This window comes from Sciurus vulgaris (genome assembly GCF_902686455.1).
Source record: "Sciurus vulgaris genome assembly, chromosome: 9".
NCBI classification, from domain to species: Eukaryota; Metazoa; Chordata; class Mammalia; order Rodentia; family Sciuridae; genus Sciurus; species Sciurus vulgaris.
In genome coordinates this window covers 60,721,129-60,793,217 of record NC_136469.1, presented here as the reverse complement: position 1 = coordinate 60,793,217, position 72,089 = coordinate 60,721,129, and the positions used below count along the sequence as shown (strand labels likewise).

Genomic DNA, 72,089 nt, shown 5'->3' with positions numbered 1-72,089 from the left:
TGAAAATGCCTAACATACAAAATAAAAATAGAATTTTAAAGGCTGTGAGAGAAAAGCATCAGATTATATATAGGGGGATACCAATTTGGATATCAGCAGATTTCTCAGCTCAGACCTTAAAAGCTAGAAGGGCCTGGAACAATATATTACAAGCTATGAAAGAACATGATTGCCAACTAAGAATCCTATACCCAGCGAAACTAATCTTCATACTTGATGATGAAATAAAATCCTTCCATGATAAACAAAATTTAAAAGAATTTACAAATAGAAAATCCACACTACAGAACATTTTCAGCAAAATATTCCATGAGAAAGAAATGAAAAAACAATGTAAGTCAGTAAAGGGAGGAACTACCAATCAAAGGAAAAGCCAATCAAAGGAGAAACCAAGCCAAGTTAAAAACCAAAAATAAGCCAAAATTACCAGAACTACAAATCATATCTCAATAATAACCCTGAACGTTAATGGCCTAAACTCATTAATCAAAAGACACAGACTGGTGGATTGGATTAAGAAGTAAGACCCAACAACATGCTGCCTTCAAGAGACTCATCTCATAGAAAAAGATACCCACAGACTAAAGGTGAAAGAATGGAAAAAAAAAAATATGATGCACATGGACTCAGTAAAAAAGCGGGGGTTTCCATCCTCATATCAGGTAAAGTGGACTTTAAGTCAAAGTTAGAAGAGATAAAGAAAGATATTTCAAACTACTTAAGGGAACCATAAACCAGCAAGACATAAAGATCATAAATATTATGTGCAAACAATGGAGTATCTATGTACATCAAACAAACCCTTCTCAATTTCAAGAGTCAAATAGACCGCAACACAATATTACTGGGTGACTTTAACACACCACTCTCACCACTGGATAGATACTCCAAACCAAAAATAAAGAAACTATAGAATAAATAATACAATCAATGATATAGACTTAATGGACATATATAGAGTACTTCATCCATCATCAAACAGATACACTTTCTTCTCAGCAGCTCATGGATCCTTCTCCAAAATAGACCACATGTTATGCCACAAAGCAGCCTTTAGTAAATACAAAAAAATGAAAATACTACCTTGTATTCTATCAGATCATAACAGAAGGAAATTAGAAATCAATGATAAAATAAAAAACAGAAATTACTCCAACATCTGGAGACTAAATAATATGCTATTGAATGATGCAATGATAACAGAAGACATCAGGGAGGAGATAAAAAAAATTCTTAGAGGTAAACAAAAACAACAGTACAACATAGCAAAATCTCTGGGACGCTATGAAGGCAGTACTAAGAGGAAAGTTTATTGCAATGAGTTCATTGAAGAAAATAATTAAAAGTCAACAATTAAATGACCTAACATTACATCTCAAAGTCTTAGAAAAAGAACAGAACAACACCAAAAGTAATAGAAGACAGGAAAGAATTAAAATCAGAGCTGAAATCAATGAAATTGAAACAAGAGAAACAATTCAAAAAATTGACAAAACTAAAAGTTTGTTCTTTGAATAAGTAAACAAAATAGAAAAACCCTTAGCAGCATTAACGAAGACAGGAGAGAGAAAACTCAAATTACTAAAATTCATGATGAAAAAGGAAATATCATGACAGATACCACTGAAATATATAACATAATTAGAAGCTACTTTGAAAATCTATACTCCAACAAAATAGAAAATCTTGAAGACATCAGCAAGTTTTAGAGACATATGATCCTCCCAAACGGAAGCAGGAAGACATGCACAATTTAAACACATCAATTTCAAGTAATGAAATAAAAGACATCATCAAAACCTACCAACCAAGAAAAGCCCAGGAACAGATGGATTCTCAGCCAAGTTCTACAAGACCTTCAAAGAAGAATTAACACCAATACTCCTCAAAGTATTCCATGAAATAGAAAGGGAGGGAATCCTTCCAAACTCATTCTATGAAGCTAATATCACCCTCAAGCCAAAACCAAAGACACATCAAGGAAAGAAAACTTCAGACCAATGTCCCTGATGAACATAGATGCAAAACTTCTCAATAAAATTCTGGCAAATTGCATACAAAAACATATTAAAAAATATAGTGCACCACGATCAAGTGGGGCTCATCCCAGCCATGCAATGGTTATTTTACATACAGAAATCAATAAATGTAATTCATCACATCAATAGACTTAAAGATAAGAATCATATGATCACTCTTAACAATTTACATGTCTTTCCAGTTGATGCTAACACAACCTTTTTAAAAACTTGAAGGTGGCCAGGTGTGGTGCTCCACTGTAATCCCAGTGACGCCAGAGGCTGAAGAAAGGGGAATAGCAAGTTCAAGGGCAGCCTCAGCAAGTTAGTAAGACCCTATCTCAAAATATAAAATTAAAAAGAACAGGGTTGTAGCGCAGTGATAAAGCTCCTCTTGGTTAATCCCCTGTTTAAAAAAAAAAAAAAAACTTGAAGGCAAGTGTGTGCATATGTAAGAAGAGGTTTGTGATCAGTGGATGGTGTGGGGACAGTGCTTTCTGAACGGGCGCCTGTCATTAGAATTATATGTTTGTATGAATGAACAGTTGAAACAAAGATATTAACCTAAATATATTGAAGTCCTGTCTGAGGCTCAAATTGTAATGAGTGAACTTGGATACCCTGGGCTCATTTCTAAGAAGTGATCCTCAGAAAGCAAAATAACACTCTATATAATGTAAATTCTCTACAAAATCTGCTAATGCATATTTAGTAATCCCTTATATCTTAAAGTGGATTGTTTTTCATTTAGAAGGTGCTTAAAGGTAATTCAACACATGCTAAATTTAAATAAAATAACATTTAAAATGTTTTAAAATAATTTTCATGTAGCACTAATGCCTCATGGAACAGAATTAGTCACACACTTCCAGTTAGCTATTTTTTTGGTGTGTGAGTAGTGCTGGGGATCAAACCCAGGACCTCATGCATGCTAGTTAAGCACTATACAACTGAGCTACAACCCCAGCCCACAATAGTTTGAAATATTATGGGATGACTAGTTATAGTGCATCTGAATGATTTCCACCAGTCCCTCAAAAAAATACCTCAGTGATCCATTTTGTACCAATAGGTTAAAAAAGAAAAAAAATGCAATTTGTTGAAAAGTTGCAATTCAATATTTGTACCTTTTTGTGTCTCTTAACATTTTTTCATGAGAATAATTTTTTCAACTTTAGATTGTTTTTAAATTACAGCAGCAAAATCACAAGTTGTTAAAATCACTTTATACCTTATGGTACCTCTGTGTTCCTTCTTTTCATCCCTATCACCTTCATTATCTTGTACTTGTTTCTCTAAACTTCTGTTGTAGTCACAGTTCTAAGATGGTCTCTGTGTTCTCTGTGTTCTGGGTGTTTCTACCCTGATTATATTAATTACATGGCAAAAGAAATTTTGCAGATGTATACAATTAAGGTTACTAATCCATTGACCTTAAAACAGACAATGTGGGTTGACCTAATCTAATCACATGAGCCATGTAATAATGAAGTTTTCACCAGCTGGTGAAGTCAGAGAGATTTCAAGTGTGAGAAGAATTTGTCATGTCAGTACTGGCTTTGAAAATGGTAGGGGTCACATGGTGAAGAATATTAACAGCTCCCAAGAACTGAGAGCAGTCTCCGGTTGGCAACCAGCAAAGAAATGGGAACTACAGTCCTACTACCAACGAAGAGCTAAACACTGTAAACAACCTGAAGGTACCTGGGAGAGAATTCTTTCCCAGAACCTTTAGATAAGAGAATAGTCCGGTCTATACACAAGTTCTTTATAAATGTACATGTTAAGAGAATTTCTAATTTTTTCTATTTTTTAAAATTAACAAAAGATGAATTTTAAAATGCCTGTATGCATCGATAGATATAATTCTCTCATGTTCCTCTTTTTAATCTATTAATCTGATTGGTTATTGTAGTTTTATTAGTGACTTGACCTTGTAATCCTGATATGAATTCAACTAGGGCATAGAGTATCACTGTTTTAATGTACTACTAGATTCTGTTAATATTTTATTTAAGGTTTGTGCACTACATGAGAGATTATGCTGTAATCTTCTTTTGTGCTGCTAGTTTTTCTTTCCATTTGTTTCTAATCCATCCATTTTATATTTATGAACTTTATATTTAAAGGTAGTATACATTTGCGACAGCCTTGCTTTTTTAACACATTCTGATGATCTCTGCCTTTTAATTGGGGTGTTCAGTCCATTAATATTTAATGAAACTATTAATATGATAAGATTTAAGTCTATCAATATGTTTTTTAATGTCTGATCCTTCCATTTTTTTGTTGAACTTTTTTACGGGACTGCATATGTCTCTCTGGTAAGTGTGGGGTGCTATCTCATTGTCATTTTAACTTGCCTTTTTTAAGTACCAGTGAGATTTGGCATTTTTCATAGTTTTGTGAACTTTGTGAATATTCTCTTTGAAAAGTTTATCAGGTCTTTCTCCTATTTTTCTATAAAATTGTTTGTATTTTTCCTTATTGGTTTTGAAGTTCTTTACATGTTATGGTTATATGTACTTAATTGGGTCTGTGTTGCAGTTTTCTTCTCTCCATTGCTTTCTTTTTCTTGATAGTCTTTTTTATAAACATATACTTTTAATTTTAATGTACCCAAATTAATTCACTTCTGAACATCAATTTTTGTTTGAATTTTTGTTGTTATTTTGTTTGTTTTGGTCTCCTTTAGGAAATCTCATGAAGATACTATCTTCTAAAAGTTTCATTGTTTGGCCTTTCGTTTGGATCTTTATCCCATCTAGGGTTACTTTTCATTTATGAATAATATGAATTTGGGCTCAAAGTTCTTATTTACCATTCAATATCTAATTTTGCCTGCACCACATTTCAAAAAAGCTATCTTTCCCCCAACTGATTGACAACATCGTTTTTTGTCATGTATCAGTGTTAATACAGGAATGAGTCTATTTCTGAGTTTTGTTTTGTTTTTTTTTGGGGGGGGGTGCTGGGGATTGAACCCAGGGCCTTGTGCTTATAAGGCAAGCACTCCACCAACTGAGCTATCTCCCCAGTCGCTATTTCTGAGTTTTTGAACTCTATTCTGTTGATGTACTTTCTGGATTTTTGTATCAAAAGATGATATTTTTAAAATTCCTAATATGTAAAAAGTAAGTCTTGAAGCTTGGTAGAACAAACTTTCTTGATAAGTTCTTCTTTATGAATAACTTATGTAGTCTTAACCTTTTATTTCCACATAAATTTAATCCTTCAATTTACACACACAATTTTAATCATCCTTTTGATTTATATTAAATCTATAGATATCTGGACCAATTGGGGTGAATTAATGGTTTTAAAGTATTGGACATTCCACCCCATTAATATGGTTTTATTTTCCACTTATTTAGGTTTGAAAAATTTCTCACAGTAATGTTTTTAGATTTCTGCATGAAAGTCTTTCATATATTTTCATTAGTTCTGTCTCATATGTTTTTATGCTAATACTAATATTTCTTGTTTTAAATGTCATTTTCTGTTTGTTAATGGCATATAAAACATGATTTACTGCTCATAAATTCAGGAACCCTGATAAATTCTAAGTTCACAATCCTATTAACTGCAAATAATGACAATTTCATTTTCTTATGTCCTACTTCTATGCATTGACATTTCCAGATTCAGTGCCCTCTCTAGGACCTCCACTAAAATGTTGAATAGAAATGGGCAAATTTTCTTTCTCCTTTTCTCAAAGGAAAATCTTGTTATTTTTCCTGGTTAAATATAATATTAGTTGCAAATTTTGATAGATGCTCTCTGATTAAGGAAATTCTCTGCTATTCATATTTTACTAAAAGTATTTTAAAATAAAGCACATTGAATTTGTGACCTTTTCTATATTTATCAAAATAATCTTATGATTTTTCTCCTTTTATCTACTAATTGATGAGTTATATTGCTACATTTTCTCATGTGAAACCAACTTTGAAGTTCTCAAATTCAGTGTGGTCATCATGATTTGTTTATATAATGTTGAATTTATTTTGAAATTTAAAAAAAAACTTGTAGTTGCAGATGAACAGAATGTCTTTGTTTATTTTTATGTGGTGCTCATGATCAAACCCAGTGCCTCACACATGCTAAGCAAGTGCTCTGTCACTGAGTTACAGCTCCAGTCCTGTTTTGAAATATTTTTATTTAGGATATTTACATCCATGTTCATAAATGAAGTTGACTTTTTTCTTTTCTCATTTTTGATCTTGTTGCAATTTTCTATCAAGATTTGCAAGACTTATAGAATTAGTTGGGAAATTTTCCTTATTTTCTCTTCTCTGGAAGAGTTTAGAAGACTAGAATTATTTCTAATTAAATGTTTGGCAAACTCATATTTGATACAATCTGGGCTTGGATACCTTTGCACATGTGTGATAGGTTTTATAATAATAGATTCAGTTACTTTAATAATTGACTTTTTCTTCTGTAGGTTTAGTAAGTTGCATTTTGTCAGAATTTGTCCATTTAAATCACACTTTCAATTTCAGTTGCATAAATTTGTCAAAAATATCTTTTTCAGTGTATATAGGATCTATATGAGCCTCCAAAATTCCTGATCTTAGTTATTTGTGCTTTCTTTCCTGCCCAGATTAAACAGTTTTATTAATCTTTATAAAGAACTAACATTTAGCTTTGTTGGTCCTCTTTTGTGTATTTGTTTCATTATTCTCTTTCCTTTTTCTTTTTAAATTTTTTTATGATGAATGCTTTATTCATTTATAGCCTTTTTTCTTTTCTAATATAAAAGTCCCTCTGAGATGTGTTTTAACGACATCTCACAGTTAATTTGAGCCACTCTAAAGTTGTTTTGCTACTAAAAGTATATAATTTCCTTATGTTTGTCTTCTCCACCTGGAATATAAGCCCCAGGAAAACAGAGAGTTTTGTCCATTTTGTTTACTCATATATCCCTAACAGCTAGTACTGTACCTGGCACACAGTATGTAATCAAAATATCTTGAATGAATGGACAATTGTAGCAGTTGACATTGCTATGAAAAACAGAGCTGCGTGAGAAAGATCACTGAGACAACATCGGGATTTACAAATAAAAGGATTGTTTTGTGCAATGACTTGAGAAGGTAAAAAAATGTGCCAAATAGATGTCTGGGGGAAGAAGCAGTGGAAAGGCCTTGATACTGAAATATTCCAGAAACATCAAGGAGAGGAGAGTGGCAGAAATGGGCAAGGAAGAGATTACTTACTAAGAGATACGAAATTAGAGAGGAAAACAGTCAGAACATGTAAGGTCTTGTAAATATGAAAGAACTTTTTCTCTTTTAAGAAATATTGGAGTATTTTGAGCAAAGGTATTGCATTTTTACAGGATGATTTTAAAGAACTGTCCTACCTGTGCTGAGACTATAGAGAAGCAATGATGGAAGTAGGAAAACAGGTAGAAAGTAGGCTCAGCCTTATTGAAGTAACCTCAAGCAAAAATTGGAAGAAACTGAACATGATGTGTAAACACCTTTTTGAGGTTTGTAGAAAATGGGAACAGAGAAATGGTTTTTAAAAAGGTTTGATTTTTAAAGGTGATAAACACATATGTGTATACTAACAAAAATAACCCAACACAGAGAAAAGCATGAATGGTCTCCAAACCTGGAATTCTATGTGTAGGAAAGAAAAAGAAGCAGCAAAAGAAGGAAAGGGAGAAAGAGCAAGAAAGGTAAAAGGCATTAATGGAGGGCAAGGTCATGGAGAAGACTTCTATGTGAACACTAGTTGTAAATTGTAGTTACCAAAAATTCATTCCTTCTGGAAAGTTTGAGAGTAGGGTGGTTTATTTCTATTCCCTTCCGTATAACAATTATCTATCGAGAGACAGTGGTTTTCTACAGAAGTAAAAAACCTTTCTCTAAGCCCCTTCGGAGCCGCCGTTGACCACCCAGGTCACATTACCACCTTTTCCTCCTTCCTTCTTTATTTCATTCTCTCACAAACTGGATATGGTTTATCTTTACGCTTAGATTCTACTTCAGCACCCCTTCCACCATACTTCCTCTTCATGACAACTTCTTTCTTTTCTGTTCCTTTTTTTTCACAAATAACATAGAATTACATGGGTTTGCTATTTTTCCAGAAGGCCACTTTGTTAGGGAAGGACATGATGGTCTAGGTCAGGGGTGCTTAGACTGAACTGTACAACATTTCGGGCTGCATAATTCCTTGTTGTGAAGGGTGCTGTCCGGTGCATTGTGGGATGTTCAGCCACATTCTTGGTCTCTCCCCACTAGATGTCAGTAGCTGCTTTTCCCCCTTTTGCCCCCCTGTGACCCAAAAATGTCTCCAGACATTATTGCCAAATGTCTGGTAGGCATCAAAAATTGCCCTCAGATAAGAACTACTGATCTATCTATAAAATTTTTCAGTACATTAGAATCTGGTAGTGTCTATGATAATACACAGGATAAAAGAGATTAGCTTTGTTCTGTGTCTTATTTCTATGTCACAGATATTGTTAACCCTCCACTTTTTCACTACGCTCAAAATGAACAATATGGATCTAGCATAAGGCAATAACTTCACCTCCATTTTAACACAATTGGCCTGGGGAGAGTGAAGGAATAACAATACGTGGACTATGGAAAATTAAATACTATTGGTGACTTTTTGTTTTGTTTTTTCTGTCCTCAGGGAAATATTTGCCTTAAGCATCATGGAAGAAATTTTTTTCTATCAACTGATTGCTGATAACATAAGATTGATCTTATCTGTTTCCATAAATATGTATTAACTTGCAAGCTTAAATAATGGTGGGGGTTGTGAGATAGGACAAGAAGAGGTCAATCACACTTGAGAAAGAACAAATTTGAAGGATTTACACTGCCAGAATTCAAGATTTAGTACAGACTTACAGTTAGTTAAGACAGTGTCGGACTGGCATAAAAACACAGAAACAGGCCAATGGAAGAGAACAGTCAGAAAAAGACATGTCAAATATCAATGCAAATCTATAAGGGAATGAATGATTTTTCAATAACTGGTGTTGGAATTAGTGGACATTTTATGGAACAGAATGAAACTTGACCCCTACAAAACAATGATAGACAATGATAGAGATGTATCACAAAATGTGTAAAACAGTAAAGCTTTTAGAATATAACAGAAGACTTTCTCCAAGACAGACCATCTTAAATAGAACACTAACCATAAAATACTACTTCATTAAGAACTAAATGCATCAAAAACACAAATCAAGAAAAAGCGCAAACCACAGATCAAGAGATTTACACTGTATACATCCAACAAAGGACTCATATCTAAATCAGTAGGAAAATGACAAGTAGTCAATTTTTTTTTTTTAATGGGCAAAAGACTTGAACAGTACTATCACAAAAGAGGCTATTCAAATGGCCAACAAGAATATGAAAATGAGCTTGATAAAATTATTTGTATCAGAAATAATAAAACTACCATGAGATAGCACACCTACCAGAATAGCTAAAATTAAAACGATTGCCAGTATCAATATTTATGAAGGTATGGAACAACAATTGGAACTTTGACACATTGCTGATGAGAAAGTAAACTGGCTCAACCACTTTGAAAAATTGGCCTGCAGTAGGAAAATTCATGTTGCCAAACACTTAAAGCATCGACCTACCCTACGGCTCAGTTCTTCTACTCTTACTTGTATACCTGAAAGGAAGAATGCACATGTCTATCAAAATAAATATTTAAGAATGCTTACATCACAGTTACTCATAAACAGTCAAAAATTAGAAGACATTCAAGTGTCCATCAATAAAGAAATGAACTGTTGGACACAGTGGCACCAGCCTTAAATCCTGCCACTCAGGAGGCTGAGACAGGGAGGATCTCAAGTTCAAGACCAACCTCAGCAACTTAATGAGGCCCTAAGCAACTTAGCGAGAACCTGTCTCTAAATAAAATACAAAAAAAAAAAAAAAAAGGGTTGGGGGTTGGGGATGTGGCTTAGGGGTTGAGTGCCCCTGGGTTCAATCCCCAGTATAAAAAATAAAATAAAAATAAGGAATGAATCAACTATGGTACAGTCTTACAATGCAATACTACATGGTGTAGTTGACCCTTGGTATCTGCTGGTTCTCCATTCCCAGGTGCAACCAACCTTAGATCAAAAACATTTAAGAGAAAGATGGTGTGTGTACTGAATATGTATGGACTTCTTCTGCTTGTCATTAATGCCTAAACAATACAGTATATCAACTATGTATATGGCATTTACATTGTATCAAGTATTAGAAGTAATCCAGAGATGACTTGAACTATAGGAGATGTTTGTAGGGTATATGAAAATGCAAATATTATGTCATTTTATGTAAGGAACTTGACTATCCAAGGATTTGGTATCTGTATTACTGAGACCAAAATATTCAATATTTTGGATATTCAAGTTCCTCACATAGATGCCATGGTATTTGCATATAACATATACACATCCTCCCATACCTACCACATGGGTACCAAGGGAGAAGTATATTTTTAAAAAAACAAAAACCTATTAATACTTGGAGCAAAATAGATTAGGATTATAGATGCTGTACTAAGTGACAGAAGTGACAAAGTATGTACTATATGATGTGTATAAATGCAGTTAATATCAGGCAAAATTAATAAATAATGATAGAAGTCAGAATATTAATTACCTTTTGAGGGTGATATTGACTAGGAAGGTACGTGAGGAAACCTCCTGGAGAGATAGAAATGTTCTATAGATTCATTTATTATCATTTATTTATTTTGGTACTGGACATTGAACCCAGGGGCATTTTACCACTGAGCTACATTCCCAGTCCTTTTTGAGACAGGTTCTTGCTAAATTACTAAGGTTCTTGTTAAGTTTCTGAGGCTGACCTTGAACTTGCAATCCTCCTGCCTTAGCCTCCACAGTGGTTGGGATTACAGTTATGTGCCACTGTGCCCAGGCTTGTTCTATAGATTTATATGGATGATAGTTTCATGGATTCTATAGAAAGTACGGATCATTCTTTTGAGGAGTTTTACTGCAAAGAAGAGAAAATGAAGATGGCTGACAGAGGAAGAGGGGTTAGAAATTTTCCTAGAGGTAGAGAAATAAAATATCTATATGCTGAAAAGAATAGTGAAAATGAGGGATGAATAATGATGGAAAGAGAAAATGATCAATTAATGCCTTTGAGTAGGATAGGAGGGAGTGGGGTCTTCTGCCTCCCTGGAGGATAGGGAAGTTCTGCAGGAGTAGATAGGAAGCAGTATACGTGTCACTGTATTAGTGGGTAGATGCAGTGATAGAAATTCTCCTCTGATAGCTTCTATTTTCTGAGTATTAGGAAGCAACACCATCAGAGTGAGGGTAAAGTAAGTGACTTGAAAATGTGAGAAAAGAGAAGTGTGGAATAGTTAGGAGAAGAATACAGAGAGTAGGCCAGGGATGTGTACTACCACTTAGTGCTGAGGTCCACTTAAGGCTCTGGGTGATAAACAGTGTGGATAGGTTTCTCTTCAGTTGTTCAGCTGCATGGATGCAGGTACCTCTCTGAGAGGAGACTGAGTTTAGCCAATTTTGCAATTTTACTATAGGTAAATATAAAGTTTGTGTGCAAGATCATATGTGCATGGAAATCTTACTTTTGCCATTGGTGCATCCTTAGATCCAGATTCTTTCAATAGGCGAAACTAGGAAATACACTTAAATATTTTTAAATGAGTTCATATTCACATTATAGTTCACACTGTTGTAGGAATCTTTCTGAGCGTTTATTGTTATATATATATATTTTTTTTTTCGTTTGCTTTCTGTGGTGCTGGAAATTGAACTCAGGGCCTCTTGCATGCTACCACTGAGCTATATATCCCCAACCCCTTAATGTTGTAAGTCTACCTCTTTTCTCTGGTAGTGAAAATCTTGGTTGATAATTCCAGTACCAATTTTACTATCAGCAAAGAAACTACCTACTGAAGTATTAAGAGTTCTTTGTAGCTCTTTTTGTTCTTAGAATATATTCTATTAAGTAGGTACAGGTAGAGTGTTACACTCAACAGTCACTTGGGATAATCATTTTCTCCCAAGAAATATGAAATAAAAACAGGGTCTCCATTGCTTGAGTTAAATTTCAATGTGTGCTTTATATACTCCTCTTAATTTTTAAAATATATAGAACACATTGATAAAAGAATATCAAAACTATATGAAAGGTTATACTCAGAAATCTTAATCTAAACTTTTATCCTTGTTCTTGCTTTTATCCTTGTTCCCTCCTCCTGCCCTCCATATTCCTTATAGGTAACCAGTTCTTTACTCTAAAAATTGATAGTTTAAAGGAAAGAAGAAACCACTTATCCTGCTTTTGGGGAGGAACTATAATTTAACTGCAGGTATTGAGGGAGAAATTCTTCTTTGTAGAAAAATTCCAGTTAATAAAAGTGGAAGGATTTAATTGGAAATCCTTTCTACAGAAATAACTCAGATGGGGATGCTACAACCATTATGTAAAATGTTGTTAGAGAAGAGGACGCTGGCACAGAACCACAGTATTATCCTACAGATTACTTGTTTGTTGCTTGTTGTACATTGTTACAGTAGAGAGATCTGACATTATCATCTCAGCCAGGTGATAAAGCTTGCCATTAAGTATGTGCTTATTAATGATATGCAATAGGACATACACAGCACCAACCATGAAGCACTCTGACCAAAAAGCTTAACAAGATTCTAGCCAAGCCTTTAAGGTTTCCAGTTTATGAAAATAAACTGGTAAGGGATAAAGGAACAAGTTAAACCATCAGACAAATCCAGGCTGCAGATCATCCTTCAAACAACTGATCTGTTTACTTCAAATAGGCAACGTCAAGGAGGAAAAGTAGCAGAGCTGTTCTGGGTTAAAAGACACCAAAAGAAGAGCTGGGGGTGCAGCCTGGTGGGAGAAGTCCTGCCTAGCACGCATGAACCCTGTGTTCAGCCCCTGTAATTGCAAAAAAAAAAAAAAAAAAAAAAAAAAAAAAAGAATCACAAACAATAAATCATTTGCACCCAGATACACAAAGTTAACATTGCAATATTAACTAACACATTATTACTCTGAAATTTGTGTCTAAATAGCCAAAGAAGTAATGTGTGAAGTATGTTGCAGAACCTTTACACTGGCAACAAGATAAACATTGAACACTAGAACTGCATAGTTTTATTTATACAAACCATTTAAAAATACTTCATTAAAGTTTCAAAAAAATTAAATTTTTTATTTAAAATTGAGACATTAATTATATTCATATTTGTCTTTTCATTTTAACAAATAACTTTGAATATTTTAAAAGAACTTTCTGAAAACATGAAAATAATTTTAATACTTAATTTTCATTCTTGATTAAATATATTTAAGTATACACATTTTTATTTAATACTACTAGCAACAGAACACAAATTATAAGAAAATCCTTGTAAGAATTAATTTTTTAGAATGAAGGTAAGACAACTTGAGAAAATTTCTTCAAAATAAAGATTTGAAAAGATAAGAAGAGATACAAATAGGATAGCTAAATATATAAGTGATAGAATAAAAATAAACAGAGTTCCTGAAGGAGACTTAAACAAAAGAAACAGAAATAATCAAAGATACATGTCTTTATAACTCACCCCCAAAATGGCTGTTGGACACCCACATATGTGCAATAAATTTGGTCATCTGATATTTTACACTTTGTTGTATAATAATCGTGTTACATATCTTTTTTAATACTGTAATAAAATTAATTTGCCAAAGTAGGAAAATGGAATGTATCTGTTAGTCTAAGACATTTTAAATAGCCAAATATATTGTATGTGGATCTTCCTTTGAACTCATCTTGGGTCCTGTAAACCTTAAAGGTGGTCTGTGACTTGCAACTTTAAAGATCAGAAATAATTAAGCAATATCTATAAAGTTTTCAAAGGAAAACACTACAATCCAAGAATTTTATACCATTTATAACTATTTAAAATTTCTTTGGACATGTAAGATAAAAAAAAGAATAATTTGAGATAGCCAAAAGAGTGATAAAATGTATCATATAGGAGTCCTCTTTTAAAAAGTCAAAGATTTCTACCAAGAATCCAAAATGAAGAGCTCAAGGTGAGATTTCTGAGAAAATGGCAGTAGGCTGGGCAGGGTGGCTTGTACCTGTAATCCCAGTGACTAGGGAGACTGAGGCAGGAGGATCTCAATTTTGAGACCAGTCTCAGAAATTTAGCAAGGCCCTAAGCAACTTGTGAGATCATCTCAAAAATAAAAATAAATTTAAAAAAATTATTAATTAATTAATAAAGTAAAATAAAATAAAGTAGGCTGGGGCTATAGCTCAGGGATTTGTAAAGCCCTCCTGGGTTCAATCCTCTATACCAAAAGGAAAGAAAAGAAAATAGCAGTAGAAATGTGTTCTTGCTGCTCAACTGTCTCAATTTCAGGCCAAACACCAACTACTTCCCCCAGATTAGCAGAAGGCAGGTATGGAGTTTGGGAGCTACACCTCAGATGAGCTTCCACCTCTGAATAGAGAACTCTGGACTCTCCCCCCAGGTGACAAGAAAGCTGGGGACCATAAAGGGAGTAAAGTCTTGGGATGAGGACCAGAGTCAGTGATGTGAGTTCATACAGGATCTCAAGAACTTTCCTTTTTGTATCTCTGGCCCTTGGGGATCAGTAGAGAATTGAAAGACTGAATCCCGCCCATCTTCCCCCAGGCCCGAGGAGTCCAGGGAGCTGAGTGTTTTCAGTAGTGGATAGACTGCTTTCTGGCTCGGGTAACAGTGAGCCCCCAGAAAACAAAGTGCCTCTCAGAACTAGCAGAGAGGCTCTAGAGGTACACCAGCAGAAGGACGTCAGCCCTGAGCAAATGAAAACAAGATGCTAGCACCCAGAACTACAATCTCCTCTTGAAACAGAACCACTGGAGGACAAAGAAGCCAATTTAAACAAACCAAAAAAAATGCCCAAGGAAACTGGAAAAACAAATTGCAAACTTTGTCATGTGTTTTGTTTTGTTTCATTTGGTTTCTTGCAGTACAGGGAATTGAACCCAGGGGCACTCTACCAGGAGCTACATTTCCAGCCCCTTTAATTTTTTTACTTTGAGACAGGCTCACTAAGTTGCCCAGGCTGGCCTTGAACTTGTGATCCTACTGCCTTAGCCTCCTGAGTAGCTGGGATTATAGGTGTGCACCACTGTACTGGAGTAAATCATCAGTTTTGAACTTAAAAAGTAAATAGATAGGTTGAGGCAAAGAAAGGTCACAATTTAGATTTCAATTCGATTTTAAAAGACAAGTCAATCTTAAAACACTCAGCCAACATGTAAAAGAATGGATCTCATGAGAGGAAAGATGGAAACTGCTCAGGGTAGGTCTTCAAGGACATTTCTCATTTTTAAAAAGTCTCAAGAGTGCCAGGAGAACTTAAGGAACTGTAGATAAAGGAATAATAATAAGTAAAGAAAGAAAATTTAAGTTTCCAGATTGAAGGGTCCATTGAGTCCAGTTAGGATTGTTAGAGAAAATATGCACACCTAGACATAGCTTCATAAAACTATATATTCCAAGGATAAAAATCACACATTTTGAGACTGAGAAAAAAGAAAAGTGTAAGAGGGAAAAGAGAAAGGAAAAGAAACTCCTACCCCTCCAGGGGGGGCGGGGGGGGGGGAAACTCTAACTCTACAAGGTAAAATTAATTAGTTTGGTTTCTTTCTTAGTCCTGTTTGAGTCCTTTTTGGGTAATGTATTTTGCTAAGATGATGTGGGTGACTGATATAGACTCTGACTATTTTCATATCTGGAATTATTTTTTCCCTCAGCAAGCAAAGGGTATATTGGTTGGGTAAGAGACACTTGTATAATACAATGTGCCAGGCACTGTTTTATGCATTTTAGATATATTAACTCACTTCATCCTCATGACAATCCTATGAGGTAGGTACTGTTATCACCCACATTGTACAGTTGAGGAATGGCTGGACAGAGGTTAAGAAATTTGCAACAAATCACAAACTGGTACAAACCTTTTCTCTTTGCTACTCTCAATGTGCATGTAATACTAAAAAGTCATAAGCAGAATGAAAGCAGACATCATATAAAGAAAAACTAGCAATTCGTGTAGATGCAATAATCATAAATCTGTATGCACTAAAAACATACACAAATAACTTTGACTTCATAAAGATTCACAACTTGTGGGAGCAAAAATAACAAAACTAATGTCAACAAATGATATGTCTGTAAAAGTATTATAATGCAAAATAAATAAATAGTTCTTAGAGAACAACAGTAAAAAAGCAACCTAACAGGAGACTGGACTAGGGATATAAACATTCCAAAGAATAAATATTAGTAGGCAGAAGAATAAATCCAAATACATATATATGAAAAGAAGTTCAAAACACTACAGAGAAACATATTTATAAAATATAGACTAGATATCAAAGCATATCACTTTGCATTCATCAGATCACCAAGAACTAAAAGCACTAGTGAACTCCTCGCCAAAGTTCTTAATGGCTAAGACCTAATGTAACCTCACCTCAGACCACTGATTCTGACTCATTTCATTCCATCTTCCTGATGGCTGCACCCTAGCCACACTGTTCAGTTAGTGATCTTCACACAAAGCACCATTCCCTCTGCCTGAAACACTCTTTCCTTATGGATTACTCTGATATGCTTAATTCAGATCTTTGCCCAGAAGTCAACTCTTTAGAAATTTATCCAGATCGCACAAGAAAATATAGAACTACCCTTCCACTGTGCTCCTTCTGCTTCACCTACTTTATTTGCTTTCACAACACTTATTAGTTACTTTTATCCAATACAATCTTTATTTTATTGTATTTGTGTACTGCTGTTTCCTCCAGTAGACTCTAAACTCTAAACTCCATGAGGTACAGGAACTTTTTCAGTCTAGTACCACATGCCAGACACATGATAAATAATAAGTATTTGCTGACTAAATGATCAAACACACAATGAGAAACACCTATCACTAGTAAAGACACTAATAAATGGAATTCATCTATACTTATAAGGGATGTGTGGATTTATAATAGCATTTGTGAATTGGTGCAAAATTCTACACATTTATGATAATATTCTTTTAACCCAGCAATGAGTCACTATCCCCATAATCTAAATAAAGTTTCAAAACAGAATAATTTATATAAAAGAAGGATGCTTATAATGGCACTAGTTATAGTGGGAGAAAATAATTAGAAATAAGAAATTTTTTATCAATAAGGATATGGGTTGAGTAAAATGTGGTACACATACAAAGATTATGTAGGCTTAAAGAAGTGAAGTTAAGCGGAGCACAGTGGTGAATGTCTGCATGCCTGTAATCCTAGTCTCAGGAAGCTGAGGCAAGAGGATTGTAAATTCAAGGCCAGCCTGGGCAATTTAGTGATATCCTACTTCAAATTTTAAAAATTTTAAAAAGGCCTGGGGATGTAGCTCAGTAGTAAAGTGCCTCTTCAAATGGGTTCAATCCCCAGTTTAAAAAACTTTAAAAAAAAAATTGCTGGTTTAAGAGTATCTGTACTATATTTTAGGCTAGAAAGGCTTGTAATGTAAGTCCATTTTGTAAAAGTGACTGACTCTATACAAGTTTGTCTATCAGCCTGGTGTAAGGTGAGGTATCAGTTGCTAATGATACAGTTTGGGCATATTAAGAAAAGAATTCTTTTTAAACATGCCCACACCAAAATTAGCAGAAATAATATCAACATTACATACAATTATACACATGTGACAGATACTGTAGGTTGTCTGTTCAACAGACATTGCCCATCATTTTCCCTGTTCTCAAAGTCTACCACTCAATATAATATAAAAGTGGCAAAATGCCTGAAGCACTCTTTCCCAGCCTCCCTTGCAGCTGAGGCATGACTATGTAACCTGACCAATAAGAAGTAAAACTTTGTTAGTTTCTCCTAGGAAATTTGGTTTTACTCCTTGAATAGAGAAACACAAGAAGAGTTCTTTTTCTTGGTTCCTGCTTTTTTTGTGGAGAGGGGGATCAGGAATCGAACCCAGGGGTACTTAATCACTGAGCCATATCCGCAGCCTTTTTTTGTATTTTATTTAGAGACAGGGTCTCACTGAGTTGCTTAGTGCCTCAATAAATTTCTGAGGCTGACTTTGAACTCTCGATCCTCCTGCATCAGCCTCCCAAACAGTTGAGATTACAGGTGTGCACCACCAAACCCTGCCAGTTTCCATTTTTGAACAGTTATCAGAGGAAGTCGTGGCTGGAAGCTATGACAGCCATCCTGTGACTATGAGAGGAAAGCCAAGAAAATCAAGAGAAGCTAATACAAAGTCCCAACTCTGCTAAATTACCGTAAATCACAGAACTGTTACTTCCAGACTTTTGTTGCATGATGTAGATATTTAATAAATTTCTACTGTTGACATTGCTTCAGTCATGTATTTGGGTCAATTGCAGTCAAATATCTCAACAACCCTGTGTTCAAGTGGGTTTTATGAATGCGTGGGAATTTGACCACTAAAATGTTAATCATACTTTATCATGGATAAGGGAGGCAGAAGAAAATTCTAAATAACTTTTATTTTAATCCTCATACTTTTATCAATTATTGGGATCTCTAGTGAGGAGGTATCATTTAAATAGTCAACTCAAAATAATAAAGTTGACCTCATTATTTTAAAAAATATGAAATCAGGATCAGGGAGCTAATAAGACAAAATGAAGATAAAGTTAAAGGCTGTAAATGTAATTATAAAATATGGTGCAAATTGTCAAAAGTTACTAGCCAATGAGGAAACAGATAATGTAAAAAAAAATTTTTTTAATAATGTGGTATTTTAAAAATGCCAGAAAAGTTGAAGCATATGAAAAGACCAAATAAAAATATTGCATGTTTTGTATGGTTGACATGAACAAAGGTAAAAGAATGCTTTTGAAAATTTAAAATATCCACTCTAAGAATAAAAAGCAAAATACTATTTTAGAAAGACAAAAGCAAAACATGTAGTTTAAAGCAAAAACCTAAAAAAGGAAGTAACAAGCATTTACAAACTAAAAAGCTGGAGATGAGGATGCAGCTCAGGGGTTGAGTGATTGCCTAGCATGTGCAAGGACCTGAGTTCTAGCTTCAGCACTGCCAAGGGAAAAAAAAAATTAAAAGCTGGGTTAAGGGTATAGGTCTGTGTCAGGGTACATGCTTAACCACGTGCCAGGCCCTGGATTCATTATAACAATAAAGGGAAGATAATTAATACTCTGTAATAAAGACATGATTTCAGAAAAGGTTAAAAATGATCCATATCTGGCTTTCAGTTGAAAATAGTACACACCACTCAATTTAAAATTTATCAGAACCAATAAAAAAAATAAAACTTATCAGTTGCTAAAAAAAAAAAAAAAAAAGTTTGAGTATAAAGTTACTTCCCTCCCTTCCCCAAATCATAATAAAATAAAAATTAAAAGGAATAAGGATGTGAAACAGCTGGGCAGAAATCAGCATCTTTCTTTTTCTCCTTCTGGAAACCAGACAAAAATATTTGGGAGCAAGGGTTTAGCCCCATGACCTTTCTCAATGAAATATGAGAAAATTATAAAATCAAACCTGAAACCACAGGTAGGTAAGTACAGATGCTTCTTACCCAATAAAATCATGATGAATTGAAAATATATTGCATATCTCACATATACACAGAGATGGGTGTTTTGGAGACATGACAGGATTCAAAACCAGGAAACACAATATCCAAAGACTCTAGCAACACAGTAACTGTAAATGACCAGTTGTACACTCCATGATCATGTGGCCGAGTGGGAGGTGTGGCTCACCCTGATGCACCATCTTGCCACAGAGTATCTTACTGTGTATCACTGGTCCAGGACAAGATCAAAATTCAAAGTTCAATGTATGGTTTCTATGGAATGAGTACCACTTTTGCACCATGTTAAATGAAAGAATACAAGTTGAACCATCGTAGGTCGGGGACTGTCTGTACTGCCAAAAGCACCTGAGATTGTGTAGAAGAAATGAAGAGACAATACAGTGACAGATGTTAGAAAGCACCAACAAAAATGTTTGCATTCTAAAATGCATGTGCAAGAAGAAGAATAAGGTGAGCAGGGTTGATACAATACAAAGCTTAGACACTATCAGGAAGGTCAACAGAAATATTGAGAAATGCAACAAAAGCATACTTAAACTGTGATTCACTAAATGATACTTTTCAGGGCAAATCAAAGATACGATCAGAAATAAAATGGAAAACTAGCAAAACTTCAAAAGATGGCAAATACTGCTTTAAGAACAGAAAAATTTATAGTAAAAAAAGAATAAAATAGTTATTTTCATCAGGCTATTTATTCTGTTAGCAGGCAATGGAAATCTAAGTAAAGCAAAAAATGCTTTTAAATAACAAAAACATGCTTTTAAGTAACAATAACAACAACAACAACAAAAAAAAACCCTCATGAGATAGGGAGAGAATTCTTTGCTTACAGAATGCAGAAATTATTGAATAAAAAGTAGGAAGAAACTTGGTGTGGTGGTGCACACCTGTAATCCCAGATACTGGGCTAAGGCAGGAAGGAGCCTTCAAGGACAGGGGGCAGCTAAGCCTAACTCTGTTTCAAAATAAAACTTTAAAAGGGCTGGGGATATAGCTCAGTGATAAAATGTTTACCTAACATGTGTGAGGCCCTGGGTTCAATCCCCAGCTGTAGAAGGAAGGAAGAAAGGAAGGGAGGGAAGGAGGGAGGAAAAGAAGTGAGAACAGGGAAAATACAAGATTTTCAGGAACTAGACCTAGGGATTCCAAAATACCACGAAAATGGTTCCTCTCATACTCCTTTTATTGATTCTGGGTAAATACACACACACACACAGGAAAAAGACTAAAACTGTGGCCAAAATACAGCTTCCCAAGATCATGCACTGCAGCAAAGTTTTAATAACATATATTAGAATGTATATGGTCATACATAAAGTGGTTGAATAAACTGGGTACAGAAAATGAAGTCATATTTCTATAAATGAGTATAATCTCTAGGAATTGATGTGGAACATTCACCAGTGGATAGACTGTCAAGGAAAAAAGTGCCAGCGTATTAATGGCACTTTTGCGTATTATGGCACTCTCTTTGTGTAAGGAAGAGGAAATATGAAAACATAAATATTTCATTCAAAAAGAAATAAAGGCAAGAAAACCTAGAGACTAATAAGTTTGGTAACCTACAGGAAGCAGGTTAGAAGGGGATAGAAAGGACAGAAGGAATTAAAGGAGAAGAGAGGATATCGTTTTCTAAGTATTTGTAAATCATTCTAATTTTTGTAACCATGTTAATGTAGTACATAAGCAAAGAAGAACAAAGGGAAGAAGGGAGAGGGCAAAGGAGGGAAAGAAAGAAAAGGAGGGAGGGGAAAAGAGAAAGTAGAGAGTAAGGGAAAAGAAAGGGGAAGATAAGGGAGGAAAGAGGAAGCAGAAGGAAGGAGACAATGAGGGAATGGGTCCTAAAATGGAATGCAAACAGAAACAAATAAACCTAATAACATTTCAAATTAATAACAAACCAAACCAATGGCAGGAATGAGTAGAGGAAGACTATAAGTTCTGAACATAGTATTTGAACTGTGTGCCCTAAATCTAAAGACAAACAGTTCTAACTATACAGTTTTGAATTCTAACCATACAGTATTGAATTCTATTTAGAAGACTTCTTCTTAGCAGTAGCCTAACAATTCAACTATTTTCTATTACAGCGTTTAACAAATAATATGTTGAGGATAACAGTGTCCAGTGTTTTCACTGTATAGAGAATGGAAGTACATGTATAGAAAGGGAGAATAGAAAAGACCCATGGGATGTTGGGTTGGGATTAGATATCACGGTGAACTCGTGGATTTAAGGAATGTGTATAAAAGTTATAGCAATACAGATGTGTGTGGGTATGTACATATGCGTATTTCTACCTTCTAGTTCTGCTGTGAAAACTTACAAGCAATGATACCTTGACAGACTAGTATAGCACATCAAAAGTCAGGATCTTAGTTACTAAATTTCATGCTCCACTAAAGGCATCAGACATCCATGAAGAAATGCTGATTTCAGGGCTGGAGCAAGAAAAGTGCAAGATGAGCCAAAATAAGGCTCCATTCGGACCCAAATGTAAATTCTACTCAATGATGTTGAGTATGTCAAAAGGACATGGTGGCCTCTTGAAAAAGCTCACACTGGCCAAACCCAGGACAATTTGAGCACCAAAGAAAGTAATGATGGTAAAGGATTATCATCAATTGAATAAATCAGAAACCATGAGTCTGTGCTGAAACAAGGGAATGCTCCTTCTTATATAGGAAGAAGTCAACTAAGATACACCAACGATGATAGAGGTAGAGAAATCATCATTTGGCTATCATAACTGATTAAAACAATATCATTGATAGTAAAACTTTGTAGGTCAAGTATGAAGAGGAACAGGTAATTTCCATATTCTCACAGAAGTTCTGCTGCAAGACACTTACAAAGGAGGAATTCCTTTATAAAGGAGAAACTGCTGCTCTCATGTGATCAAAGTTAGCATCAAATGGGACAAACCGATACTGTTACCAAGTTTGATGCATCAAGAAAAACCCGACTCCTGTTGTATGTCCACCAAAAGTGCATAACCTGAACCAAACTGTGAAGAAACTTTATTCAAACCCCAAGAAATATTACACAAATTAATTGGTACATATTCTTCACAAATGTGATGTCATTAAACACAAAGAACTGAGGACATAGCCTGGAGCAGTGGCGCACACCTGGGATCCCAACAGCTCAGGAGGCTGAGGCAGGAGATTGACAAATTCAAAGCCAGTCTCAGCAACTTGATAAGGCCCTAGGCAGCTCAGCAAGACCCTGTCTCTAAATTAAAAAAAAAAAAAAAAAAAAAAAAAAAGAATTAAAAGGGCTGGGGATGTGGCTCAGTGGTTAAGTGCCCCTGGGTTCAATCCCTGGTGCGAAAAATAATAATAATAATAATAATAATAATACCTGAGGATCTGTTCCAGTTTAAAGGAGTCTAAAAGAAAATGACAAGTGAATGCAACATACAAACTTCTCATTTGCTATCAAGGTTTTTCCTTTGGTGTCAAGGAAAAATGGGATAGAAGATAAAATCTGAATAAGGACCACACGTCACTCACAACACTGATGCCAATTTTATGATTTTGATAACATTATTTATGTAAGGAAATGTTTTTGTGTTTAGGAAATATGAAGATTTTAGGAAACAATTATTTATTTAAGGCTAAAGGAATATCATGTCAGGAAAAAAATTAGAAAGAATAAATGTTGTAAAATGATACATTTGATCAGTGTAGCTGAAAGGTATGGAAATTACATGTACTATTCTTTTAATTTTTCTATAACAAACTATGTCAAAACATATAGTTAAAATATTTATCTGGGTTTTACACAGAACTCTATTTACTGCTCTGAGGTGAAACCTATCCATTTAAAATTCTAACCTACACTAAAGCCAAGGACTCCAGAAATTAAGAAGCAGCAACAGTTCTAGGGGAGGGGGGAGTTCAGGGCAGTTAACATTAGTGCTATCTACTGCAGTGGAGAAATATTAGACATTGGACACTTTGTCCAAAACATACAATAAACAATAAAAATTATCTTTCAACATCAAATAACTTTACACTGAACTGGATAAGGCAAAAATTCTTAGAAATACAAAGAAGAAATTAGTTTATCTACAAATCCATTAGCACAAAAGCTTCATTAAGATTTGTTCTGCTTTTAGTGTTAACAAGCACTTGTGGCTGGCATACAATAATCACTCAATTAACAAATGACTTTGACCCATTACAAAGATCTACAGGTTATAATCATTATGAAGGTGAAACCATAGTTTCCCAATATCTGTTCAACACTTTATACTCAATAAAGGACGAATGGCTAAATAGTGAATCTGTTCTTTGATACTTTGGGAAATTGAGTGATAAGAAACTATAGATGTGTCAGAACTTGAGTGGGATAAAAAAGGAATGTGCGTATTTCCTCCACCTTTTTTTATAAATTTGAAATCTAAATTGTACATTTGGTTAAAGCAGATATAAACTCTGCTATACAAAACAAGGTGCTTGTTTTATTGCAGATAATAGGTTTATTGTCATGAATTGTGTGAACTTAAATAGGCAACTAGTCTTGCAATCTAATTATTGATCCCACCTCCACCACCATGAAAGAAAAGCTCAACTAAATAAACCAACACCACCCCCCATACAAAATAATAAATAAATACCACAGGGAATCTATATAAAACCAGCATCACCACTTTTGGCAGACAGTGCTAAATGTCAAGACAACTTATTTAGTTGTCTAGGAATATATTTTGTGTTTATGCTAAAGTACAACTAGAAGTTGAATTAACCAAGTACAATGAAACAATGGAGGCTTTAGAAAGAAATGTTTATTACCAAGGTGGCCAACTATTATAAAAACTTCTTTATAATTTTCATAGGCCCACATTACTATGGCATTTTTTTTTTTTTCAAACTGCAGATTGTGACTGACTAAATGAAAGGGATCAAGATAGAAGAAGTGGGCATAGAAAAATCTCAGAACGCATTGTATATGGTAACACTGAGTATAGATTAATGAAACTTTTGTTTTGGTATATACATGTGTACATAAACTGACCCACAAAATAAAATGTATTTCTGATTGTAGGATGCAGTAAGAAAAGGGGCTTTGTGCTTTTCAGTAGAATCTAGACTCTCCTATATGTAGATTTGGTGGCATTTCATTCAGGTACATTTCATTATCAAATTCAACAAAAAGAATAGCAATGTTATTCTAAGCTCTGCTCTAAGGTATGATTGCTTCTTCAGATATTTCTCCATAAGTAAAATTCACTACCATTCAAAACGTTAAAAGCTCACTTGAGAAACAACATGCAACACAGTCACTCAATAACTTAGAAATGGTAGAAATATCCTTTATTGGCATTCTCTAAAATAATAACCACTAACCACATACACTGAGTACTTTAAATGTGGCCGATACGAATGAGGAACTGGTGAACTTCATTACATTTAAATAGCCACACGTGGATGGAAGCCACTGTAGACCCATATTTTATTACTTCCCAATATGGGTAGCTAGATCACAAGGATCATCATCTGAATTACTTGGGGCTTCACAGAAATGCAGAATCATAAGCCTGACTCTAGGCATGAGTCAGAATGGACAGCTGGTTCATGTACACTAAAGGCATTGATCAAAAGAACTGGTTCTCAAAGTGAATACCACCACTGAGTTCTACTGTAGCAATGGAAATTTATGAAACACCTTGAAACAATTGCTGGTGAAGTGTTTTTGGCATTATTGGGGATACACAAAACAAGCCTACAATTGTAAAGCTGGTGTGCCAAATGACATGCAAATATCTCGCCTGAAATTTATGTACTTTTTAAGTATTATTAACACTGAAAACGAGTCTCATTCCATTATGTAACATGAAGTATTTTCACAAGTGTACTCTGAAATATTGTGTAAATTAAGGATTTTTTCCCTAAAGTAACTTATTTAATAGCCTGCATTTAAGAGTTGTCACATTGACACTGAAGTGTTTAAGTCCAATTGTCAGACTACTATGTAGTTAAGTTTTTAACTATTAAAAATTACTTCCCTATTATTTCCCTCTATAATTCTATTATTATCTCTATTCTCCAGTTAGGGATTTTTTTTTCCTTATATAAAAAAAAAGGTAGTTAAGTAAGTTATATTACTCCTGAATTTCACTTCAGAATACCAGATGTGCTATAATGCCTGTTATTACATATTAGGTGGATCTGAGATTTAAGAACAAGTTTTAAAGATTTATGCACCCACTGCCATCCCTGTAGAACAGGAAACCTTAATTTGAGAGTACAAGGCCCCACAGCCTAAGGAATCAATCCATGAAGTGGCTTCAGATTTACAAAACTTGTAAAATAAAACAATTTGATGATACATATCATTATCAATCATGGTATAGCCACCCTTTGGGGAATAACAACTATTTTACTGAAAACTATCATATTAAGAAAATTACAGCCAAAGACTGTATAAATTATGCTGGATTATAAACTTTGACCTCAAAATGTGGTTGATTCTCTCCATTACATTTATGAAATTGCAATCTATATCGTTTGTGCCAACACTGACAACTTTTAAGAAAACAATCTCATAAAGTTAGATGTTACTTGCTATATTACTTACACTGTCGGTTTTATTTTATGGAGACTTACAGAAGAGGGCAAATACCCATTAAACAAACACTTGCTATGTAACAGGCACTAAGCTATGCTCTCTACATACAGAACTCTTTGTCTCACAACTGCCCTCTGATACAGGTATTACTCCTTTTCACAGTTGAGGAAACTGGCAGAGCTCAACTACCTTAACTAAGTTTATACAGCTAATAGAGGGCAGAACTAGAATTTAAACTTTGGCTAATCTGCCTCCAAAGCACATGTACAACTTTCTGGAGCAAGTGGGGTTTCTGGTTGTTGTTTTTGCAGTCTTACTGTGAAATATCTACTGGACCTTGTCTTCCTTTAGCATAGCCTACCAGCCTACTTAATGGCAGTTGTCAGAGCATAACATTAGCATCTTTTGAGTGAACTGCTTCACCAAAGCAGGCTTTATGGAGTGCATTTTGCTTGGTAACCTTAAGTTTTTTCATACTCCTTCATTCCTGCCCCCCACTCCCACCTTCCTGCAATAAAGTAAGGAAAAAATAAATGCATACCACATGCTGCTCTAGGTAATAAAAAATATATATTAGTAAGACAGGCCTACAAAGTAAATACAGCTTTGCTGGATGATTCAGAAACCACCTGAAATCATTCTTTTATCATTAAAAACTGTAACTATCAACTATGATACTAAGTATACAAAAGCTTCAATATTTTCCACTTTGAGAAAACTCTTGTCTGCTTTCTAAGGGCAGAATAAGAATACCTAATAAGCACAAATAAGGGCATGGGGAATAAATAGGGAGATAGCTGGGATATCATTCAGGATAAGAATCCAGTTAGGGACAATTAGAAATTTTTGAGAAACTGAAGTGGACTTGGGAGACATTGTCTCAGCAGAAGATAAGATCAAGTAGGTAAGAATGCAAATCAGACTCATTTGATAAAGCCCTTTTTGGTGAGAATGGGATTATAAGGGTTTCTAGAAGTAAAAAGAAAATGCAAAGACAGGATATTCAGATTTTATTTTAAGTCCTAGGGATTGAACCCAAGGCTTCCAAATGAATTACACACCCAGTCTTGGATATCTGTATTTTGCCGAAAACAATCACTATAAAATATTTACAGTAAATATCAACAAACTTTTTTCTATAAAGAGCAAGAAAGTATCTTAGGTTTTGTGGTCAGTTTGCCATATTAGCCAACTCTGCCACTGTGGGACAAAAACATCTATAGACACATATAAACAAGAGAGTGAGGCCATATTTCATTAAAACTTATTTTTGAAACAGACATGGGAATTGACTATAATTTATAGATCCCTGAAACAGAGATCTAATAGGTAAGGAGAATCAGACCTGTGAACAGGAGGAAGTTGATGGTTAAGGAAAGAGATTTGGAAATCACTGGCACAAGCAAAGTGTCAGGATAAATAACTCAAGGACAGCAGAGATGGAACTATGAACATATGAAGACAGAACCCTTATAAAAGCAACACTTTATAAAGCATGACAAAGAGGTAAAGAATTAGTGGTTTTCTGAAAGAAAAAAGGTGTACAAAATAACTGATGTATCCCTAACTATCATTTTGGCTGCATTACAAAACTCTTAGTGAAGTATAAGACACCACAATATTAAGCCATGGTTAGTCTCTAAAAGGCAACACTAAAACAGAGAAATAGTCCCCAAGGTGTACAAAATATGCTTAAAACTTTGTCATAAAGAGAAAATGCAAAGCTGAGACAAATTTCATGACTAACGTTTCATATGGAGTATCTTACATACCAAAACACAATGTCAGGTAACATGTACAAATGGCTGAACACAAAAAATAAAACAGAAAAACAATGCCCCTAAAACCAAATTAAATGGCAAGGAAAACTGCTTACAATAAAGGTATGTTTGGGAAATGTTCTCATTTAGTAAATTGCTGTTAAATTCCTTATAAGGTTTAAAAATAAAACTAGCTCCAATGTCACAATTTTTGGTTCTAGCTTTTCAACATATACTAGTCTAAAATGAAAGCAGTAAGCTCATGGCTTATCTTCTGAGAAATAGTACAATCTAGGAAATAAACTATCTTGTATTTATAACCACGTTGACTCATGAGAAAATAAATGAAAACCCAATCAGAAAAGTATCACAAGGAACAAAACTGCGAAACTTACAAAGCTGCTTTGTAGAACACGATGACTAACAGATGACAGTCTATGTATGTGGACTAGAATGGTCTGGGTGTCAAATGGGTAGAGAATAAGTGCCACTTAGTACTGCTGAAGAAAAACAAATTGTCTTCATTATGCTTAGTGTACAAAGATAGGACTACAACTTAACAATGAGGGTCTGTGAAGGTGAAAAATGCCAAAAGGGGCGGGGGAGGGAAAAGGGAAGGGAGAAAAGGAGTCAGTCCACCCATAAAGGACACATTCATATAAAAGAACATGTGAACAATGAAAATAATGCATCCTGCATGCACTATAACAAAAATGTCCAAAATTATTAAATGACAAAACAATGCTAGTAAAATGACTTTTGTGTCTGTAGAAAAAAAATCTATACACGTGTGCACATACACACATCTGATATGCACAGAAAATCTCTAGTCATTTATAAGAAATTTGAGTGGTACCTTGAAAAGGAAGAGTGAAATTGAAGGAGACAGCAATGTTTCACCTTCTACCCTTCTGTAGGGAAGAAAAATAAATAGGCATGTGTTATGTTTGATCAAACATTGAAGAAAAAAATCAAGGATCAGGATTTTGGGAAGGTAGATAGATAAAGGACTGCTACCTCTAAAACCGCACTAATGCAGACAAAATTATACAGAAAATACAATACGCTCAAAAATAAGTTAAATGGTGAAATTAAAAAAAAAACAAAATTTTACTTGTACAATCATATAGTTTTAGTCATGTAAGGAAGAAACGAGGTCTTGCAAAAGCTGTAATTTGCACACACAGGTTTGTTGGAATCCTGTAGTGATCCATTTAGATTCAATGTTAGAGCTGAAAAAGTCTTCAGCACAATCGGCTTCATTTTATATTTACCTCTATACTACAGAATTCCCAGGAATATAAATGTAGGTCTATTTTGGGAACAAAAGCTATTTGTAGAACTTTATGGAGACACTCATTTTCAATTTGCTTTTAAAATTTCTTTAGAGCAGGGACCCAGTCATTTTGTTCTACCTATATGCTCAGCATCAAGAATGTAGTAAAGTGTTCTCTCATATAAAATACATATGTAATATGCATATATATATATATGTAATTTTTTTCTTTTTGCTAGAAAGAAGGCAGGGAAATAACTTCTGTGCAAAACTATTTGGAGTTAAGGTCTAAAGAAATAAAGGGAGAAAATTAATGTGAAAAATTGGTTCCTCTGAATTTCATGTGACCATATGCTTACAATTTCATTTTTTGCTTTCAACAGTGGAAAAAATAATCACAAGAAAACAGAAGTCTAAAACTACCCTAGGTAACAGAAAGGCTGTTTAATATCTACTTTGGAATTCACAGTAAGCAGCATACAACAGAACTAAGATGCTACTGAAAAGCTCAAAATTTTGACAAGTTCATTAACAATTACAAAGAAATGAGGAACACAGACCTAACAGATCTACTTGTTTCAGGGAATGAATGGCAAATGAGCTGGCCTGGGCTACTTGGGAAAGCAAACAAGGAGTAGTGCTTCTCAAATCCTTTGTGGTAAAGGACCAGTCTTAACTCCTGCACTGTAAAATATGTTTTTAAATTACTAGAAAAATGAGCAGATACCCTCCCACAACCTTCCCTATTCCTGCAGTACTGGGGATTGAACCTAGGGCCTCCGGCATGCTAGGCATAGTGGTTTACCACTGAGCTACATTTCTGGCCCTTTTTGTTTTGACACAGGGTCTGGTTAAGTTGTCCAAACGGTCCTCTAACTTGTGGTCATCCTGCCTCAGCTCCCCAAGTAGCTGGGATCATAGGTATGCACCACAGTGCCCAGCATGATTACATATTTTAATGTTGGAGTAATGTAAAATTGCTATAGTAGACATGGTGAATAGCAATGGGTTTTGTTTTTCAATGTCAATCTGGCCTAAAATCTTGAATCTTTGTGGAGGGTCTGATGTCAATTGAGTAAATCAGTATTTTTTTCGTCACTACTCATACTAAAGACAGTCTGCAAGAAACACAGATGAAAGGTAAGCATGGAGATTTGTCATTAATTTGTTTTAATTTTATAATGCAAAACACTGCCCTATCACAATGCCTCACTAGATTTGTTATCCTTTCGAATGCAATTTCAGCATTTAAAAATATCAACTATCAGTTCAAATACTGTTATTTTGCCACTTATCTTAGAAGATAAGTTAGAATAAAGATAAGTACAATGTGATTTAGGGTCTTTAGAACCTAATTTCCAGGATTCAAATGCATACTTTGCACCTGACAAAAGCTATAAAGATACATAAATCTCAATGTTTCTGTTTCTTCATTTGTAAAATGGGGAATTACCAGTACCTATAGATCCAACAATTATTGTGCATATAAAATGACTGGAGCACATATAAGTGTTGTAATTACTAAATTCTCAAATATTATGCACCAAATCCTTTTGTAGAACTGGTATAATTAAGATTAAATTCATTTAATGAAATGTCACATCTCACAATGAACTACTATTTATCTGTTAAAGATTACTACTTCAGTTTTCTATTATGAAATGTATCTATTTATAACATCCTGTTGGACAGTAAAGTTATGAAAAGCTGCAAGTCACTGTGATATTTAAGTGGCAATTGCCAAAACTGATTCACAATAATTTACCATCCCTCGCTATTCTTGGGAAAAGATTTAAAATAAAACTGTGATTCTAAAATGGTTATAATAATCAAATGCTACAAATTTTTTTTAAAACTTAGAATTGTGTTATTTAATGTATAATTCTTCTTCAGTGGCTAAAAGCTTACACTTCTTAAAATTTGACTGCATGTTATGATTAAGGAAACGAGAGTATTAACTTCTAATAAATGCACTATTCCAATCCTACTCACTGCCAACACACCACCATCACTGTCACTTTTAAGAAAGTTCTTCAAATGCTCACAACTATACATAACAACACAGACAATAAATCAGCTGAACCAATCACCCAAGCTTAAACAGCAGACATTGGGAACAGAATGTGCAGATTAAACACACAACATCCAATATTTCTATAATATCAAACAAGTAGCATTTGAGGCATTTAGAGTAGTCAAATGGCAAACAGTGGTACCCTTTAAAAACTGCTTTAAAATTCTACAATGGAACCAATGCTATTAATTTCATGTTTATTTTATAAGAATCTTTGTCAAGTTTATCAGTTTGAAAATTATCCATTCATAATCACCACTTAAAGACAAAATCTCCTATCAGCTAACGGTTTCTATTCTGCTACCTACAGTTCACCTTACCCTTTGCTCTATGATAGCCACACTTCATTTCACAGGATCTGAACTATACAATTATGTATCAGAGACAAAATATTTTCAAGTTTGCTTTCAAATGATACCTACAAATAATAGATGAAGTTTTCAAGTTTACAGAAAACCATACTACAACAATTGACCAATATAAATATCTTAATACTTATTTATTTTGTTCTATTGAGATAACACTAATGCATGTGCCCCCACCTGTACTTCCCCTATGCTATCATTCTGACACTTATAAGAACATCTCAACTTGCAACCAAGATTTACAACCACTGTTCCTATCAATCAAATGGTGATGCACCAAAATCCCAATTCTCATGAATTTTTACATATTGAAATTACATTATTTTACTTAAGACTAAAGAACTAGGCCTCACTTTATTAAAAAACAAAGATAGCCACATCAGTTTAATTCCATATATATGATACTACCTATTCAATTTATTAAAAATTGTAATAAACATAATCAAACTAGTGCTCCAAACTTATGCTGTTCAAGTGGAAGACACTACAAGAGAAGACACAATAGAGACTGCCTTGCAATAAGAAGTACAAATTCCTTCTATAGAAATGGGAGAAATAAAAGGACAAATCTAGTTGTCTAAAAGACAATTCACTGTACACATTTTATTTACAGTTTTGTACACTGTCTTAATATGAATGGGACCGCTTTTCTACTTGAGCCATTTTTAACCAAAGCAAAATAACCTAAGTAATACAAAGTGTTAAAATACAGCATAAAGATACAAAAACAGACATACTAATTCTAGTTAGGAATGTAATTATGATGTTACATTTTTTTATAATCCACAATCATGTTTAGGAAATCACACAAACATAAATCACTGATTTGAATGAAATGCATAAATTTGTAGCAAAGTTTTGTAGTTACAAAAAACAAAAAAATTACCAAAGAATGCACAAAATTAATGTTTATTCCACCTTTGTATCATATTCCTGGATCCTTCACCAATGTTACATGAGGAAAAAACAAAAGCAAAACAAATGGAAAACTGAAATCAGAATCACTAATGTTATCAAGTAGGGAAACAAATAAATTAAAATCTAGCAGCCATCAGCAAGAGTACAGCAAAGATAATGCTGTCAAAAGAAACAAAGAAAATTGCTAGAAAACTGTATGCATCATACTCTTTCAAACCAGCAAAATATGCCCCTGCATACAATGGAACATAAACTCAATTTTTTTCCTATTAAGGTATAGAAATGCAAGTTCTTTTGAATATTGTGGATGGGTAAAACGTGTTTGTAATGGTAATTCTACTAAGCTAATACAGAGTGGGCCAGGAACACATTTATGGATTCTGGGGATGATGTGGACTGTAATTCTTTGATTGGGATAGTGGACACTATAATAAAAATTAAAAAAAAAAAAAAAACAAAAACAAAAAAAAACAAACACAGAAGTACAAGACAAAGGCGAATGAGACTTCTCTTATATCTGAGTAACATTTAGATGGAATCAAATTTAAATGCAGTCCACTCTGCTTTTGAAGAGGCTTTGGTTCAGCTCCCAAATCTCGATTGCTTGACGCAGTCTCCTATGAGAATACTCAGAAGGTGTCTTCTTAAACAACAAACCTATTTTTAGTGGTGGAGCCGCTCTTAGTAGCTGTGTCTGCATGGGACTGATAACCAATCACTATCTTTGGAGGAAGTCCTAACCTTTCCTTGTATACTCTCCTAGAAAACAAAGAAGAAAGTGGCCATTTGTTTTTATTCACCAAAACATAAAATTAATCTTAAAAATTCATTAGTCTTAATATTTATAAAAAAAAACCTACACTGAGTAAATAGGAAATTGCGCACCCTTTTCCTTTTAGCTTTATTTACTTTTTATTTCTATAACAATCTTAATCACTTAACAAATACTGAAACTCAATCGGATTTATATATCAAGTACTGCTCAACAGTGAGCAAAGCAGAATCAGTCTCTGGGTCCATGCCATTTATAGTACAGTAGGGAAAGCACAATCAAATATTCACAGATATATATGATAAAACTTATCACAGGCATACTTAACCTTCATAAAAATGAATAACATGCACGTCTATTTTATTTTTTTGACCTAAAATGTTGTATTTTACATATGAACCCTAGTAAATACTGTATATTACTATACCATTACATTTTCCATATCTAATACTGAAAAGATTAAGCAACAAAATATAAACATTTTGAGAGATTCACAATTTTCTCAACATAACTTAGAACATAACTTCTGACTTAGTACTAACTATACAGCCTTATTTTCAAGTAAGATGTTACTAGGGCTGGGGTTATAACTCAGTGGTAGAGAATCTGACTAGAATGTGAAAGGTCCTGGATTCAACCCCCAGAACTGCAGGGAATGGTGGGAGAGGATAAAAGGGGAACACCTTGACCATTTGGTCCAAGAACATGTGACTACTATAAAGAACAAAATGTGAATGCGTGCCAAATAGCACTGTATGATACTATATAAATCAGAGGCTCTAATCTCATCTGCAATATTAGAGAAAGCTCCTTTTTAAGAGTCATGAGATAAGAAAATGAAGCACATTTGAGGGCTGAGAAACAAAAATAAGGCTTTGTTGCTATGGATCATAAATGAATGTCAGGCAAGGCTAACAAAGTCTAAGGGAGAGTCTCATGCATCAATTTAGAAATCTAAATCTTTATTCTTAGAAAAATATAGCAAAATAAATTTTAAAGCAATAAAAATCAAAGAAATATACATTTTTTATGGAGCCATATCACCCAACATGATACTCCACCTCTGCTTTAGAAGATTTTACTAACTTCCTTCGAATAGAGTATCTAAAAATAATTTTTATATTAAGTGAAAATGACTACCAGATTTTAAGTTATGGTGCAATGCATTCCCTTCAAATATAATTCCCCACTAAAAATGTCAAAAAGCAAAAGTACTGATTCTTACAAACTGGAGGGGTTAAAATATTTTTTCCTTGAAAAACTGCCAAAATGTTTTACAGATTTCAAAAATATTCAATGCTGACACAAATACACAATTTTTATAAGAAAACCTATAATTTCTTTAACTCTTGTTTTCAAAGTAATATGAAACTTCTAAACTGAAGTTTTGATACTAAAGGAAAGATTCTAAATATGATGACAAACTGATAACTCCTTTCTTACAGAAGAACCACACAGAATGTAACCTGAAAAAATCCCTACACCTTCTGATTTGGGAAAGGAATTATGTTCCTAGAAGAATTTATAATGTTTGAAAAATCACAAAATGAGCAATTCAAACATTTTGTAACCTATAACAATCTAGTACTTATTAACGTAAAATTAAACAACAAATTGTTCTGATTTAATAAATTTCTAATGTTAATTGTAATAAAAAGAAAATCCTACCAACACTAATGTCTGAATTAAGAGGTCATTTTTGCAAAGAATAAAATTTACCAAAAAAATAAATTAAAAAAATCCTACATACATATGAATAATTAAGATGTTTAAATTTCAAGGGAAATTCTATGTGTACATATATGTGGAAATTACACATATCATGTGCTAATACTGAATTATGATGAGTTTTATACATTCATACTTTTCAAAGTAGCACTTTTATTTCAAAGAGTATTTTTCAAACTTGAGGAAAATACATTTTAATTACTTAGTAAGTGAATAAAGTGCTACATGCTCTAAGGATCACATATTAGATTGATGAGAGAAAGCAATTATACAGGAATGAAAAAAAATACAAGACAACGAGTACCAACAGGATCTCAAAATTATAAAAGTGGTCATAAAAACAATAAAAAGAAAATAAGTCTATAAATCCAAGTATTTCTAAGCTGTAAGTAAAGAACTTCAGATTTCAGTTATCTTAATATTATGAAAGAAGTAGGCAAAGAGCAAAACCATACCCTATATGTGTAACAGCCTCTCTGTTTTCACATTCAGTAGTCCATATTGCTATCTTATCACCTTTAGCTCTAACATTAACAACAGCTCCACATACATCATCACTGTAGTCATCAAAAGATTCTCCGATAAGGCACAGCAGCTTCAAAAACAAAAAATTCCCAGATTAGATCCAACAGATTATAAACCACTTTATTAGATGGCAAATGTTGCCTTCTGTATTTAAATTTATACAACAAATAATAAAATCAGTTTTTAAACCAAGAGTTGAATTTTTTAAATGTCTAAATTTTATATATGTATATAATTATTTTCCCTGTTTAAATATTTCAGTTGTTTTAATTTTTCAGCAAATTAGGCAATCAGGGCACACACTGTGATACTATTTTATTAGTATTCATTTACTCTGTTGCTGCTTACACTTGCTGGCAAATAAATGATTAATAAGATAATGTGAAATAAGCTATTCATGGTTAGAATGCCACGTTGTTTTTCATGAGAACATGTTGTCTTTTTAGTGTGGAATTCTAAACTGGTATTTACTAATGACCTTCTCCAAAAGCAAAATTGAGTCTCTTCATTTTTTTTTAAAAAACTAATTCAAATATTTAAGTGCTCAAGTTAAAAAGTGCTAATTACAAATCAGACACTGAGTCAAGTGCAAGGATTAAAACAGATATGAACCCTGCTCTTAAAAGCTTGGGATTTGGTACTTGTGACTACAAAAAAATGTCTTTTTAGTCATATTTAATATATCCTGTATAGCCAAAAGATCTAGTTTACTAGAACTTTTTTAGGTTGAATGATATTAAGTAATAATTTCACTGTTTACTTGGCTGGGATTATAGCTGGGCTGGGATTGTAGCTCAGTGGTAGAACGCTTGCCTAGCATGTGTGAGGCACTGGTTCTCAGCACTGCATATAAATAAATTTAAAAAAGGTCCATTGACAACTAAAAAAAAATTGTTTTAAATAAAAGAAAATGTAGCACACATACAGAAATGCTATAAAACAGTTGCAAACTTAAATCATATAAAATGTGAAATTCTGTAATTCTGAAGTTAATGAATAACTAGGGTGTTCTTGTTATGGAAGGTGAGAATTAAATGCCAATCACTTTAAATTAGACACAGAATGGTAGAGTACTAACATATAAGATATGCAGGATTCATATGATAAAGTAATACTAACTTAAGATTTTCTAATGTGAGAATCTTTATTTCCTCTTAAAGTAAGTAAACCAAAATAAAATGTAATAAAATTTAAGAATCAGTATTCTAAAACTGCCTTGTAATTTTAAAACCTTACTGTCTCTAGCCAAAAGCGATCGAGGTCACTTCGTCTCTGCTGTTTGTTCAATGTAATGAGCCATCTTCCACCCCGTTTGTTTTTCTCATCTTCCCACATAGGCTCAATACCATCCTACAGGGGAAGAACACAACAATATTAGAAAATATTGTGATCTTGATTGAGGGAGAAAATGTAACAATACTGTCAACTTCTTAACTTTATTATGAACTGCCGCAGGTATAGTTTTTTTAAAAAAGCAAAAAGGACTTTAAAAATAGAGGGGCATGTCTCTGTCACTTATTAGTTATCACACCTTGTGTTTTCCTTAATTTGGAAGTTCTTAAACTTTCTGACTAGCAGACACTTTTATCAGTTACTATATATACTTCGATACCTAGAAAACACATGCAAACTTGAGCAGTTTCAGAGTTAATTAATGCTTAATCCTTCAATCATCTGACAAAATCCAGTTTTAAGTATTTCAAGAAGCCCTGTACCCCTGAGTAAGAATGCCTGACGAATTCAGTCTACTTAAATATAAAAAGGAGGAACTGGACTGGAAAAAAAAAAAAAAAAAAACAACAGTGTTCATCAAAATCAATCTCAGTATGCCTTCAGAGTTATGGTCTCGATTTCTAATTTTTATACCATAAATAGATCAAAATATGTTGATGATAAAGCCTAGTGAAGCCAATTTAATTATTAGCCTGTACATCATAGTATAGACTGTTCCTAAGTTTGTGGTAAAATTTCTCAATGAACATCTGAATGATCTAGTCCTATAATAAATACATGAAATCACCAATTAGGCATACCTTAAAAAGTGAGTAGTCACAGCCAGGCATTAAATTACTAGACAACTGGATATGGTTGTATAGACTAGATAAAAGAAAAGAACAATTAAAAACATAATATGTAATGAAGAGGTTAGGTGCTTGCAATATACACATTTAGAAATATGAAAAATTAACATAAAAAGTTCACATGTATTTGTTTTTCTATGGAGTCAATTTCTGAAATGGACAGACAAAACAGATCTTAATGATAAGTTCAAGAAATAATTTATAAAACAAACTATTTTTAATGATTTTGACAAAAACATTTTGGTACACTGGTTAACTCATAAAAATAACTGCACACAAATGTATATATTAAAAAATGAAAATAAAGGTTTAAGATTGCTCTAAATAAATGAAAGAACATATAAGGGTAATGAACAGTTTTGTTTGTTCTCAAAAATACAATACATCACTGGATACGATGGCACACATCTACAATCCCAGCAATTCAGGAGGATCTCAAGTTCAAGGCCAGCCCAGAGAACTTAGTGAGACCCTCTCTCAAAAAATAAAACAAGCCGGGGGTATAATTTGATGGTAGAGTATCCCTGGGTACTGCAGGATGAGAGGGAAGAGATCATGAGAAAAGATGAATCTAACCCTCAGGACTGCATGACTGAAATAACCAACATCATTATCCATAGTTTACCCAGTAGAATGATTCCCAAAAACTACTAATTGTTACTGGTTAGTTAGCACAATGATTACTTGGAAAACTTTTAAAAAAATATAATAGTTGTAAGCTCTACCCTCTGGAATTAACAGTCATTTATTTACATGTAATCAATAGTTTCTAAACTATTTTCCAAATACAAAATTAGCAAAATAATATTTGCGATTGCTTTAACAGTCACTTTCCTGATGGTAGATGGCTAGATCATTTGATCTCCTGTATTCTTTTATAGCAAAATTGTTTTTAAACATTGGCAACAGAATGCTGTGCCTATGTCTAATATTAGATGGCAGAAATTAACCTCAGTCATGTGTCTACAGACTGTTAATCCTTAGTTTCTTTTAAAACTATTTAAACCTCGTATAGAAACATTTCAGGAAGAGTTTTAAGGAAGAACTTGTTATCCTTTGATCATATAGCATAGGATAAGACATCTATTATAATCCAGTTTGAGTAAAATAGCATGCTCTATAAGATCTGTTGGATCACCGACTAATGGTCATTTCCCAAACTGCTATCAATAACAGCTTCGACTAGGCAACAAACCTAGTGACAGAAACCTGATGATAATGATGACTATAAAACACCACTAATTTCATAGAATAAGTGAACAGTGTGAGAGTAACTTTCTTCAATGATATTCAAGGTGGAAAGCCTAATGTTCCATTTTGCCACCTCTTTTCTTATCCGGGTGCTCTAAGGTTCCTTTAGTTTAAAAGAATTTATAATAGAACATTGAACAGAATATTAAGAATATACAGGATCAAAACAAAAGTACTCAATGGTTGGTTGTAAGAAATATTAGAGGGGCTGGGGCTGTAGTTTAGTGGTAGAATGCTTGCCTCTCACCTGTGAGGCACTGGATTCAATCCTTAGCACCACATAAAAATAATAAATAAAGATAACTATAAAGTCCCTCTACAACTAAAAAATATTAAAAAAAAATATTAGAAAGGAGTAAGAAATTGAGAAGTAATTTAGTTATTAAAGAAAGCTAAAGGACTCCTTCAAATCTCTAAATTATGGTGTACAAATTTATTAAATGACATTGCCTACACAGTGAAATGTGGGACAATGCTAAATTAGAGGACAAGTTAGAAATACAAATATGTAAACTGGTGAAAGCCAAAGGAACTAGATAAATGCAAATCTGATTGGGAGGGAGCACACTAATTGTGTATTATAGGCCAAGCACTGGAAATAAACAGAATACTATTTCTGTTCTTGAAGAAGTATGCATGTATGAATTTTATGACGACAATTGAGTCTTCTGTGTGGATAAAATACACTCGGCAGGTTACATTAAAATATGAGAGTAGCATTTCTATTCCTAATTCTTTATGTATTATGGTCCTAAAATATAGAAATACAAATGGGAGTATTTAGATAACTGCTAAGTAATTGAAAGTTCTTAAAAATGTGATTAGTAAGTTTTGCCTTTCATGTTCTCAAATAGTATCTCTCCATACATGTTCCCCAAGTAAATTAAGATCACTAAATTAACTTTGTAGGAGCTGGAAATATAGCTCAGTGTTAGAACACGTGTGTAACATGCCCAAGAACCTGATTTCAACCCCCAGCCCCAAACAAAAGAGAACAAAAACTTTGTTTATAGAGAATCAATATCAAAAATTTAAATCGTATTTTGGAGTCATGTAAAAAGTTTGATTCCAAATGAAGTTTTTGCTAAACTAGAAACAAAATCTGAAAAATATTTCAATTTTTTCTTAGTCTACCAAAAATTATGAAATTAATGAACTATTCAACCCAGATACTGTCCTTTTCTTCACATCCCTTAAATTTTGATCATTTCAGCCTTAGAGACCTTATAGGAAATTTCAGATATTATATTGAAAAGAATTACAGAAATGGAAACCAAGCAGTGCTCTAGGATACCCAGTTATGAGGGAGATTTATTTAGGCAACCACTAATAGATATAAGTTCCAACTATTAAAAGTTTTAGGGCAATAAAGGATTCTGAAGGGAAGGATATTTCAGATCAAGGAATACAGAATATTCAGGCCTACAGGGTAATGGATTGACCCTTTCTAAAACTGACCAGGCATAATCACAAATTCAAACATTTATGAGGAAACAAAGTTCTTTAGATCAATGTTTGTTAATTTCACCTCACCCTTCATTTTGTGGATTCAACTTAAAAGAGAAAGCGTACACAACTAAAAAAACTACAAATATCCTAAAATAAATGGTTACTTACGCCCAAAAGTCTTCAACAGTATCAAACTTAGAGATCAGTCGAAGGTTTGCTTGCCAAGTTTTACTTTTATCATTTTTAAAAAACCAGAGTGCCCATCTAAAAATAAAAAGTCAATGTCAAAAAAACTATTTTATACTCATGTTCACTGCAGGATTGTTCACAATAGTCAAAAGGTGGAAGCAACCTAAACGGCCATCAACAGGTAATGGATGAACAAAATGTAGTACTCACATATAATTATCATTAATGATATGAAAAGGCAAATACAGTATGATTCCACTTTAATGAAGTACCTAGATTAATCAAATTAATGAGAGACAAAGAGAATGGTGATTACTAGGGGCTACAGAGAAGTGGAAATAGTTATTGTTTTGGAAGATGATGATATTCTGGAGATTAGTTGCACAACAACATAAATGTTTTACATAAATGTATTTAAAATGACTAAACTATATAGGTCTAAAACAGGTAAAAAGGGTAAATTTTATGTGTATTTTACCACAAATATTAAAAGAATTCAATTGTAACTGTTATTCGTTGGCAAATAATGAATACTTTTCTCTATTTCTTTCATTTAAAAAACATATGTTTCAGTTGGGGATATGGCTCATGGCTCAGTGGTAGAACTCTGGCCTAGGTGTGAAGTCCAGGGTTCAATTCTGAACACCAGGGATGCCTACTATATACCAGGTTCCCTGTAACACCTAGAGGTCCTGAAGTTAATCTCTCAGGGGGATTTCACAGAAATGTGGCACAGAGAATTACAGTGTGCTTGGTACTATATAGTAAGAGATAAACACAGTAGTTAAGGGAAAGAGTACATGCATTTAGCCATAAAGGAAGGTAAGAAACAGGAAGGCTCAACTTTGAGAGGAACAAATAGTTATCAGGCAAGAGGAAGAAATGGAAGTGCTAGAAACAGGAAAAACTATTAAATTAGATTCTACATTTATTCAAACGTAAAACTGGGAAAATAAAGGGATTGAGTAATACTTCAAAGATATGATCTGAAATAACATTTACCAGTTTCTACATACCTGTATATACTTCCATTTAAAATAGTTGTATTCCTAAATAATTATAATAGTTCATATATACCTAATATATTACATATATTAATTTCTCTAGTATCGATAATAAACTCATATAACATTAAAGTTAAATGTATCCTCCCAGATGATTCACCTGTAGAATAAGTGAATTCAATATTCTCTGAAATGTAATATATTAAGCCCTTGGTATCCAGGAATTTCATAATCTTAGGTTCAGCATCCTCAGATTTCAACCAATCTCAGATGGAAAATACTCAGCTTAAAAAGAAAAACATCAACAACAACAACAAACTTTTGCCTATACTGAACATACTAACTTTTAAAAAACTCATTCTGTAAGTACAGCATAACAACTATTAACCTAATAGGTATTATAAGCAAAGTAGAGGAGGATGTGAAGAGGTCATATGCAAACACTACACCATTTTATATTAACTTGAGCATCCTTGGGGGTCCTGCAACCAATCAGAGGGAGGACTGTTTAACGAAAGTAAGTAAAAGGGAAATTCCATATTCTCATCAATACAAATGTTATCTGAAGGGCTTTCCAAATTATTTTATAGTTCCATGATCGATGCCTAGTAACCCCAGTTAGAAACAAAAATGAGATGCATTTGAACATGTGCTTGAATAATGTACATGCACTTGCCAACCCACTATAAAGGGGGGGAAAAAAGGCAGAACAACTATTTTAAAAAACCCATAAGATCAAGTACTATACTCTGGATTTAAAACAATAATATGGTATCTTTTAAAAGAAAACTGTACTCAGCCTTTAAACATAAAGGTTTATATTAAGAAAATAACTGGGTAACTAGACATAAATGTTTGTACAAGAATGTTTTTAATTTTAAGACTATCTATTATAAGTGTGTAACAATATGGAATTAGTTAAATAAGTAGTTCTCAAAGTGTGGTTTGCAGACCCCAGGGGAACCTTTTTTCATATATGATTCTAAGACAGTATTTTATCTTTCACTATTGACATTTGCAGTAATGGTACAAAAAGGATAAATGTGCTGACATCTTAGCAAGAATGGAGACATAGACACCAAACTATACTAATAGTCACTGTATCCTTTATCAACTTTGCCAGCTTCATTTAAAAATGTGTTTAACAAATAAAAATGTTCTCATTTAATTTTTATCTGTTTGCATGTCTTTTTCATATTATGCATGTAAAGCACTTCTGCTAATGCAAAAAAAATACAATGCTTAGGCAATTATTTGAATTGTGAGGCAAACTAGCCACTAACATATTTACTTGAAAAAACCTGATAAACCACGGTTATTGCTTAGGAAATGAATAGTGTAATTAATCTGTTGCTTAAAATCTGAGCTTCCAGGATAAAAACCTTAATTTTGGAAAGCTTTCATTGGCTACCATAAGCTGAAAATTCCTAAAAATTAAAGACATTTTTGATGAGCTTAGAGATAATATTAATAAATTATTTTTTCAAATTACTATATAATGAAATGTGTCAACATGCACAGGATCTACATAACTCATTGAATCATTATTTTCCAAATGACCAATGTATGATCATGTAGTGGTAAAATACCCATTCTAAAGGCAAGCAAGACCAATGTATTTTTAACATAACACTGTAGAAAACGTTCTTGAATATCATTTCAGATTCTATACTGCAAATAATCTATAAGAAATCTAGTATCAGGGAAGAACATCCACAATTATTTTAGAAGGCTACTTAAAATTCTTCTACCTTTTTTAACAAGGTACTGGTGAGAGGCCATGTTTTCTTCTTATACTTATACTTACATTGAAACAACTCATCTTCACAGATCAAATGCAGAAGCAGCTATGAAAATCCAGCTGACTTCTAGTAAGTTATGCTCTTAATTAAAAAGATTTGCAAAATGCTACTATTCTATTGTTTTTATTTCAAAAATATTTTCATTAAAATGTTTTATGTTAATGCAATTAATTAGATGAATATATTTCAGTGCAAAACAAAACATCTTAGCACTTAAATAGCAACAGATAAAAATCTACTCAATCAAAGCTGTGAGAGTATAAAGTTGTGAATTGCAAAGATTTTATTCATGGTTGGAAAACAGGTTCCAGGAATTTGTTAATTGTCTTTGTAAACCTCTGCCACATACTTAGTAAGGAATTATCTATCCTTTGAACTGCTTTGGGGGAAAAAAAAAGTTGTAAAATCAAACTTTTGAGAAATTATTTTAGTAAAATAGAATACAACCACACAATAACCTCCCTGCTTTAGGTAGGTTAATATCCTTAATATACAATGCCCGAAAAATAATTTGAAACCAGGAATTCAAATTGTTAAGAGTCTAAAAGCTGATAAAGGAGAATAATTCAGCAGTATCTGTAAAAATCATTAAAGAGTAATCATTATCCTAAGGAATCTGAAATTTTACCATAGAGACACACTTCAAAAAGGTAAATGAACCCATAAAGATGTAAATTGCAGCACTGTTTGTAAATAGAAAAAATATCTATACACTCATTAATGTAGTACAAGAGTGTATACATATGCATAAGGCAGAAATTTACAACTATAAGGTATATAGAGTTATACTGCATATTGTGTGCATGTATGAATATAGGACAAATCCCATCAGTATGTACAACTTAATGCACCAATTAAAAAATGTAGGGAAAAAATAAAATAAGGCAAAATCTGCACATACAAATAAAAAACTGTATGAAAGTATTTGTATAAAAATATACATGTGTATATTTAAATTCTGAAACAGTACAAATCAAATTTAATACTGACAATTCCGAGAAAAAAGGAAAAGACATTGAGAAAGTGAAGAATTTTTACTTTATATACTTGTGCCTGTTCATTTAATCATTCTTATTATTACAGGGTCTTTAGCAAGATAATGCAAAACCTCCAGCATCTATATCTATACCTCTCCTTTCTAATTTCAATTTCAAATTACCTATGCTTGTTACATATTTGTATATGCCCTATTCACTCTTCAAACTACCCCAATCTCTTGTACTAGCAGCTATACTGTATTAAAAAACTTTCCCCCTAAATAAACAAGGACTTTTTAAAATTGCCAACCTAATAGTTATGTGAACCTTTCTTTATTTGACCTTCTGGGCACATATGCTATCCTAAAACCAAACTATTTTCTTGTTTCCATGATCCTCCACTTTCAGTCTTGTCTACTTCCTTCACAGGCATTATCCCTCAACACAGACTCCTATGTGTTGATATCGCAGACGTTTGTCTTCAGTCAAGTTTACTTGAAAATTTACTAGCATAGCTTCAATTACCACCAATATAATGATGAATTTAAAACCACCAAGTTCTTTCTGAGCTCAAGATTCACACATAAAACTGTCTGATGTTCATGGGTCATCCAAATGAAAATGGAAACCTTATCCTGAGCATACAAAAACTAGTGCCATCTAATTTTTCCCTTCAAATCTACCCTGTTCACCATTTACCTCACTAAGTCAGAAAACCTAGGTGTCAGAAAGCTTACCTATTCTGTAGAGGATGTTTTATATAGTGTTCTGGGTTAGCAACCTCCTGATTAGATTCTGTTTTCTCCTCTTCTGTAGGCGGGGGATTAGGAGTAGGGGTGGTTTCCTAGAGAAAAATAATATAAAATATTATTTTAAACTTCTTAACATACCTGTAACAACAATGCTCTATTTAAACTTGAGGTATTGATGTTGATAATGTCTTTTTTAAGGAGAAGGAATTGGAGCAAATCATTTCACAGAACAGACCACAGATCAGCCTCTAATAACCTGATTCTTCATTCCAGTATCTTTTAAGGACAAAGGGTTTCTTGAATTTTAAAATAATTTTTATAAAATGTGCAGTTATCCTCCTACTTGCTCATGTTTTTACTATCAAGATTAAGAAACAAAGTTAGGAGAACCAACTATTTTCCTTAACATATCATATTAAAGTATCTTATATGTAATTATCAGGGAGTAGAGGAGGATTAAAACTAAATTTTGGAGAGTATAACAATTATTTCAATGGCAATAAAAAAATAATGATTTATAAAGTGATCCAGCCAAAGGCAATGAGGTCCTTGCCTTTGTGTCACACTGTTTACCTACCCTATAACTTGAAAATTTAGCAACTTGACATTTTCAATAAGCAATATGCCAAATAAAAAAAGGAAGAAAGGAAGGAAGGAAGGAAGGAAGGAAGGAAGGAAGGAAGGAAGGAAGCTAGCTTATTTTAGGCTAGGAATAATTAATATTGTCACCTAAATATATCAGAAAGAAAAGGAACCTGAGGATAATTTGAGATTGGTTTTCACCACATTCCTCCTCTTGTTCTTGATGCTATTATAAACTGGTCAAGGAAAGGCACCAGAAGCTGAAATAAAAGTTGGGTGGGGGACAGGGACAGGACTTCAACAATGTTTAGGTATCAGGTTTTGTTTTTGTTTTGGTGCTTCTGGACATCAAACCCAGGACCTTGTGTATGGTGGGCAAATGACTCTGTTTCCCCTAGGACAGGTATCAGATTTAAACTGAACCAGCAAAACAACAGAGATGTACCTTAACATAACAAGATATGCAAATCAGATATGTACACTCTAAAAGATCTCAAACCAGATAGGTGCTTACTAGTTATTTTAAAGAATGCATTTTTTTTTTTTTCTTATCAACATACAACACAAACACCAACTTCATTCTACTAGCCTATAAAGTCACTCGGAGCATGGGCTATGTCTTGATTTTGCTCATAATTATATTGTTAATGACTACAGTGCTTAAAACTCAATAGGAACTTATGGGCTTTAAAACTAAATAAATTCAAATGTTTATATAAAAAGATTCTAAAATTATATGCCATTAGGAGTAAGGTTTAAGTTTTATTAATTATAAGGTGAATTAATAAAAAATACACCTGTCTAACAAATCCCCCAGCACTTCACAGTATCAAGGTGTTAACACCTATGTGTTAACTGGCTCAAAATACCAAACTGCACTCTTCTGAAGAACATAACCTCAAACCTCTAGAAGGATTAACTACAGTATCTAGCAATCAACCAGACACTACTAGACATACAAAGTATTTTTAAAAGGCTGCTAAAGATCAAGAGATTAAGCTATCCATGGAAGACATCCATTGAAAGACAATTCAAATAAGTCCACATAGACTTACTATGATTAGTATGGTGAAACAGAAGAAGGGGGATGGGGATAAAAATAGTTACTTGAAAAGGGAATGAAATATATTTTTAAAAAGAATCAAGTTGGGGTATAATGGCAAAAGCCTGTCATCCCAGGGCCTCAGGAGGCTGAGGTAGGCAGATTGTAAATCAGAGGACAATTCAGTAACTTAGTGAGACCCTGTCTCAAAATAAAAATTGAGAAAATAAATAAAGGAAGAGCTCAAGATGTAGCTCAGTAGTAAAGCACCTCTGGGTTCAATCTCCTGTACCAAATAATAATGGCAATAAAAAAAAATGAAAAGAGCCAAAGGGATACTCTGTGACTGTCAACTGCAATATCTGAAATGAAGAGCCCAATGAACGTTAAACAACATTCTAACAACAGACTAAGATCGGTATAGGGAAAACCTGTAAACTTGCAAAACAGGTCAAAAGGAAAATATTCATACCAAAGCACAGAAAAGGGAAAAAATAGCTTGTACAAAATTTGCAGAACAAGCTGGGCATGGTGCCGCATGCCTATAATCCCAGCATCCCAGCGGCTTGGGAGGCTGATAGGAGGATTGAGAGTTCAAAGCCAGCCTCAGCCAACAGGGAGGTGCTAAGCAACTCAGTGAGACCCTGTCTCTAAGTAAAATACAAAATAGCGCTGTGCATGTGGCTCAGTGGTCGAGTGCCCCTGAGTTCAATCCCATAAACACCCACCCCCCGCAAAGAAACACACACATACAGAAAAAGGCTAAAAGATAGAAGCAATACATAATGAATAAGACACCAAATCTGGTAACTGAAAATTCAAGTCAGATTCAAAGGGCTAAAGGAATCTGAAGCATAAATATAAACGAAAACTATACCAGGTACATCAGGTATAAGCAGAAAATATACACACATGTACTTGCACAATACATGCACAGTTTTCATGAAACAATAGCATCTAACTTCTCAACAGAATCAATGGGAGCTGAAAGACAACACAAAGACACCTCAGTGTTGAAAGAAAAAAAATTAATCTTAGAATTTGATGTCTGGGGAAAATACTCTTCAAAATGAAGAAGAAATAAAGACATAGTTTTGAGCAGATAAGATACACCTCTCTACCATATCCACTCACCCACCCACTCACTGACCATCCCCAAAGGATTCAAAGTAAAAGGACTATCAAAGGCAGTCTTCAGCCTCTAGTAATATGATCCCAGATGAGATTTTGGAGATGTGAGAAAGAATAACAAACATTAAAAAAGGTTTAAGTATTTGGGTAAATGCACAAGACTATTCACAATTTAATGGAGCAATAATACTGTCATGTGGGGTTTAAAACGATGATCCCACTGAAAGGTTGTAAGGTTGGGTATGCCAGTAAAATATACCCTTCTTCTGAAAGTACAGTACAGGTTCAATAAGTAGCCTTAATCCAAAATGCCTGGGACCAGGAGTGTTTCAGATTTAAAGTTTTTACAGAACGAGATTGTCTTGAGGGTGGGACCCCAATCTAAATGTGAAATTTGTTTTAAATGTACCATATAAACACAATCTGAAGGCAATTTTATACAATGTTTTAAATAATTCGTGCAATAAAGTTTTTATACTGAAGTTGAAGGAATTGGAAAGGAATTTCTTACATTGCTGACATTGAAGAAATCAAGAGTTGTGCACCTGTGTTTTAATGTCAACCTGTCACATAAGGTCAGGTTTTCCACTTGTGGCATTATGGGTGTGTTCAAAATTTTTCAGATTTTGGAGACTCAACCCACAGTTGTATCTTCATTATAAACCACACTTTCAGGTTTACTTAAACCTCTTGCCTCAGCAGCATAAAAAAATTAAGCAAATATACTCTGAGGAATTACAAGTTTCGCAGGGTCCAAAATATCATCTTCTAACTCATTTAATGCTTTTCCTTCCATTATTCTTCTTTTCACTATTAGAATGATGGAAGACTAAGATGACAATTCAATGTTTGAATACAAAGGAAGAAAACCTGGGTACTCAGGAGAAAATAATGTTCAGTTCCTAGAATTTAGAAAGTGTTCTTTTGATTTAAAAGTCCCACTTTAAATAAGTAATGGTGTAGTTTCTTTTTTTTTTTTTAAATCCATTTGATGATGTAGTTTTAAAGAACATAAATTTGTACGTTTCCTAGGTTAACTATAAAATTACTTTCAAGTGTAGAAATATGAATCAGTAAGTAAAATCTTCTGATTGCTTTTAATAGCAATTATCTTAATATGTAATAATAATATACTTACTTGACTTAATGTAACAATAAGATAATATAGCATTATTACATATTAAGAGATTAATGATAAGATAAATGTTTTGAAACACCATAAAATGTATAATGGCCATAGGCAATCCTCTTTTCAATATATATTTGAAACTTTAAAATTTAAGCATTTATGGATGTTTCTCTTTTGCTTTTTAAAGTTACTATATACAATAGTTTAGTAGTCTCCTGTTCAAAATTTTAAACTTACATGAATTTCTCAAATCTTTAAGATGCAAAATGGCTTTAGCAGCTAATAGTTTCCATGAAAAAACAAAAAATTCTTCATTGTTCACATGACAATGATCAATAAGATCTAGAAATCATCTGATGATAAAAATTATTTTTTAAACAGTAATATTTTAAAAATATATAAAAGGAGATATTTTTCTCAGCACAAAGTTTCTCATTTAAGTTATATTTCCAAATGACCATCTACTTAACAATCCATTCTTAATCAGCAGTAGTAGTTCAAACAAAAAAGCTCAGTAGTAGCAATTATTCACCCATTTAGCTTTTTAAAAAATTTTTAAAGATTGTTCTAATTTGTTATACATGACAGTAAAATGCATTTTGACACATTGTACACAAAATGGAGCATAAGTTCTCATTCCTCTGGCTGTACATGGTGCCATTTAGCTTTTTGATATTTTGTTTACAGTATCAAGTTATTGCAAAAAGGGAAAATTTTAAGACTCTTGAGTGAGACATGCCTTATTATAAAATTATCTTCTCTTAATTTCTTTCAACTTCTTGTTATAAAACCTCTTAACTTTGAGTCAAATAACCAATCTGTTTTTCCTTTCTTATATGTAACTAGATAAAAATAAAACAAAATATCCACATTGGATATTTAAAACATTCAGGCTGTTTCTATGGGGATGGTTCAAATTCTATGAGGAAGTCTTACACCTTTTTTCAATTTTTGGCATTAGAAATTAAGAAATGATGTCCAAAATAATGTCACACTGCACTGAATTCTTTATTCAAAAAATGGTTTACAATTATGGAACTATGCCTAATCAGAACAAAAAAATGTATTTTGTTTTTTTAAAAAAAAAATCACAACAAAAAATGCTTTCAGGTCATTCCTCAGTTAAGCATAAACATCAATTAGCAATAACAAATCTCCAATTTGTTCATTATTTGTTTTAATTTGTTAAACACTCATTTAATATAAACTGTGTAAAAATAAAATTTAGATATTTTGAAGTTAGACACCCTACTATGATTCTCTGTAAGATTAATTCAAATGAGGCATATGGGATTTTAGATAAATGGTGAAATAAGTAGTCAGGCTATGGGACAATTGTACCATCAAGGAAATTCTCTCTGAAACAGGTTCCATGGAAAGCATTTTTAAAACTGTTCTAATCACATTTAAAAAAAACAAAATCTGCTCCCCCACACCCCATGTACACTCCTAGAACTGGGGAATGTACACAGGGAACCCACCACTGTTATGTTCCCAGCCTATTTTCTTTCTTTTGAGATCGTCTTGCTAAATTGCCCAGGCTGGCCTTGAATTTGCAATCCTACCACCTTAGTTTCCTGAATCACTGGAATTACAGGCAAGTACTATGTTCAGTCTCACATTTTTTAAATACACAAGACAAAGTACAGGAAATATGATCATCATATGAATCTGTATGAAAACTAAATAGCACTTCTAAGAACAATTCTCTTTTATGAGATACAAACTTGTTTTTAAGGTTGCTTCCTATATAGCACAAATAGTAAAATAGTTTTAAATTTACATTCAATTTAAAAACAAAACTCTTTAGTGCAAAGTCTCAACACCTCTCTCCCTATTATTTCAGGCTGGTTGTATATCAATGAGAAAACTTCACTGAAAAATTTGTCTTAAACATCTATGTTTTCGAATCACCTGGACAAAACAGTAAAGGTTAATTTAATAACTGACTACTCTCAAAGTAATCAAACACATTTTTCACCTGAAAGACAACCTCCCCTTGAAAACCCATTTTATAATGGGTAGAATAGGGAGCAAGAGTAAAGTCATGAGATGGTGCCATGCTTATTTAGAAGATGGTAACCAGTACACCTGAAAGAAAGGGTTCATGAAACCAAAGATATAGCTAGAATGGTAGGTGAAGTGATATTTTGATAGGCCTCAAAGGTCAGGCTAAAAGAGGACCTTCCATTCTGTGGGCAGTGGAAGTCATTAACTGTAAGGTCAAAGAGATTAAATACAGATGTCAAGTCAGGAAATAAAGACAACCAGTTTAAATGCAAAGTATTAAAACTGATTTTAAAGTTGCTGCATTTGTGAGGTTCAAATAAAAATGTTCAGCATTATAATTCAGTGAACACAGCTCAGCAGGTGGCCTTAGTAAGAGAAGTTGACAGGGATGAAAAAAGTCAAGCAAGAGAGGGGCAAGCCACAGAGAATCTAAGGGAGCATTTTTACTCTATTCTACAAAAATTAGCACATATTATCAGGCATAATATTAGCCTTGTAGAATATTCCTAATATAACAAAGCTAAATGTTTCCCAGATCGAGTGCTACTGCTATTCTTTCCCTAATAAATCTGACTGAATTTCTAAATTCTCATTATGTTCAAACCTATTTTCCTCCAATTATAAAATGTGTCTTTTCATTGTTTTGAATATTCAAATTCCTCACCAACTCTTAATCCATATAATTTATATAAACTACCTCTTCTAGAAATAATGAGCCCTCCTCCCTCATGATACTCTTTAATTCCCACCAACTCAGGAGGCTGAGACAGGAGGATCTCGAGTTCAAAGCCAGCCTCAGTAAAAGCGAGGCGCTGAGCAACTCATTGAGACCCTGTCTCTGAATAAAATCCAAAACGGGGCTGGGGATGTGGCTCAGTGGCTGAGCACCCCTGAGTTCAATCCCCAGTACTTAAAAAAAAAAAAAAAAAAACCCTTTTGTGTCTTCTATTGCCTTCAAACAATAAATATTTACTCCTAGAAACTTTTGGAATTTTTTTCCCCCAATGTTAAAGAGACACTGCACAATCCTTAATCTGAAGTATAGAAAAGCCAATGGTTTGTTGAATAGTCTCCAGGAACTAAAATTGATTTGAAGTGTGGTCCACAGTACTAGCAGTTCACCAACTGGTTATGATCTTCAGGGAATTTAAGACACAGAAATGGAATGTAAACACTTAGGAAAGATTATAGAAATCTGGCAGTAATTATAAGTCTCTTGAAACTTTTCAAATTCAAAAATACATTTCTGTATGTATTTTTTATCTTTGTACCATTTTACAAACATAACAGATTTATAATTACTTTTTAAAAACAAAAGCAGGTTAGGTATACTGGCACACACTTGTAATTCCAGCTATTCAGGAGATTGAAGCAGGATCACAAGTTTAAGGCCAGTCTGGGCAACTTAGTAAGACCTTGTTTCAAAAAATAAAAAGGACTGGGGATGTTAATCAATGTTTGCCTAGCATTGTGGAAAGTCTAGGTTCAATCCTTAGTAGTACAAAAACAAAAAACACAACAACAAAAAGTTTTTCACCAGAATAAGAGATGCATTGGGGTCAAATCCTACCTAAGCTGGAATTCCAGCTCTGCCATTCACAGCTATAAATTACTGAGCATTTAACAATTTTCCTGTGCCTCAGTTTCCTCATCTTAAAATAGGCATTGAAACACCTATAAGATTATTATGGAGATTAGAAGAATCAATAAATGAAAACCATTTAAATGGTCTGCCACACAATTAAAATTATACTTAAATATAAACCATTAAACTTACCCTTAACTGAGGTGTAACCTGAAGGCATTTTGGTTGTTTCTTTAAAGAAAAAAAAAAAAAAAAAAATTGTATTTCTTCCTTCTGATTTGGCGTACTTTTAAAGGAATATCTAAAAATTATGGTTGTATGGATGCCTGGCTTCTCATTCTGGAAATATTTATATAAGGCATACTATATGGCTAAAGACTGCTAGGTATGCTATTTGGTTTGCTTATGCGTGGTGTGATATACATGGATACAGAAAACTTTCATCTATTTCCTATATTATTTCTAGGTAAAAGTAAGAGTGACCTCCCAGTGTCATAGTGACCCATGACAACATAAAAGAATTTTAAGGTAACATTCAAGTGAAGAAACCAATTTATTCTACTTGAAAGGTAGATAACATTATTTTTCCTTTCCTATACTGAAGCATCATATATTTGGTTCTCTTTTCCCATTTAAGGCATTCAATGAAATTAATGAATGGTTGGAAAGTGGCAGTGTGCTTGATTACAAAGAATGGTACAAAGAATACTGAACTCAAGTATCAAAATAAAACAGATCAAAGGGGCCAGAGTAATAAATCATAAATTAGGCACATTTACCTAATACTATTCACTGTGGTTCCAAACAATGCTGCAAACAACAGTCTTTGCAAATGAGACTGACTTCAGTACTGGTTTTCCTCCAGCAAATGCAATCCAAATTTATCTATCACTGATCTATTAGGAAGCAATACTGGAAAGTGGTTAAAAGCTGGGATATACTTCTAGTTCCTATTTGATTTTTTATTTTTGTGGCACTGAGGATTAAAACCAGGGCCTTGCACATGCTAGGCAACTGTTCTACCACTAAGCTACATTCCTAGTCCTTTTTAAATGTTGAGAAAGGGTCTTGTTGAGTTGCCCAGGTAGTCTTAAACTTGCAACCTTCTCCAGTAGCAGGGATTACAGGTATGTGCCACCACAACTGGCTTGATCAGTTCTTTACGTTTTTAAGTATAGTAGGGGGAATTTTTAAAGAATAGGGGTTTAAGTGAATTAGGACAAGATCTAAAAATCTCTAAGCATCACTTCCTTCATTTGTAAATAGCTGTAAGGGTTTTAAGTGACAATCCAAGAGACTGGAACTTAAGTGACCAATACTGTCAGCTATCATTAGCAATCAGTACTATCAGATGCTATTAACTTAAGAGTTTGGAAAGGCAAGAAAGGATGAGTTAATGTGGTATAATGAATCAGATTTCCAAACTGTGCAAAGATCTGGTTAGTCCTTTCAATTTTACCCTAAGGAAAAATTTTCAGAAGCTGAATCACTAACTTTATATCTAAGTTACATGGGAGAAGAAGTGGCAACCTACACTGACTGGAACATGCTCTCGAAAGAAGTCCTCGACTCAGTAACTTCTATCTACACTCAATCCTTACATCAGATCTTCCTCATCCTCCCTCCTTTACCCCCACATGCAGAATAAGTGTGAATTCAAGAAGAGAAAGAGCTGGTGAACTGTTTGGAAATAACTACTTAATCACCACACCTAAATGATTTTAAGACCAATGAGCACTTTCCTGATGACACAAAATAAGTGTGCAAGTTCAATGCCACAGAACTAACAATGGGTAACAATATGACTGGTAAAACACCCCCAGTAGAAATTCCTTTTATTTCCCCTTTGCTTCACTCTTTTGTTGAACTGGAAAGATCATGAGTGACTGTATAAGAAGTGTGAATGCTACGATGGCTAAGACAGTTATCCAATTACTTCAACAAGTAACTAACCCAACATTTCAGTACGCTGAAAGCACTATGTTAAGGTATCAAATAAAGAGTAGGATAGGTAAAGAGTAGAGAATAGAAAAGGATAGTGCTTTATGACTTCAAAATGCTAACATCAATCCTCACACCTCATCCAAACTATGAGATTTAACTTGACAAGTAACATTTACTAAGCCACTACCATCAAACAATGTGCTATAAATTTGTATATACATTACATCAACATATTCTATTTTCACAAAATTGTGAAACCACTATTCTCTCTACTTTTTAGATAAACTTATTCCCTGGAAAGTTAACATGTCCTAGCTATAGTCTACATTAAAATCATCCACAACTATCAGGGGTTATGGCTAAAAATACCATGTGTACTAGTATTACCTATTTGTTGTTTTAGTATAATTATTACTAGAACCTAGTTCACTCTCGAACATGCCCAGAATTGGATAATAAATTAAATGGTTACCAAGGTATTCTTCTAGGTAGCATAACCTTACAGTATGTATTATATTCTGCTCCACAGCCTCAGGTTCATCTTGACAAGTGCATGCCACTGCCAATAAATTAGTAAAAAAGCATGAATGATACATATACTTCACCCACCCACACAGACAGGAAATTCCACTATTAGGGGAAAAAGCAAGTAAACACTAAGAACCAATTATAGTGAGTATACATTATCAGGCAAAACAGCATACTAATGCCTACTGATCAAATACCTCATATATACAGGTAACTATGAACAAAATCCTTTTACAGACACAAATAATAACAAGGAAATTGTTAAGTACAAATATACAAACAGACTTTATGATACTTTACTCTTTCTTCTAGTATGCAAATACTCAATTCTCAGGTATCTCTTTAGTAAATGATATACATCCCACAGTACCTTCCCAGATATAAATTAGCATAATAACTAGTGTGAAAGAACAAGTAGAGCCTCAATGTCTTGTAAAAAGTGAAAAAAATAAAAAAACTAGGTGAAAATGCTAAAAATTTGCCACTCATAAATTAATTGTTTTGCTTTTTAGTTTTCAAATATATAGGTATATGAATTCATAGAAAATAAAACACCAACTAATCTGGATCACTTATTAGGAAAGTATGATTATAGATTTTGGAGGTCTTATTACTTATCTGTGAAGTATCAAAATCATGACCTTCAAACTCCTACCTGAAAAGAAATATTGTGATGATTTGTTGGGTTGTATCTAAAAATACTTTAAAAATTTACAAATGTTTAATCGATTCAAGGAAAAATCTAACTACCAGGTCAAAATTAATGACTAACATTAGATTACTAATCAAACAATTAAGTTTGTTGGGGTATTACAAAGTTCTTATTTCTGCATGGTCAGAATACATAAGTACATTTCATTTTTTTAAAACTCCCTATAGTCCACACTTGAATTTCAGATCTTCTAATATATAATTTTAAAACTTGGATGCATTCTTAACAACTAGAAAAAGATGTATCTTGTTATATGTTAAAATAAACTAATTCCTGAAGGAGCAATACTGTTTACTGACTAAATTACTGTGCATATCTCATTGAGCCTAAGACAAGATTACAAATTCAGATGGGGGATGTGATGACAGAAATATAAGAAACAGATATGTGAACTAGAACAATAACAAAGATAATAATAAAATTTAAATGTCACTACTATTTAAACCAAAGATATCAGAACTTTCATATTTAAAAATAAATATATAAAATTTACACATATTAAATATTATCAAAACTAAAAAAGTCTCAAACTACATGAATTTTTGGCTGGTCCAAAGGTAGTGAGTTATCTCAACTGAATAAGCACAGTTATAGATTGAACACCTTGTTGTGCTCTTTGCCAAGGTGGTGTTGGACACCTGTTAATTCCAGTGCCTTGGGAGGCTGATGCAGGAGGATTGAAAGCTCGGGGCCAGCTTCAGCAACCTAGTGATATCCTGTCCCAAAATAAAAAGGGCAGAGGATGTTCCTCAATGGTACAATACCCTGTCCCCCCAATCACATTAGAACAAGTGTTTATGCTGAAGAAAACTATATTGGTTGCATTAACATGATTAATTATTAACATTGCAATTATTCTTTAAAACTTGTCAATAGAGCTGGGGGATATAGCTCAGTGGTACAGTGCTTACTCAGCATGTACAAGGCCCTAGTTCAATCCTCAGTACTGTGAAAACAAAACACCAAAACACCAAAAATCCTTCACTAATTAAAAAAAAAAAGGCAAATGCTTTCAAGATATTTTCTAAAACTTTGACAAGCATAACTAAAATTTAATGGTGTTTTTTTAAAATCAGTTTTTACATGTCACTGTAAAACAAAAGAGCTGCTGAATGCTGTAAATTTTGTGTTCATTTTTTAAAAAAATTTTTAATGGTGGTAAAAAAAAGGTTGAAATGTCAATGTAATCTGTAGTTTAAACAGGGAAATTATTAGTGTGCACCAAGAATCGCCTTTCAAAAGAAAATATATTTTGAAGAAACATATTTCTTCAAAAAAAACTACAAAAACAAGTATAGCCAGTGTTTCATATGTCCCCCAGATTTGGTGTGGGCTATACATCCCTCTACTTAGTCTGATTAAGCTAATGAACTACCAAGTCTCCAACTATAGAAAGATATTGTTTAATCCAGTAATTAGATTTCTGAGAGGTTTCTTTCAGGCAACTGACAGGACAATAGTAGTTTCATATATTTTATATTAATAAACACTATGTTATACATAAAATCAAATAATAACAAATCATGATGTTCATGATGCAGACACTATACCGTTTGAAAAAAAAAAAAAAAAAAAAACTTAAAACATTAGTACACCAGGCACAGTGGTGCACAGCTACAATCCAACATAACTAGGAAAGCTGAAGAAGGATCACAAGTTCTAGGTCAGTCTGGGCGAATAAGGAAAAATGAAAATTAAAAAGGGCTGGGATATAACTCAGTGGTAGAGTACATCCCACCACCCCAGGTTTAATCCCTAGTACCAAAAAAATAAAATAAAATCATACTTATGTAGAAGTAGGGGAAAACAGTACAAAATCATATGAACAATGAGCACTTTTACTTTTTAGCTCTATACTTCAGTCCTAAACAAATGATGGTACATTCAAACAATTCAGCATTAAAAAGAAATAAACTATCAAGTCACGAAAATACCGCAGAAACTTAAATGCAAATTACTAAATCAAAGGTTACATACATATGAGTCCAATGATAATGACACTCTACAAAAGGAAAAAGGTAGGCATGGCGAGTAGAAACAGGCAGAGCAGAGCAGAGAGGACTTTTAGAACAGTAAAACTATTCTGTATGCTACAATAATGGTTGGATATTAGTTACTTCACATTTGACAAAATCCACAAAATATATAACACCAAGATTGTATGAAGATGATGAGTTAATGAAGGACCCATCAATTGCAACAAATGTACTACTCTGGTGCAGGATGTTGACAGTGGGAAAGCTGTGCATGTGTGGGGGAAAGGAGCATATTTAGAACTCTTTGTTCTTTCTACTCAATGTTGAAACTACAACACAGAGATATGTTGATTTAGCATTTACACACAAGTGAACCAAAATATTACTAGAGAATACCTACTTGTTGGGATTACAAATTTTCTTCACACTGATCTAGATGTTCCAAAGTCATTTTAATAATATTATACTGGAGTCCAAATACACACCTGAGTCTACTTCTAGACTGCTCAGTGTATTCCAGTGATCTGCCAATCCCGTCCTGCACCAATATCACATTTTTAAGTTACCTTTGTTTAATAATTTTTTTCCTCATGGCCAAGCAAATTTCCCATTCCCCTGTCTTTTTCTTTAAAAAATGTCCTGAGCTGGGGATGTAGCTCTGTGGAATGGTGTTTGCCTAGCATTTGTGAGACTCTGAGTTTGATACCCAGCACCATTTAAAAAAAAAAAAATTACTGACAATTTTCATGTTTATACCTCCAAATAAACTTCACATTTTATAAAGTACATGTTGTCAAAACTTCTAGAAAAGGCCAGTGAACATTTTAGGATAGTAATCTATCATTTAAAAAAATTTTTTTTAGAAGTTTCAAATGTAAAAGACCATGGCATTCATATAATCATATGTAAAATATATATAAATAGACTGATATATATATGTATATATATATTACATTTATGTAATTACAGCAGGCCACAGTATGCAGAGCCAAGCATGAAATACCATACACCACCTTGCCTATAAAGATTTTGGTATTGTGATTCAGTTTATACTGAGTTTAAGTATTATACTCAATAATTAACATCCCTCCACTATTAAATCGTTTTCAAAAACAACCCTAGGATTCTTCATTTATTAAAGTTCTCCTTTGTATCCCTCAGTAAAGCTGCAAAGTTATTGTTTTTGAATCCTAAAAATTTCTTGTCAGGTTATAATCCCTGGACATTTGAGGGAAGGCACTTGCACTTTGTACATTAGTGCTATAAATATTTACTAAGTATATTATTCATGGCACTTTCTGCCAATATTACAGAAAAATTGTAAATACTGCATTATGTCATCAGAATGCAACTTACTGTTATAAGTTACTTTTAAAGTGTAAATGACAATTCTTTTGGGGGACGAGGGGGCAGTAATGGAAATTGAACCAAGGGTGGCAAGCACTCTATCCCTGAGCTATGTCCCCAACCTTTTTAAAAAAATTTTATTTTAAGATAGAGTCTTGCTACATTATCCAAGCTGGCCTCAAACTTGTGATCCTTCTGCCTCAGCCTCACAAATTGCTGGGTTTCAAGCATGTGCCACCAATCCCAGCTCATTTATTTATTCTCTTAAATGTAAATCTACTTTCTTTTCCCATTCAGTAATTCATTAATAAAAGCTGAAGGAAGAGATGGGTTCAATAATGAAGCATGCCCAGCACATAAGCACTCAAATGTTTGAATAAACAGATGATTCTAATATTACTACTTTCCAAAATCTCACAAAAAGCTATAGCACCAAGATTTAAGAAACTAAACACACACACACACACACACACACACGCACTCACACATGCACACACAGATATAAAGAACAAAAGAAAATAAAGAGGGTGTGGCTGGAATGCAGACAGACAAGTGGTAACTGATCAATGTAGGTGACAAGAGACTTGAAGGCTGCTAGCATCTTTAAAACTGGAAGTGAAGGGAAGTAAATTAAACAGAATTCAGTAAAAGCTGTTTAGAAAACAGCTAGGTCCTTCAATCCCCTCTGCTTCTCAAAGCTACTGGGACTGCTGCCAGATGAGTTCAAAAAGAAAAAAGAAAATAAGCATCTCGGAGGAAACGGGCAGGGAAAAGAAAATGCCTTAAATGTGTATGTGTGTATATAAATATAAATATATACATATATGTATATATATATATATCCTAAAAAGCACAAGTTATGATTTTTGCAACAATTAGAGAAAGCTAAAAAGTCAACATTCAAAAGACAAAATAAAAGGAAGGGAATGAACGAGGAGGAAAAGTGAGAGATTATACCTGGAAATTTAAAATAAGACATACAAGACTGCAAAATACATGCAGTTTTCCAGAGAACTAGTCTAAAAAATCCAATATCTGACTGCTTCAAAAAGAATAAAAAGATGAGAGGAAAAACACCAATAAATCTGTCAGAAGTGATAGATACAAGTTGCCATATTTAAAAAGTTCTGCCTTTTGACTTTCAGTTCAGGAGACTGAAGCACAAGTTTCTTCGTTGTCCTGAGTCCAGGTTCTTCTGACATTAGCCACCTCCACAATGCTGTCCAGATTGGACCTCAAGATCAAAGTCATATGCCTGAGGTGCACAGGGTGACAAGATCATGACTATGTCTGCCATGAGGTCTATCTCCAAAAAGAAAAAAAGGTTAGTGATGACATCCCCAAGGCAACCGGTGAATGAAAGGGTCTAAGGATGATGAAACTGACCATTTAGAACCCAACAGGGTCAGGGTGAAGTAGTATCTTCTACCTTTGCCCTCATCATCAAAGCCCTCAAGGAACCAAGAGTCAAAAATAAACAGAAAAAAACTTAAAACACAGGGCAAATATCACTTTCAATATAACTGTCAACATTGTTCCAAAGAACTTTTTGGAACCACTGAAAAGATGCTGTGGACTGCCTCATCTGTGAGATGCAATATTGATGGAAGTCACCATCAAGACATCACGCATGACATCAATAGAGGTACAGTGGAATGTCCCCAAATCAAGAAGTACAAGGGAAAATATTTTAATAAAGCATTGACAACCAGAAATAAAGTTTAAAAAATTAAGAAGTTCATACTCATACTGTATGTCAATGCGAAATGGGACAAGAATCTACAAATATCTAAGCAACGGGGACATGAAAGGAATCAGTGATATTTAAAAAAAAAAAGCATCAGAATCATTTTAGTCTTATCAACAGATCTACAGAACAATACCTTCAAAATTCCAAAGAAAAGAATTCTATGCCCAGCCAAACTATTGGCATGATACTGCTTAATATTCAAGGTCTCAAAAAGTTAACTACCATATACTTTTTCTTAAACTACTAAAGATGTGATACACCAAAGTGACACAAGAAATCAAGAGGAAGGCAATGGACAAAGTCAACAGAGGGGTGCAATACAGAAGTAAAATGAGAGGGAATCAGACACACAGTAAAAGGATATCAAGTGAAGACTAATATGCACCAAATATAGAGAGCTAATAATCCAGATTGGAGTAATGTGATTCAGGTGAATGTGAGTAGAACAATATGACTTGATGGCTATTATGACAAAGAAACATTTCCTAAAAAAAAACAAGAGGCTAGGCTCAATGGTAGAGCACTTGCCTAGCACACACAAGGCCCTGGGTTCATCCCCAGCCCTATAATATATAAAAAATGAAAACCACTAAATACTATTGGTTCTGGCCCAGGTTTTAATCTATATTTAACTCAGCTTAACCATATGATAATGAAGTTCCTTTTCCATCCTTTGTGTTCAGCTCCCTTACTGGACCAAAAGAGCATTGCTTTAATCTAATCTTAAAACAAGATAACAGAGTGGCCTATTCCCACAAACTTTTCTACTGCATGCTCTTGCCTGACTCACAATACAACCCTGCTAGGTAATAACTGCGGAGTCCTATTTCCAAAGATCTGCTCAAGGATTCCCCAGGAAGAGCTTTAGCAGAAATTCTAGAAGCTGAAGCTAAACTACAAACCAGAAATTGTATTCACACTATTTTCTCTTAGGAACTTTCATAAACCAAAGAACATGTAGCTGAAAGATACATATAAAGGAGACAACTATTAAAAAAAAAAAAAAAGGAATGAATAACAGGAATTCAGGATAGGAAGAAGGAGGGGGCATAAATAATCATGTTAAGGGAGAGTATTAAAGAAGTTGAGGTACTGGTATCTCCTAGGTGATGGGTATATGGGTATCCAGTTTTTCTAAAACTTACATTATTTTGTACTTTGTTTCCACACATAAACAGTTCACTCTTTGAGGAGGAAGACCTAACAAATAGGTAACTTGAAAGCCAACTAAACTTGCACAACTATTATTTGACCAGTATTACTTTTAACTTTTCAATTTGTCAAAATACCTACCTTCTAGATAGATATACTACCTCCTGTATGAAAAGATATAAGTAAATGGCTATTTATCTCAACAATGTTTGAAATGGCAAAAGGCTGTAAATACTGGTCATAAATACAGAAATAACTGTTAAAACCACACCATGTAACAATCCTATCAAAAAAAGAAAAGTGAGTGCTTTATGTGTTGATATGAAATGCTCTGAGAAATATCAGACAAAAATGCAATGTACCAGAATACTGTGGAAGATGGCTTTTTTTAAAAATCAGATTTGCTTATATATACAAAATGTCTATAAAAAGAGAAAAGAATGGATAATGCTGGTTCCCTCAAGAGATGACCTGCCTAAATAGGAATTGGCTTGAGAAGATTTCACTGTAGATTCTTGTACAAATCCTGTTTTTTGTTTGTTTGTTTTGGTGGGTACTGGGGATTTAATTCAGGGGCGCTCAACCACTGAGCCATATCCCCAGCCTTATTTTATATTTTATCTGGAGATAGGGTCTCACTGAGTTGCTTAGTACCTCACTGTTGCTGAGGCTGGCTTTGAACTCTCGATCCTCCTGTCTCAGCCTCTTGAGCCACTGGGGTGGCACAAGGCACAATTCCTGAGTTTTGAACAGTGTTAAGATTACCTATTCACAAACACAGTTGTAAAAAAACAGGAAAAAAAATTAGCCCACGCAGAATTTTAATTCTATAGAAGACCAAATACATATCTTTCAAAGTTTAAAATACACAGAAAAGTTCTTCTAGGATAAAATTAAACAATTTACTCCACCCAAATTTGACACATCCAGTTTTACTTTACAAAATCAAACTAAATATATATTCATGTTTGTATACACCACAATGTGTCTAGATTCTAAAGTAATAATGTGCAATTTGAAAGTCACTACCTACATATGGCTAATTAAAGTTAAATATTGTTTAAAATTAATATCCTTGAATGACCTAGGCACATTTTCACATGGCTTAAATGCCATGTGAGATGAGTGGCTACTATACTGGACAGCACACTAGTATTTCCATTATCACAGAAAGTTCTCTTGAATGGCCCTTTTATAGAAGGATCCTCAACTGAAGAAAATGAAACTAGGAAACTAGGTGGTTGGGGATAGGCAAGAGATATATTTTTCACATTAAAAGGACTTAGCCTGTGCCAGGCCAATGTGCATAATGTATTTCGTGTTAACACAATTTCTATTGCTATCAGTATAATTGGTTCCCTTTGTAATTCTATGTATTTTATTTAATGCATTTAAAAACATTCTGAAATGTGTTTGATTCCTACTGCAAAAAAAAAAAAAAGAAAATCTTATAATGGGTTATAAACTTCACCAGACTACTAAGGGATCAATTCAAATTTTTGACCAGAAGCATGTATTATTAAGTCAAGAAAAAAAAATTATAAAAATACAGTATATGCTAAATACCATTATCTATTAACCAAATTCCAAAACAAACTTTATAAACTAAAACACAGCAAAAATTAAAGTACAAGTTTAAATGAAAAAAACAAAAACACAAAAAAAACCTCCTATTCCCACAATCCAAAATCCAGTATAAACCTTTCAGAGAAATTATTTTATATTTAATTTAATTATACTGTCATTATATATTAATGTTTACATTAATATACAAACATATTGGTATATATTGATTATGTAATATTTGTATATTTTATATTTACTTGTGTATAATGATGATGTATGCATCAATTTTATCCCTGATGTACAAGTTTTACTAAAAGTAAAGAGTTGGCAGTTTTATTTTGGTTGAATTTTATTTTCATTTTTCTTAAACAGGACAATAACGAAGTTTGAGAACTAGGTTTGAGTTCTGACTCTCATTCAGGAACTATGTGATAGATAGGAAAAAAGTTTACCTGAAATATGAATTCCTTACCTATGAACCATTCATTTCATTCAATAAAAAAACACAAGAAAAAGATGTTCCATTTCATCTTTTCATTAAGTATCAGATTTTCTTGACTTAATTAATACTTAAATTATCAGACAGTATTGATAGAGGCTACTGACCCATAAGAATTTTTATAGCAACATTAACATATTCACATAAAAATAAAAATTTTATTGACTGTCTTTATAATCAACAGCAAGAAAGAATATTTTAACTAATTTCTGTATAGTAGTTTGTTGTAACAAGCTTAAAATACACAATAAATGCATATAAATGTGTTTTAGCTGAACCTTTTTCTAAACAATTGTTCGACTTTGCCAAACCTTTCACCAAAATTACTAAAAGTACTTAGGTAGTTTAGTCAAGACTAAATTCCACATTTGTAAATCTTTACTAAAATTGTTTCACTAGCAAAATATTTTAACTGGCAAATCCAGACTGAAAAATCATAAGAAATGGCCAACTGATTTCTTTAGAAATCTACTTTAAAAGTTCTAGACCAGTTACTAAATACAATTAGTACACAGTCCATCCTCCATGTCTGCAGGCTTGTTATTGGCAGATTCAATCAACCTTGGATGAAATATTCCGGGAAAAAAAAAAAAAAGTATCTATATTGAACATGTACAAAATTTTCTTGTCATTATTCCCTAAACAATACAGTAGGGCAATTATGTAGCACTGACTTTGTAGTATGTCTTATAATTAATTTAGAGATGACTTCAAGTATACAGGAGGCTGTGCATAGGTTATATGCAAATGCTACACCATTTTATATATAGGACCTTGAGCATCTGCAGATTTTGGTGTATCTGTGGGGGGACTGGGGGTCCTGGAACCAATCTCCTTGGATACCAAGGACTACTCTAACTGCTTGGTCAATCCTCCAATTCAGAAATTGAGGTGCTATTTTCTTAGGATTCTTAATTTTTGTGTGATCTTGGGGAAAATTAGTCACACAATGTTAATCTCCGTGCCTTGGTTTCCTCATCTGTGGAATAAGAATAATACTGCCTACATTATAGGGTTGCTGTAAGGATGATATGAATATATGTAAAGGAATCAGCACAATACCTGACTTACATTAAGTGCTATGTTAGCAATTACTAAATAATAAAGTTCTGCTTACACTAAAAAATAGCTGTTATACACAGGTCATGTTTAAAAGGTCATTTTTGTTTGTTTGTTTTCTGAGTTTGTTGTTCAGAACTCTAAATCCATGCTTAGATCTGTTTCAACAGAAACTAAACAGTGTGACTAAACTTCAGCTTCCCATTATTTCTATGGAACAATACTTTCTAAAGTTATGCTTCTGACCACGTTCTCAGGTATTTTAGAGCAAAATGGCTCTTTTTTTTTTCCTTCAGACATGACTAGGGATTTCTGAAGGAACATTTGATTTTTATGGTTAAGGATAGGAGTGGGAAGAATATCTGAGGGAAGGAGATCATAGGCTTTGTATTTCTTGCTCATGGCCAAGGATTGATAATCAAAAGGCTGCAGAATTTCCTAGTAAAGAAAAAAGATGTGTGTATAAATGGATATATCTGCATGGAACACACTGATAGAATATTAACCTTATCTAATTCTTCAAAGCTGACAAATTCTCATCTTTGAATATTTCATTTAAAAATCAGAATCAGGGGCTGGGGATATAGCATAGTGGGTAGAGTGCTTGCCTTGCAAGCATAAGGCCCTGCGTTCAATCCCCAGCACCAAAAAAAAAAAAAAAAAAAAAAATCAAAATCATCTTAAAATGTCTTATTCCCAATTTTTCAACTAAACTTAGAAATTCCAACAGTCCCTATAACAGAGATATTAAAATGAGACTATAACCCATGCTCATTTTCATTTCTAAAGTCTCTAACAAAGATGGTGCAACTCAAATGTGACAGATGATAAAGGAAATTTCTAGTGAAAGCAGGGAAGAAAAAGGAGAAATTACCATTGATAGAAAAATTATTTCACAGGTTCCTTACTAAGTAGAGGACTGCTGGTAATTCCATTATACTCTAAATCTTACATAAATTAAACAGAACATTTTACAAAAGTGTTATCTGCCCACAATTTTCTGTTCAAGTTAGATTAAGCTTACATAATTCACTTTACATATGATTCTCGGCAATTTCAATGAATAAACTGTATATCTACACTAAGTTTACTGAAGTCACATAACTAGGCATATTAATTCGGAGTATAAAGTGAAATGAAGTTTGGGACATGAATGCTAGAACCAAATTTATTTGGTTTATTAATCAACTTTGATATATTGGATTCTTCCATTAAAACAAAAACACCTATACTAATTTGTGAAGTCTGCCAATTAACAAACAGTATTTCATAGACAAACTCATTGAATTTTATAACACAACACTTACTTGTCAATATGTATTTAAGCCTTATTTAAACTCTCTACAATTCAAAGCATGTTTCTAAAGTATAAAAAAGGAAACATTAAATCATCTGGCTGTTCAAGTTGATTCACTTAAGAAATTAATATACAGTTTAAATAGTTCAAGATACAATGTAAAAACAAGTAAAATTACATGCCTTCAATTAAACTAAAGAATTCAAAATTTATCTTACCTTAAAAAGAAATACAAGTCCAAAAAGTGTGTGGGGGTGGTGGGAGAGAATAATAAAGAATGCAGAATGAAGATAAAGTGATTTCTTTCTTTTTCTACAAAGATGAGCCACTGGAGGTAAGATGGCCTGGGGACACACTGACTTACCATCTTAACTAATACCAATTCTAATTTTGACCTAGCCACAATTCAAATGCCAATAGGATGACAGAGAGTACAGTTTGTTCCAATGTTAAAAATTGTCACACTACCTGTAAAGAAGTAAAATGCTCCCCTTAATTTTCCCTTTCAAACTTCTTGTCACTTTAATATCTGTAAGCCCTATTTTAATGTAACTAAACTCATACACACAATTTAAAACCTTTCAAGGATTTAAAATGACTAATATTTTATTTAATTTTCACTGACAAAAACTACCAAATCTCTATGAAATAAGCAGATAAGCAGGAAAGGCCCATGGCTTTTTAAGTGCTTATGATTATGGGCAGTAAGAAAAAGGCATTAAAAGTAGCAATGAAATATGACTTTTAGTTTTCAGCAATAGTACCCCAATACTAATCAATTGCTTAAAAAAAAAAAAAAAAATACAGGCTGGGGTTGTAGCTCAGTGGTACAGTGCTTGCCTAGCACATGTGAGGCACTGGGTTCAATCCTCAGCACCACATAAAATAAATAAATAAAATAAAGGTATTGTGTCCAGCTATAACTAAAAAAATAAAAATTTTAAAAAATCCAAGGCTAGGGGTACAAATCATTGGTAGAGTGTATGATTATTATGTGGGAGGCTCTGGGTTCAAGCTCTAGTGCCAAAATTAAATAATAAAACTGTCAAAAGGAATACTACATGATTAGCCTGTGGACAAGGGTGCATAAAAATAGTGAAAATTCGTATTTCTCACTAAAAATGCATACTTTGATACTATTTTACATATAACCCCAAACTACTATAGTTTCAACCTAGATTTTACAGTTTTAAGTTTTGGGGTTGTTCATCTCCCCAATTTTTTTCTTTTTTTAAATATAATTCATCTTCCTAAATTTAAACACATTATCCAAATCTCCCTGGGCCAGGACTAGAACACTGTATCAGTGACCACAACACTGGGAATTAAGCTTCTTAAAAGTTTCCCTGAACAAGGTATAGAATCACATTTTGTATTAACTTTGTATCCTTTGCTACACCACCCAAAACATATCAAGGGCTATAAATATTTACTGACTCAAAATAGTCCTTTTCCACTTTGCAGGTATAGTTTGTGTTGAAACAAACCTGAATAGCTTTACAAATCCGAAGGACCATAAATGTTACTGATGAAAACTGTACAGAACACATTACTGTTTTATCATTTAAAGATTTTTAAGCCTTCTCTCCATTACCATTGTAACCCTTTTTCTTGACACTGGTATAGTGGCTAGGAGCAGATACCATCAAAAGTGGACATCAGAATCTCTTAAGGGGGGTTTTAATTTTACGTATTTATTCTTGTTGTTATATAGCTTTAACGTTCTAAAGTCAGTTAATTTTATTAGGTACTTAAGAGAGGTTCCAGTCAATCTAATTTCAAGAAACATAAATGAAAACTGGTGCCAATAAAGAAGCAATGAAACCGAAAAACTGCCTTAAATTCTGGAAACAAATAAGGACAGTTTGCATCAATGTAATATAAAATAAGCTACTGTGTAGTCTATGGAATAATTTTTTAAAGAAGTCTTTTAAAAGTCAAAACAAACTGGTAAACCAAAATCACAAGTTACCATATAAAGATTCACAAAAATACCTGACAAGGAAAATCTACCACTGGTTTCACAGTGTCAAATGTTTTCTGGTTGCTCATATACTCCATTATGTATCTGAGACATTATCACATATGTGTGACAATCAGTAAACGCAAGACAGGCCCAGAAGTTTCAATAAGCCAGTGTCAAAAACTCAAACTACAGCAAAAATATCCCCAGCCTCAGGGGTAACTACCAACTTTCTGGCCTGAGATTAATTTGCTTTAAGGATGTTTAAAATGGTGCCTAAATTGAGAGGAAACTCTGTAGCATGAATGAAAATGAAAAATTCAAACGGACAAGCACTCTTAAAATAAAAGTTTCTACTTCCAATTCACTGTGTCTTAGAAATCTTCCAGGCGATGAAGACACGGAAGAACAGATGGATCTAGACACGATCGCATTCTCTGAGGCGTGCGCACTGTGCGGAAAGGATGAATGAATGGAAGACAGGCGCGTGTGAAATGCAGCAGGTCCGGCCGGCAAGCCGACCGGCAGCAGCGATCAGTAGGCCTCGCTCCTCCCCCTTCCCTCCTCCATGACAGCCCAGTCCCAAGCATGGAGGGGCGAGGACAATGTGATCCCCCTTCTCACCACCACCCTCATTCTACTTAGAAAGCTTAACCACCCGACACCAAGGTTTCCTCCCTATCCCAAACCTTTTTCGCCTCCCCAGCCGCCAACCCCGGCAACTCTCTGGTGCGCTGGAGTAACATGCGCTCGCCCCTCTCGTCTCCCCTCGGCGAGATCGAAGCTTCTCCGCGCGTGCCGCGGCTCCACTCCCGCCTATCCCACCCCCTCGTACCGCGCGCCCACCGGCTTCCCAGCCCACCGGTCTAATGAAGACCCTCGCGCGCCAGGCACCCGAGCCCCTCAGCAGGAGCGCTGGAAGGAGGGAGGGAGATGGAAAGGCTGCCCCGAGGCTCCCTCCTCCATCTCATTCCAGATCGGCTCGCCGCCCACCCTCCCCGCGGATCCCGGTGCTCGCTCGGAGACGGCCCCGCGCCCTCCTATCACGAAGACAATCCCACACACCTAGCCCCGAGCCACCGTCATCCTACACCCTTGTAGACAACGCGCGGCTCCGCAGGAGGCGCCACGCCGCCCCTCCCCCACTAGCTCCCCCAGTTCTCGGGCCCCCACCAGAACGTGTGGTCTACACGCCGCCTCGGTCAGCCTCCAGGGCACCCCCAGTTGCCCGCGGAAGGTCAGGCCCAAGAAGAGGGGGAGGGGGCGGCAAGGGATAGCGTGCGCGCCGGGAACGCAGTCCCGCGGGGTCCCTCAGTCCGAAGGGAGACAGAGCGCGGGGACCCGTGGGGGTGGGGGCCAAAGGCAATACTCACCGGTTCCACAGTCGCCATCTTAGATCGATCTGATCGCACAACCGCTCCTGAAGGGGGGGGTGAGAGGAAAAAAATGAGATTCAAACCGGATTGGCCGGCTACTGTCCACGTGACGGACGTGTCCGTTTGGCCCTGGCGGCGCCTGCGCAAGACTGCGGCTGCGTGTGTAACAAGAGGCTTCTGGGAAGTGGAGTTTCTCTCCTCTCTCTCCTCTCTCTCCTCTCTCTCTCCTCTCTCTCCTCTCCCTCTCTCTCTCTCTCTCTCTCTCTCTCTCTCTCTCTCTCTCTCTCTCTCTCTCTCTCTCTCTCTCTCTCTCTCCCTCTCCCTCTCTCTCCTCTCCCTCTCTCTCCTCTCCCTCTCTCTCTCTCTCTCTCTCTCTCTCTCTCTCTCTCTCTCCACCCCCTCCTCTCTCTCTCTCCACCCCCCTTTTTTTTAACGCAAAGACTTTTTTTAATAAAAAGTGACTGATCACGTGGTCGTTCAGCGGGTCCGGCACTCGCGTGCTGTGGAGTGATTTTCAGTCCTCTGCTCTTCCGCCTGAATAGTGCGGTCGTACTTACTGCTTGGCATGCCTAATGTACCCTTTGTCGCCCGGTCCTCCCATCTTCCCCAGGAGGTTGGGAACCGCAGGCTCAGCACACACAATAAGGCTTCATTTGCTTAGTTGAGGTCCTAGGACAAGTTGCATGTGCGTTTATTTAGTTTTCTTTTGACTTCCCACCATTTTCTCTTTGGTTTCAAAAAGAGTTTGCGATGGAGAGTCGTTTAATCAATCAACCGTGCCCCGGCTCCACTAGTGCTGGTGATCACTTGTTGCCATCACTGCGGAAAGGGATAGGCGGAACCGCCCGCGGTACCCACTTGCCGCGGCTGGGGGAAGGGGGAGTGCACCCGACAGTTTTTTCTGTTCCAAATCCTGAGAGTAAGACCTCAGGGATAAATCTTGCTGGAAGTAAAAATTATTTGGAAGTTCTGTCCAGTCGGTTCCAATATTCTGATTTAACTTGAACGGAAATAGCCTAAGCCCAGGTGCCAGCCAGGGAAGCCACTCTGGGCTCCGCTGACTAAGCCCTGGACTAACCGTCAGGAGTCGTTAAGCCGGTCAACTATGACTCTTGACGTTGACTCATTCTCCTTAGGGAGTGACTTAATCATTCTGTACTTCTGTTTTTTCATTTATGAACCGAAGGTGATAATACACTTACCTCACAAGGGTGTGCTGTGGTAATGACTGTAACCAGCTTTGAAAATACATCGGACTCTGTAAATGCTTCATAATAAGCAACCAAGTGCCTTCCTAAAGATCAGCTGCTTTCCCTGCCATTGTTTTTTTAAACAATGTTTTTTTTTAATTTTTCTTTTGTTTACTTTGTTACATTATGATGTGTAGCAATGCAATTTTAAAGTTTCAAGATCATTTTTTTTCTTTATAACTGTAGCTGACCTCAATACATGCTTTAATATTCAGGAAATTATTATGTTCACAAGAATCACAGGCAATTAGAAGTTTGTCCCCAGGCTGGCGTGCTACATTTTCTGTCCTTCTAAGAGGCAGTGCTGTCTTTTCTCAAGGCATTGTTATTCTGAAGTCCGGTTATTAATATATGACAAATAGAAATGAAGACATCTAATAGTGTGCTACTATAAGGTTCTAAAGAGGAAGACACAGCCTCATTGCTATCTCCCACGCTTCTTAAGAATGTTAACACCAGGAAAAGAAGTATAAACAAACTGCCTCTGCTTGCCTCCTTATGGTGTTGCTGATGTCCAGAGCTGTGTCATACCTATTATTGAGTACATAATGGATGGTTGGGCTGACTAACACATAATTGAGGCTGCATAAGAACTCAAAGTCATGGCCTGTTCCTGTTTTGGTTTACCTGGATGGCACAGATGATTAATGAAAGCTGTTGTCTAGGCAGCTTAGCTCCAGTAGGTTGTAAAGTAGATAAAATTATTAAAACAAACAGATATATGAATTTCTACTTTGAGAAACTGTTACTTACACCATCCAAAGTAATTACAGTTAATCTTATTAATATTTTCTGCTGTTCGAAAATGGATATTTGGTCAACTTTTTTGAAGAGGCAGCATAGATAATACTATTTTCATGTAACTACTAGATAGCAGAGCAAAAACAATAAAGCAGATTGGCAAGGAAATACCCACATGAGATTGAAAGCCAATAATGTTCTTAAAACTTTTCTTTAAAAATGGCTTCCATTTTTGTTTTCTTTTGATCAAAAACTCCCCTTATAAATCAAGACTCATATT

At 34.2% G+C, this 72,089-nt stretch overlaps 1 protein-coding gene across 3 annotated transcripts; it reads right to left on the bottom strand.

Moving 5' to 3' along the window:
- Positions 1–30,432: 30,432 nt before the first annotated feature.
- On the bottom strand, positions 30,433–70,813 carry EIF4E (eukaryotic translation initiation factor 4E). Of its 3 annotated transcripts, none has more exons than XM_079153854.1 (8): positions 70,376–70,813; positions 69,816–69,862; positions 45,156–45,262; positions 40,615–40,710; positions 37,699–37,762; positions 36,902–37,015; positions 35,596–35,735; positions 30,433–33,399 (listed from the first exon to the last, which is right to left on the bottom strand). In XM_079153854.1, exons 1-8 carry the CDS (start codon positions 70,383–70,385, stop codon positions 33,285–33,287), a joined length of 693 nt encoding a protein of 230 aa, XP_079009980.1. In that variant the 5' UTR covers positions 70,386–70,813; the 3' UTR covers positions 30,433–33,284. The 3 variants fall into 3 exon arrangements, with proteins under 3 accessions (XP_079009980.1, XP_079009981.1, XP_079009982.1); XM_079153855.1 differs by lacking the exon at positions 70,376–70,813 and adding an exon at positions 70,288–70,372; XM_079153856.1 differs by lacking the exons at positions 69,816–69,862; positions 70,376–70,813 and adding an exon at positions 69,132–69,203.
- Positions 70,814–72,089: the final 1,276 nt, after the last annotated feature.

Bases quoted from the DNA above. Each gene is read 5' to 3' on its own strand.
- EIF4E (XM_079153854.1), bottom strand. The intron at 37,763-40,614 runs GTAAGTAACCAT...TCTTTTATCTAG, and splicing joins ACTGTTGAAGACTTTTGGGC to TCTATACAACCATATCCAGT. The intron at 35,736-36,901 runs GTAAGGTTTTAA...TTGTTTTTGAAG, and splicing joins ATCGCTTTTGGCTAGAGACA to CTGCTGTGCCTTATCGGAGA.